We start from the raw sequence: 72089 nt of genomic DNA on the forward strand, positions 1-72089 counted from the left end.
TCTGCAGTTCTATTGCCAAATTTCTAGGTTTTCTTGTTTGCTTAAGGCTTTGTTGGCTATGTTTAAGCTTCCGTGTTGGCTGTTGTCGTGTTGGCGAGGGCCGCCAGCTCGGGTGGTAATACGCCTTCTCTCTAATATTATCAGTGATTTTTTTCTATAATTTGAAGTTGCATCTGTTGCATCATCTGCTGCATCATCTGCTGCATTTCAGCTTTCAATTTGTTTAAATCCTCATTGCCTGCTTGCGGATAGGGTGGCGGTTGGATTTGCTCGGGTTGCGGCTGCCGAGAGCTGTTTGGTCTCTGTTCCCTAACTGCCTTTGTGAGCTCGGCTTCCTGGCGTTCTAGCTCGCTCTGTCTGACACGGGCGAGCTCTAGTTCGCGTCTCAGGGTTGTGATAACTTTGTTCCCGTCCTCCTGCTGCGTGAGCGAGTTATTGTTGTTTGTATTTGTGTTTTGTTTAGCTTCCCCACCCGAGTGCGGAGCAAACCAAGGATTTCCTGCTCCCCAGCTCACCTTGACTCCGGTGTTCTTTGCGGGTTTCTTCTGCTTTTGCTGCTGGCCAACCAGGGGCACCAGGGGCGGGAAGAACCGTGAACGGCTCCTCGACCGGTTCCGTGACGCCCGGGATCTCGGACGGCTCCGCGTGGTCTCCCCCTCAGAGCTGAACCACCGCGGATTCTTTCCGCGGTCGTCCCGACTGCGTCGTCTGCAGTCGTGGCTGCCGCCGCCGCCTCCGCTGCCGCCGTGGTTGTTGCGCAGTTCTCTAGTCTTATTTAGTTTGTCCTTGCACTCCTTGGCTCCGGTGAAGTGGCTGCCACCGCAGATTAAGCATTTGGGTGTGCATTGGTGGCCCTCCGCCGGGTGTTGCGTGCCGCATTGCTTGCACGCCTTGGCTTCCGGATTCCGGCACACGTCTGACCGATGGCCTTGTTGACAGCAGATGTAGCATACCTGCCGCGTGGGGCGATAGGGGTAGCACCACATCTCGCCTCCGTAATAGATGTCTTGCTTCGAGACTATGGAACCGTTGAAGGTGATGACGGCCGACTTGGGTTGTCCTAGCACTCGAGCGCTGTGGATTTTAATTCCTTGAGTGCGCAGTCGTAGGTTCGCTTTCAATTCTTCCGGCGATGTCCCGGGATCCACTCCGTGTATCACACCGCGGCGAGTGTCTTCCGGGGCTGCCACGTAAGCACTTACTTAGTATGAGCTTTCCCCCAAAGTGAGACTGGAAATGCGTCTCACGTGTTGGGCGGCCATCTCGCTTGCCGTGCTCACTATTATGATGTTGGAACCGTTGCGAAGCCTGATGATCAGATCTCCTTTACATTGGTGGTTGCATGCTACCGCTACGGCGTGGGCTACTTGAAGAGTCTGGAGCGTCTTGACTGCAAGTCCCTTCGGTAGCAGAATCATCTTCAAATCGTCTTTGGGGAGTGGTGGCAGCCTCGGCATATGCCGCCGCGGCGCTCATTTGCCGTCGCTGTTCGAGTAGCGTCAGCGATCGGACCAGCTGCCGACGGAGCATCGGCCGGGGTTTTTCCGCCGAGGTCACCTTGAGCGGTCAGTGGAAAATTCCCTGGAGTGTTCCGTTCGTCCTTCCGTTGGAGTTTCTTTTAGCTTTTGGACAGGGCCAATTCCCAATTTGCTTCGTCTTGCCTTGGGGCGTCTTGTTGCTGTTCTCGCATGGCGGCATCCTCGATTTTCCCGTCTGCCGAGTTCTCGGAGTCGGTGGCGTCGAGGTAGTCCTCGTCTATTTCCTGGGCTTCCAATACATTCTGGGCTGGTCTGCTCGTTGTCGGTTAAAAACTATTGTAATTCGTGGGGCGGGGACCCGTACCGGGCTGCATCGTCGCGTTGGGGCGAGCCGGGGTGCCAGTGAGCGGCCGTAGTCGAGCTAAGCCTCGTTAGGACTAGCGCCTGCTCGGCCGCCTGGAATCTTCCAAGTCTTGTAAAAAACCAAAACTTAGTCCCACCGTATTGAATTCGGTGTCCCAGTGGTCCAGCTTGTGTTTCCTCTAAGCTCCTGCCAAAATCTGGGGGCCATGTGGGTTGAGAAGGTCCGGGGAACTAAAAATCTGCTGAGCCCATGCGACGCACGTCCGCACTGCACCGCAGCTCACGAAGAGCTCCTTAATATCATGAAAACATTTTGCGCCGCCTGCTGTGAAAAGGAGCCCTTCGTCATCTTCACACTGGATGTTCAAGAAAGGAAAGAAATGTGCGGTTGTGACGATATTTACGGATTCGTTTTAGAATTACTAAGTGTCGGATAATGTTACGTGTGATGCTCGGGAGGAAGCTGATATAATTGTATCTCCATCTTTCCATCGCGTAGTCAGGGTCGAATGCTCCAAAGCTACAATACCATTTCCTGGTGATGAATACGCACCGTTATGATCAGGTGTGCTTTGTAGCCATAGTAATTGGGCTGGACAGGGACACATCAGGAGACACCCTAAATTAGAGGATACTTAATCTCCGCCTTAAGGCAAATGTAAGAGAGAAAATCCTAGGCACGCTCGTATGACAATAAGCACACAAATATCCTCATGACCAACAGGAACATGTGTCATGATCCCCTTGCCTCCTCTTATTTCGCACTTAGCCACTCAATACACTAGACATATTTTAAGAGACCACAATACAAGGAGACTGGTTCAAACGCCTGTCATTCACTCGATAAGTAATTGTTTTTTTTCAGCATTGTATTCAATATTTGACAGATTTGAAACGCCTAATGCATGAAACCAGCAAAAACAGCTGCACCAAGCATAGAAACAAACAGCGTGCATTGATTATTATGCACCCTCTCGAGGAGTCAGTCAGGTTAATTTAAAACGCTGCATTTTAAATCGGGAAAGCAGACTCTTACCATTATGAGCTGCTTTGAATGAACAAAGTTTCGTTTGCGTGCGATACTGAAGGTACACCTTGACAAAAATGTACACGAAAGTAAAGGACTTGAGCTCAAACGGGAGACGATATGTTTCGCTGTATACATGGCGCTCTAGAGTTCCGCATTGATTGCCACATTGAGACCTGACACCACTGTCTGCGCGAGTTTCTTGTGCAGTGCTTCGTACACGTAGAGAATGCCGGAAGACGAGGCTTCTAATCTGCCTTCGCTAATGTTCAGCCGAAAACGGGTATTCTGCCTCGCATGCGGTATACATGTGGAGGATTTTTTGAAATGCTGACCGCTGCACGCAGAATAAATTACTTCAAACGTGCAATTTTCCACTTCGATCAATTTACCGCAAGTGCCATTCAGGTGCCAGACTCGTGTGGAACATTTGACAGCACTTAATCGACGTTTCGCCTGAAGAAAGTTCTTGTCGTTGCTGCTCAATCCACGGCGAACAATTGCCAAGCTAAATAAGAAAGCTCATGTTACCGGCATTTCTGCGCCTTTCCATGGTAGATGTTAGTTTTTTCTCTAATATTGAGAAACTCTGGGCATGTAGCATCTCTGGCACTTCCCTTGATTCTTAGGAAATAGTAGTAGCTTAGATAACAAACTTCACGTTGTTTAAATATTTGCAAACCTAAAGGTACGTAAAAGAACCGCAATTTTATTTCTGTCCCCTCAGCACTTTAATATCATTTTTCCATTCTGCCTGCTGTCATTTATTTCCGCTGCCCCAGCTCAGATGCATCCATAATGATAGCAGATGCCTGGGCTAGCAAACATCTTTTCTTTCCTTTTGATTTTAATTTTTGAATAAACACTACCACCACTACCTAAAGGTAGCGGCAACCGGGTTTGACCTTTTTTGTTCTAAAGCACCTTTTCCCACCGTAAAGAAATATTGGGCTGGCCGAGGCCGAGCGGAGTTGGAGCGAGGTAATTCTACCCTGGCTGGCGCAAAGTTTATTGCGCAGGAGGAAACATTGCGTATTTTGTTAAGAGAGTCCAGTGTCTGCAGCGCTCCGGACTCATCTGCACTGTTGCTTTGTTACAGGACTCTGCGTTACAGGCGAACAACTGCTGCCTGTTGTCGAACCGAAGGCCACACAGGTGAGGGCCACATTCCACTCTGTTATGGAAATCCATGCACGGCTCTTATAAACATCAATGAAGTTTAGAGGTTAATAGTTTCTTTTTCGGCAAAAACTCCATAGTAACCATTGATGCGCCACAGTGGGTAAAGAGTAACCAATTTCTCTTTCGCGCAGTACGAAACTTTGAGTATTGGCCCACTTTTCATTTTGCCCTAATTGAAATGCGAACGCGCCTTGTCCAGGTTTCGTTAGAGGGTGGCTGGAAGCCGTGCGATTGACCCTCAGTGCTCGAAATGTTTGTTATGTCTAAGGATTGGATCGTAAATTCAAGTTTTGGGAATATCTTGCTGGCTGCAGATTGTAGTGCTATGAATCTGGTCGATCGAAATGGGCACATTATGTGAGGAGCGGATGTTTCCAGGCCTATGGGATCGCTTTTGAAGCTATCAAGAAGAGCTCGATCTACTTCGCCCCGAAAACGCCCATAACTGGCAAGCAGGCCTACTACGTCACTACATGCTGGTGCAGCTATTTGGCGCAAAGTGAATGCTGGCCAACAAGTCTACACGAAGCATTTTCGAACGAAGATTTCTTGAAACCAGTCTTGTCATATAATGCAAGGTTTCGCTATTACAGTCAATATGCCCGCAGATCTCTCTATTAACGTTTTTGGCTGTCGCCAAAAACGTTACCCATCGGTTTTCTATGGCATTCATAAATTCTGCGATGCGAGCGATCGAGAAACTTTAAAAGAAATATATTGTTGTGCTTCAGAAGAATAGAACATTACCTAAAATATTTACTTAACAGCAGGCTAAATTACTTGAATATTCGAAACTTTTGTGCAAAATTGCCGGATATGTAAAACCTGATTACTTTTTGATCATTGACAAGCGTTGTACGAGGTTCTCATCCTACTCTCTTTTGTGGATGACCTTTCGTGCGCGCCGTCTAAAGGGCGGTTCACATGCAAGCAAATTGGCGAACAGAGCGAACAGAGGCGCGGCGATGCAAAGCGGTTCGTGAGCTTTCGTTTCACATGCATCGCCGCTGCACGTGTTCCACCGCTGCGAAAACCAATGTTGCTTGGAAAAGATATGCGCTTGCAACCGGTTTTTGTGGCCTTCAAACACAAAAAAGCGTAATATATAAGCATTTATTTTGTCATTTCTTTTACAGTTTTTTTGAATAACTATTATTCTTGTGTTTTAAGCCTTAAACAGCACTTATGCAATTTATTTTTAAACAAAATTTCGTACGTGCGGCGTACAAACTCGCGTGGCAACGCAGGGCCGTCATTGGTTGAGATGCGGTAATGCCGCGTCGCTGCCGCGAAGATTTCCAACTGGCCTCAACCTCGCCCCTCCAGCCGCTGGAGCTAACTCCGCCGGTTGAGTGAGGGTGTATGCGCCGCGGCGGCGGAAATCGCGAGCGGATCGACTGCATGTGAAACACGCTTAAGGTGATTTCGACTCATTGCGCTGCTTTTTTCAAACTGCTTGTCCACAGACCCGCTGTATGCCAGAATAAGCGGTCTTCGGGATGGCGGTCTCCTTGTAGTTACCGATACACTTTTAACAGCGCTGTTATAAAAAACAGCGTGCCTAGTAACGGCTGTGTAACTTCCGATTGACAAGAATTACACTTATACCGAATTCGAACACTATGTAGCAAGCGGGATCATTTATTGCTCTCTGCATTTTTTTAAATCTTGGCCATGGGCACCTACGAGAAATCGCCTGCTTGATTCTTTGAGGAAATATTGGCTTCCACGGAAAACCCCGATCAACGTTCAGAAAGTACTACCTAGAATAACAAATGTGCAAAATATCTTTGTTGCTCTGGGCCTGCAATACACTACCACCCTGTGCGCAATGAGCTTTCAGCAGTCGGTATCTATGTACATTGGAAGAAAACAGAATGCGATAATTTTCGGATGTTTTTCTGCAGGTGCCGTTAATTCAGGCATCGCAAGGTGCCCCCAACAGCTGGACCAGTACAGTATCGGGAATTTCCACCACTAGATTTTCTACAGTGCAGCGTGTGGCTCCCGGAGCAGGCAGCCCCAATGAGGGGCAAGAGGCGCCAAGCCCACGACAATCGCGCGAGCAGGAAGGTGAGGGCAGTCGCCTTAGCGACTCCGGATTGTAGGGATAAGCGTGTAGTGATTACAATGCAGTCTATCTATGAGACGCTCGATAGCTGCATTGGGAAATAGCCGAGCCATTTGCGATGCAGTTCCTTCGCCAATCAGTTGCAAAAGAAATGCAGTCTTTCCATCTTAATTCCGCCAATATTCTCTGAACGCATCTTTGCACCTCATCATCATCATCAGCCTGACCACGAACAATGCAGAGTAAAGGCCTCGCCCACGTCTCTCCAATTAACACTCTTGTGCCAGCTGCGACCACAGTATCCCGGCAAACTTCTTAATCTCATCCGCCCAGCTAAATTTCTGCCATCTCCACTGCACTTGCCTTCTTTTGGTATCCACTCCGATACCCTTAATGACCAGCGCTTATCTTGGCTTCGTATCGCATGCCCTGCCTAAGCCCAGTTCTTCCTATTGATTTCGACTAGAAAGTCATCAACCCGCCTTTGTTCCCTCATCCTTTCTGCCCCCTTCCAGTCTCTTACCGTTACACCTATCATTATTCTTTCCATGGCTTGCTGCATTGTCCTTAACTTAAGCTGAACCCTTTTTGTTTAGGAAATAATCTTGTGTGCGACATTTATCAATGTTCCACCTTTTCTCTTCATTCTGTTAGAAGATATGGAGACCGAAGAATACCATTGCTTGAAGCCTGTATACTTCTCGGAAGACACATGGCATAAACTACCGGATGACATCAAGAAGTGCTACGGCAACGTCAAAAAAGATGGATCATTAAAGGAAAAGAAAGGTAAGTTTGTACTCGTTTCAATAGTTAACACATGTTAATTAAAATTTCTCATCGCTGCTACAACCTTAGCTGCCTTAACGCACGACTGATTGGTCGAAAGCTGTATCATCATTGTAGCACTTGTAAAATCAGGCGTGCAGTGGAAGCATCGTTCGGCTTTTGGGGTAGTTGAATAGCATCGAATTTCTAGCACGCAGTGCGAGCACGATTGACAGGTGGTCAATGCATTGCGAGCACGATTGAAAACCTGTGATTTTTCATGCTCCGTGTTCACTGCCCCCAAGCACGCAGTCTTGACATTTTTTTGTTACACGAGACTTGACCAGGTTCGCCTGAAAAAACTGAAGGCGTTTTCATTATGTTGTAAATTTTTTCTAACATTTCAGGGACCATATCTCGAAGACTCGTCATAGCCTTTTTAATTTTAGCGCGGCCTAGAGCGGTGATTATTCTCACCTCCGTCGACCTCCGAGCACACCTGCTGCGCTTCACCGTAACAGAGTTGTATTTGCCAGCGCGAGTTCGCCCAGTAAACATTTCGAATTTATGGAGAGTATTTTGTCTAATGACATCCGCATATGCGTCCGCTCTGGCATGCCAACTCCATGACAGTAGTTATGAGGCGACAGCGTAATGAAGAACAAAGAGGTGAAGGGTTATCGCGTTTTGTTTTGGTTATCTCTGAGACGTAGTTCCGTGCAGACCTCTGTTGCATAAAGCGAAGCTGGTACGGACGGAAGGTGTTGGCGAACGACGTCCTTTGCCATCACACGCCCAAAAATTTTATACGCTGCTATTAAACCGAATCGTATCAGATCAAGTCAGTCTTTACTTCAACCGAAAAGGAGCGCCTCACGCCCTAAGAAAAAGTTCCGAGAATCTTGACGCGCTTAATTCTGGTGCTATATGATTTGGATCTTCACAGAAGATGGGAACAGCTGGACAATGTACAGTGGCACGCTGTAAGGTTTATAGTCACAAATGAACTGGATGCCCAGTTTTACGAATGGAAAAAACAAAATCAAGCCTATTAGTGTTTTACGCAAAGGTGGCCCGCTATCTGGTAATAAATGGCAAAATACCTAGGTCCCCCGCTCGCGTAATTCAGTTTTTACTAACGCACAGCGCTCGCAATAAGCTCAATTACAGCAAAGCTTCGTATTTTGCCCAATAAAGTAATTAATTTTGCTATTTTTTATGAAGGCATATGGAGTAGAATAATTTCGTTCTAAGGTTTGAGTGATGAGAACATTCTTCAGAATATCAACTCAAGGGAATATTTATATTTTATTTTTTGCCTGTTTTAACGTCGCCTTTTGCTTTATATTGCGTAAGCAGGTCTTTTCACCGTTATTTAGGCGCTTTCTGTGAAGACAGATGTAAACAAACTTTCTTTTCGGTGCTCTTCTTTCCTGGATGCGGTTAAGATGTCTGCAGCAATATATAGATAAATATATCACAGCGACCGCTAATCACATAGTGCTGGCAATGCGACAGCGTTGGAAGGATGATAATGATGCCTTCACCGGCAGCGGCGTAATTTCCAGTGTTGTGACGTCAGCCAGGGGAGGAGATAAGTGCAAGGTTGGTTGGTTGGAAGCACACGTGGGTCCCCGGGAGTCTTATTCCATTGGCTGGATTTACCACACATACTTCCGGAGTCTGAAAAACCGCGAAAAAAAACACTTGACGGTTAGTAGCTGGGCAGCGATTCGCAAGTCCGAACCGGACCCCTGAAAGTCCTGGAGGAGCCCGAGGCAGCTGCCCTGGGTTAGGATTTCCTGTCTCCGAGTCGGAGCTATTGCGTCGTTGGGTGGTCGGGCATCCCGTGAGTGGAGCCGCACCATTGGACAACATCGACGCCCTCCCTGTCCTGGCCAGACAGAAGTCCAGCGATGATAAAATGAGGGTCAATATCTCGCTGTCCCCATTCCCATTACATTACCCATAACACTTCCCTCAGTCCCATTCCCACAACCTATGTCCCACCCCCTCCGCTACGTCCCAGGGGAGATCAAGGGAGTCTCCCCGGGCCCGCTCCCCCGGCTGTGGGTCGCTTAGTAGCATTACCCCTTTTTTTTATTTTTCCACCTACGGGTGGCAAAAGTACAACATTGCATTCAGGCCTTTTCATTTATATTACGATTGGGGTAAGCCTGTTATACTTAGAGGCACAGGCAGGAGCTTATTGGTTTACGTTTTTTTATGGCAGCTCCACCATACTTTTTTGTTGTGACGTCACTCTTCTCCAGCCAATGCCAATACCTCGCCCGGTGACATCACTTTCCTCCAGCCAGACACGAACTTTAAGACCGACGACGCATTTTTGTTTCCGAATAGGCTTCTAATATTATGGCAAAAAAGATTGCCCCAGGAAGGCACAGTTAGGCAACTGGCAAATCCCGCCCTAACTTCCGCGATGTAGGAACGACAGATCAGGCTCCGTAAACTTCCAACGACCTGAACCCCATAAAAGATGGTACGCTTCAGGCGTCTGGAACACGATGCACCGAATTTTGTCGACAGAGCTGATAAATGCACGGGTGTGTTTTGTGCAAAGCAGCTTCGTGTGAGCATCTCGCATTCAGAATATGCGTCTCTGCTTTTCGCCTCACCTTATTCATGTCCTCATGCATTTTGTCCAAGGTGTCTCTACTGGAGACGAGGAACCTATGGTTGTCGAGCCCGTTGAGGTGAGTACAACTTTCGGTCTTCACACTCTCTTTTTCCTTGATCTGCATTGCATAGTCAAACCTGATGGCCTGAGCTGGTGTTTAGTGCTTAATATAGTTGGTTTTATTCTCTTCCTATTGGAGTTTAAGGTCCAGGAGAGACTAAGGCTATATGACGCCGTAGTGGAGAGCTCCGGAAATTAGGACCGCCTGGGGTTCTTTAACATGCACTTATATCACACAGTACACGGGCCTCTAAATTTCGCCTCCATCAAAATTCAACCGCCGCGGCCGTGATCAAACCCGCGTCTATCGGGTCAGCAGCCGAGCGCAATAACCACTGAGCCAACCGGGGCACGCTTAAGAAATCGTGTGGGTGATACAAATACCATCGGATCTGAAGATATCCAGTTTGAACTTCTGGAATAATGTTGAACAATCAGGCTTCAATATGCTGCACCAAAATTTTGGCGGATGGGCGTTGTGCACTTCACGAGCTTCCTTAAGGCGCTGATGACACGCTGCATGACACGATCCCGTTATCTCTGGTCAGCCTTCTGCCACCGTAACGAATGCGTCGCTGCGGCATATTCATCGCTAAGTGTTTGCTGCTGCACCTGCAGATTCTGTGCGCTAGCATTCAATGCCTTACCTTCTTTTCGACTGTCAATATGATCGGTGTGGCAGGTACTTTTTTCAGGCTATTCGGAGTTCCGGCCTGCGTATTTGTGCGGAACGGAAAACTCGTGCACGCATAAATGTGCCGATCGATACTGAGGACGCCTGAAGAGACTACGCTCACTACCGGATGTTGATGGGAAAAATAATGATAGAAAAAAACAGTTTCGTGAGATACAGTGACTGCTTATAAACGGTCATGCTGTCTACGTTGGCGCACGTCATAAAATGAGCGCGATAAAATAACAACTGGCGTTATTATCTAAAATTTCCCCATTATTTTTAAGTTTACCCTGTAGTTGTTTGCTGCAATTAGCATTGCTTAGTGCGGCCTCAGTGCATCGAACATTTCTGATCAGTAGAGGGGGCGAATATTCGAAATCTTTAGATAGCTGATCGGATGCACTTGTATTCGATTCGCTGAGCGAATCAAGTAGTACATGTCCAAAATGCTTCCAAACGAACTTACTGCGCTCTATGTTTTCGAGTAGTTTTCTAATATTTGGCACCGTGTTGAAACAGAAACGCCGTACTTAGCATTTTTTTTCGAAGACAGTTTTAATAAAACAATAGTAATAAACCGAGAAATTTAAAACCAAAGCATTTTTGAGTGAAAAACCGTTTATGATCGCATTTTGTTTCCATACAAAGTAAGACTCCACTATTACAATCAATCTATCCGCAGGTCATCCGACCGCAGGTTAGTCAGAGTGAATGCCCGCCGGCGCCCGAATATATGCTTCTGGACCACTGGGAGGCTCTTGGAAGCGACGGTCCGGATCAGCCTGAAGAGCCGGCCTCACGGGAAGAGCATCGTGACGAAACACGTAAGTTTACGACTGGCGATTGACATGAGAGTAATACAGAGGCCTGCATGGATGAGTGCTTTGAGTTATTGATACCGCAGTAAATAGACAAAACAATTTGCAAAGACCTCTATGTGCTGGCCTCGCCAATCCTTAATACGTAATTGGGAAGCAGTGTTCTTTCATTGCGCTCACGCTAGTTCTGTGGAAACGAATGCAGGGTGTCCTCTGTGACGTATTCACTGTGACGTATTCACGTCAGAAGGATTCCCTTCCCCATGTAGCGGCGACCGCACATCATGTGACCGACGTTCCTTGCCGGTGCCTCTATGACACAGACTTCAGTAGTGTGGGCGGAGTCGGGGTAGGGATGCTCGCTTTTCTCGGAGAAGCGACGGAAGGTGGCTTTTAGTGTGAAGAATAGCTCTGGTACGTCGTTAAAACACTGTGATATCGGCGACAGACATTTACAGGATGCATCTGTTCGAAAAAAAAATTATATTTGTAGCACGCCTTGCCGCTCATTCGGCTCGTATGAGCTGATGGAGCAAGTACTATCGGCCACAAAAGGCAAAAGGTTACGGGTTGCGGCTATGCGGGAAAAATTTTATTGGATCTAGCGACGTACGCTGATCGCGTTAAATGTCTGAAGGTGCGTGGAAACAATCATGAGTCATTGGCTAATACTGGGTGGCTGGGTAGTGAGGCGGCGCAAAAGGAAATTTTTTTTTTATTTTTTCCGAGAACATGCATGCCTAAAACTGCCGAGGCCGACAGTATATACGTTCCCTACAACTTCAGTCTTGTGTTTTGGTCACGCGCCTTCACCAAATTATTGTTCTCCTCAGTCCCGCATCCTGTAAAATTTCGCTGTCTGTAGTGAATTTCAGGATTTTCGAGCTGTATATTCATTTGCCGCCCCTTCAGTAATGCAATAGTGTGATTTCAACAGTATTTATTTTTTGGAGAGATCAGGCCTTTCTACTGCCACGATAAGTCATTTACCAACGAAACTGCTACGCTTGCAGTCTTTAACCATCTAAAAACATGCCTCAAATCCTCTCTTCCAGCTTTCGATGGAAGCGGAATGGTCGCGCGTGCTGACTCCACCAGCGGCACAATGTTGGCCGACGTGAAGAGCGAGGTAAGTAAAGGAAACAAGGATGTTAATAACAAGTTTCTTGGAGAGCTTTTACAGGCGCTCTCTATATCTGAAGTGCGCAATAGCGGCCCAGAATGAACTAACCAAGCAGTAACGCACTGGCATCGTACGGCAGATGGCGGCATTCGTTAATTGAATCGTATAAGCGGCCAAATATAAATATGAGAACATTATTGTTTACGTAAGTAGTACAATCTACCATCGATGTAATGAAATTCATTGATAGGCTGATAGAGGTCACGAGACTTTATGACGTTGTCGCAGCACACCCACCATGCGTTGAGCACTGCTGCTGCAGCTAGCAGTTCGAATATGGCGGTTGATGAGCTGAGAATTTCAAAGAAACTGACGCAAACACGTGAAGAGCTTCAAGTATAAGCTTTGGCTTTAAAGCTTTAAATGTGGCTTAAGCGTCCCCACAATTTCAATATTTTCCCTATTCTAACTGGCACGACTGTCAATGCAATAACTTAATATAGGTCTCCTCGCAGAATTCGATAATGTTTTACTGCGGGTTCCTCCTCACTGTGCTTGCTTGCACTGAATTCAGCACTGACAATCGCAGGGAAATGTTTCCTTTCGGCAACATTTATGCGGTGAGAATCGCGAGATGGCTGTCGCGACCGCCGCTGCCTCCTTTCCTCACTCTAGGAAGAGTTTTTCTTAAGACTCAGGTTTAGCTTCAATTCTATTTAACATCGAATTCATTCCTCTGTACACAGTCTTTCCACCCTTACTAATGTCAAGTTCTAGCATATGCAGACGACATCACTCTCTGGTCCACAAACCGCTCAGCTCAGGTGCAGCAAGACTTCCTGCAAAAATGCCCTCAATCTTCTACACAACTTTCTTTCCAATACTGGCCTCTCCCTCAACCTCTCCAAATCCTGTCACGTTCATGTGGGCGATAAAGCTGGCCGCCATATTTTTAAAGCTGCTTCGTTCGTTCGTGCTCACTATTGACAATGCACCACTTCCTGAAGTGGAACATACCAATGTTTTGGGCCTGCACGTTCATGCTTCAGCCAATGGAACGGCTTGGTTGTCAGCTATGCGCAAGAGTGCTATAAACACACTTGGCCTCATCCGGAGAATAGCCAATCGCTCTGGAGGTGCCTGCTCAGATACAGCTTGTCGACTTGTTCGCGCTGTCTTTCAACCTCGGCTCCTATACCAGGCTGAGTTTCAACTACTTACAAAACGACAGTGGCCTACAGTTGAAGCACTCAACCACGAAGCCATGCGAGTCGTTACTGACCTACCCCGAGCAGCTCCTATTTGTCTGATACAGGAGTATCCGCAGCTCAACACACTGGAAGATTTAATTACCGAGCGACAAACTGATAGAGCCCGGAAAGTTTCTCTTCGTCCAATTTTCGAGCCTCAACCACCTCTATGCGACTAATGTCACATTACACCAAACAAGCCAGCTCGTCATAATAAGCCGGAGTTCTATTCTCCGCCGTTACCAACAGCTTTTTCTATGCAACCTGTCCCCTGCATCCTTTACATTGATGCCCCCATAGCCCCAACGGGGTATCAACTGCTTTTATAAGCCCGACACACCCTCAACTCTACAGCCATCAGACCTACTGTACTGACAATTCATAATCTCTTTCCTTGGAGGTTGAAGCGATTTTAAATGCCATAGCAGCTTTACCTGACGACCCTCTTCTTAACCAGGTGCACCTATTTACTCATTTCCAAAAATCTCTGAAGCACCTAAAGAAAGTCCGTGGTACCATTCGGGTTTCCCAGGCCATACATGCTGCTTGCACGTCTTACCCGTTCCCTATACTCAAACGCTGTGTTAAAACACACACAGATGTCGATAGCATCGCACCTGATATGATATCTCGTTTAACGGACGCTGCGCAAGCTCCCTCTGCCTCTTTGCCACCAGATCTACTTCTGACAACTGAACAACTTCATTAACAACTTCAGCCTCCCTCAGGCGGCATACACGTGCTCTTATTCCCCCGTGCACCCAACCCTTTCCTCCCAACCTTGAACGGATAGAGGAGGTCTCTCTGAGGCGGGGGCGCGTCGGAGTGGCCCTTACGCTCGCAGTTCGGCACCAGTGGCAAAGTGAAAAGATTCATGCGCCGGAAAAATGCCCTCACTGCGACGCACCCGTTTCTGACACCACTGTCCACCACCTTTTGTGGACATGACCAGGAACTTCTCTGGTGCGCGCTCGCGTTCTTCAAGACGCAGGACTGTCCTCAATCAATGACTCCGATTTCCACCTGTGGATAGCGAAAAACTTTTACGCCTTAGATTATGTGAATTTTACATATAGCCGGACTTCATGCGTTTCTGCAACGTCTTAACGTATTAACGTTCGGTATTGACAACACGTTTTATGCCGTGCGGCACATTTAGCGGCCCAAAAAGAACCTAGTTATAACGAAGTTGAAGGTGTTCGGTGGTTTACTTGTTATAGCCCGTGTTGACCGAACTTCCAACGGGAATAGTTTTTACTTCGTTATGTTCGTTATTTCGTTATAAGCAGTTTCGCTGTAAGGAGGCTTGACTACATTTGATCTCTTTTTCGTGAAATCCATGTTGCAAATTGAATTAATCTTGAAAAAAAGATAAAGCCGAGTATATTTCAAAAATATGGCCATACCTGCTTGAAAGCAATACTCAGTCCAAAAATAATTCTCATGTGCATGCCAAATCATCCGCCAACGCATAGTGTCGGCCTAATTATGCGTTATATATTACTTATTTACCAAGGCGTATACACGGTTTCGAGCGCTTTGGTGGGCACAAGCTTCAGCCGCTTCTATCTGCTTTACACTTCACAAACGCCTACATTACTCTTCTGGCTTGCTGCACGAGTCAAGTCATTTTCTCGCGCATGTTTCTTTCAGGTGTAGGGGGACGGGCTGCCGGTTACTAAATCACAAACACGCGCCGGGATGACGACCGTTATTACGGCGCAAACACTGCAATCCTACCACTAACTGCCAGTGCACCAAATTTACTGCATATGCGAACGCCCAGTATGCAGTGCAGCACCTGGTGAACACGGCTGAATAATATACGCAGGTGAATTCGGAAGACGCCAGTTTCGTCGGTATGAGCATATTCGAGTTCCTGACCTCGGGCAAGTCCACAATCACGGGTGTCCCAGGGGGAGTGTTCACGTTGAAGGCGCTGCCCAAGGGACTGCACTTCGGTCCGTATCACAGAGTAAAGGTGGACGGCATCGAAAATGGCGGCTGCACCTGGCCGGTAAGCTTGTCTGGCTAGTGCGTAGAACATTGAGACTGGGGTTGTAAGGCCTGTTAAAAGACAAAGGTCGAAACAGCTGGGCTGTAATTGCACTACGCTGCTCGCGTTATTACTCTCTCCCATACTTTCAGTGCATTAGAGGTGAGTTTTTCGCAGGGAAGTTTTATGCTGGAATACGTGCCATTGTTGTGTGAGAGCGAATGATTGCAGCAGATGATTGCAGTTGCAAAGCGCATATCGAGGATTCAATGAACATGCGCACTTTCCAAAGACATTCTATAAAACTGCGGCTGCACTGAGAGGCCGCGTTATTATAATGTTAAAAGAAGAATAGAAAAAAAGTGTAACGAGACTCACCTTTGGTTGTAAGAGCCTCGCCATTTCGCCAAACTTCTTCGGCACGCAAAACATGAGACAAAACCATGCGTCATCTCGCTGAGTGACCAGATCCATTATTAGGGGCCTTATTATTTTCCTACAAGAGTCGCAGTCACAGGCCAAGCTGGAAGCTTTAGCGTAAGCTGAAGGCTAAGCTAAAAGGTTAAATAGAAAATATTTATTCGTTAGAGGAATACAAATTACTCTTGAAATGAATTGCATTATCTTGGACAAGCCTAATGCAGTATTCATGCAATCTTAAGGAAGCTGGTTGGTTTATATCGCTGTACTGGCACTATGCACGCCGCAGTATTTGGTAGCCCGGGCTGTCCTTTTTTGTACGCAAAATAACAGGTCAGCAGACCAACATACCTTGTTGTGTGGCGCTCATTAGCCTCAGAAGCCTAGGGGCCATAAAAGAACTTCCATCATCATCATCAAAATAGGTACTATATTCTTTAGTTCACTATTTCAAAAACGATACTGGCCTGGTTTTATTTTCCTACAGGTTACTGCGAGCGATCGCATCCGAGACTAACTACGGGCACCGATGGGAGGCCCTCCAAATCGCAGTTCTATGCTGCTCCGTTGACTCGTACTGAGCGCCGGCAAGCATCCAATACACATGCGAAATCACCCTAATGGCGCCAGATGGCGACAGGTACCCGGCAGGCTGTGTACGTGCCTGTAGCATCCGAGCCAATCAGCGCGTACTCGCAGGCTGTGGGCGGGCTTCTGGTACTTCAGTAACAGTAACAGGGTAGACGGTAGGCTTACCATGTATCGATGGCCACAGAAACCGTCCTTGTAACAGCGCTCAGTGGCCTTGGAGCGGAGGGACTGGTCGGTTAGAGGCCCTTCGAAATCCCCATGTGGTAGAAGAATCAGATTAGAACAACATATATTGGCTCGTTTCCGGACACTTCAAAAATTTACGCCACATTTTTTTGCATCTGTTGTTTCACGTGAGTACGGTAGTGAAAAAATTTGACTCTAGCGTTCAGACGGTCCAACCATTGTGTTGCGCAGGTTCGCCGATGTGCAGAGTTCTTCGTGGTAGACGGCCGCCAACAAGAGCACAACCACTGGATGAACAATGTGAACTACTCGCCCAGCAAGCGCAGACAAAACCTCGTGGCCTTGCTCTTCAACGGAGACATCTACTACCGCACTCTAAGGAACGTCGGCCCCGGCGAAGAACTGCTAGTTGGATATTCAACGTCGTTCACCGAAAGTTTGCTGGGGAACCCAAGAGGACGAGGGGCGTTGAAAGAACGTGAGCAGAAGCTTATCCTGCACTGCTTAATTAGCTGGTAGATTATAATCGGTTGATAGTGTATGCAAGCTACGAACATGCCTGATTCATCATCACCATCACCGTCCTTACTACGCCCACTGCAGGGCAAAGCCCTCTTCCATGTCTCTCCAATTATCCCTATCCTTTGCCAACTGTGCTTGCCCTATGCATGCAAAGTTCTTAATTGCACCAGCCCACAAAACCTTCGGCCATCCACTGCTACGCTTGCGTTCTCTTGGAATCCACTTCGTTACATTTAGGGACCGGCAGTTATCTCGCCTTCACATTACTTGCCTTGGGCAAGCCCAGTTCTTCCTCTTTATTCCGACTAGGATGTCATTAACGCGCGTTTGCTCTCTCACCCACTCTGGTCTCTCAACATCTTCCGGTCTGCTTCCGGTCTCTCAACGTTACACGTATCATTTTCCTTTCCATGGCTCGCTGGGTTGTCCTTTACTTAAGCTGAACCTGTTTCGTTAGCCTCCGTGTTTGTGCCACGTATGTGAGTACCAGTAACATACAGCTGTTATGCACGTTCTTCTTCAGGTATATTGGTAATCTGCCATTCACGATATGAGAGAACCTGCCATATGCGCTCCACCGCATTCATATCCTTCTAGTTATTTCCCTCTCATGATCCGGATCAGCTGTCACTACCTGCCCTATGTGGACATATACTTTTACCACATCGTGCCTCTCGCTGCCAATTGTGAACAGCTGTTCCCCTGCTAGGCTAGTATGCTTTTGGGCATTAATTTGGTTTTCTGCATGTTAACTTCTAGACCTACTATTCTGCTCAGCCTGTCTAACTCATTGACCATGATTTGCAGTTCACCTCTGGGGTGACTCAGCAAGGCAAGGTCATCAGCGAATGGCAGATTATGTATTTTCCATGAACTCTTATCGCCAACAGTTCCCAATACCTGCCTTGGAATACCTCCTGCAAACAGGTGGGGAATAGCTTTGGCGAGATCATGTCTCCTTGCCTGGCGCCCTTCCTAATTGGAATATTCTTGCTGGCTTTAGGAGGGCTATGGCAGCTATGGTGTTTCATGTTTCAATGTGTCTGTCTACGTTGTTGTGTCCCAAAGTTCGTGCTGACCCAAAGATGGATTCATACACACTGTCCCAGAGGAATGCCATTTTCCTATTTATATCCTCCAGTATTTTGGCGTAATGCTCTTTTTCACCGTGATTCTGCAATGCTAGTATGACTGCTGACATTTCTACTGAGTCAAATGCTTTCTCGTAATCAATGAAGGCTACGTATAGGGGCTTGTATTCTGCACATTTTTCTTTCACCTCATTGATAGTGTTAATATGTTCTATTGTAGAGTATTCTTTATTAAAGCCTGCCTTATCATTTGGTTGATCGAAATCTAATGTTGCCCTGGCTCTATTAGCGATTACTTTAGTAAATATAATGCAGACAACGGAGAGTAATCTGATCGGCCTGCAACTTTTTATGTCCTTGACATTTCCTTTCTTATGAATTAAGATTTTAGCCTTCTTCCAAGCTTCTATTACGGTCGAAGTCAGAAGGCATTGCGTATACAGGGTGGCTAGCTTTTCTAGTACCATCTCCTCTCCGTCCTTCAACAGATCTGCTGTTACCTGATCCTCCCCAGGTGCTTTTCCCCTTAACATTGCTCCTAAGGCTTTGTTTACTTCCTCTTTTGTTACTGGCGCGATGATGCATTGGTGCAGCCTACTGCCTCTCTCATTGACGTTCTGGTTACTATGGCTACTGCATAGATTTGTAGACAACTCTTCGGCTACTTCAACTTCAACTATCTTTTGAATATTCTTAATGTCATTGCCCTCCTTTTCTCTTAATGCTTACATCTGGTTTATACCCATGCCTAGTTTCCTCTTCACCGCTTTTAGGCTTCTTCTGTTCTTTGGAGCATGCGCGATTGTCTCCATAATAAAATAAGCTATGCCGGCTACCTTGCACTTGTTTCTTAACTTCAATGGCTCTGCTTCCTCTATTCTGTCTGTATGGTTAGGCCCCGTCGTGGTTTCGCGTTTCTTAATCAGATCTTTCGTCTCCTGAGATAGCTTGCCGGTATCCTGTCGAACCTTCCTACCGCCTACATCTACTGCGTACTCTGTAATGACAGCTGTCAGATTATCGTTTATTGAATGTACATTAAGATCGTCTTCATCAGTTAAAGCTTAATATCGGTTAGGCAGCGATATCCTTAATTTCTATATTTTCCCTCTTACTGCTAACTCGTTAATGAACTTCCTCTTCACTACCTTCGTCCGTTCTCTCTTCAAGTGCGAGCTAATTCGATTATGCCTAATTATGAACACTGAATGTCAGCAGGGACTGCAGACCTTCCTGTGCGAGGGCATCTGGGCGAAAGGTGAAGGAATAGTGACACATTGCCTGAGTGAATCGCAGGGAGATTACACTGTGGATAAAAGGGCACGGGTGCTTGATTTTTATGTACCTTTCTTTAGTGCATAAAGAGGACCCCGGGATTGTAAGAGAGCTCTTCATTTGATGCATGAGTACTGATGCAAAACTGGTCGATAGCGCTCCTATAAAAGGCACTCCTTTTTCATATTTAATGTTATTACTACCAAGTGACGGATCTGTGCGTGTCAGGACCATTGCGCTTGCTTTATATCACGAACAGCAAATTATTTAATAAACCAAATCACATCAAAATCATTTCTGCCTTGAAAAGGTACACACAGCTCGGGCGCAGAAAAGCCGGAGCCCCTTCTGCTTGGCAGCGACTTCATTGCAAAACTTATAAAACAAATGCAATTGGTCAAGGTATTAAGAAGTATACAATACAGAAACTAAAATAAATTAAAACAGCAGCATACAATATTGAGTCGACATTAACACTTTATATACGCAGATCAATACCAAAGAAACAGGATAAACATATTCTACATGTCGGCATACATAGCAGCCAAAGATTTTTTTGACGAACTAAAGAGGTCAAAATTTTTATATTCGTATGTATTTAACAGGGAAGGAAGAGTGAATTGCAAGCGTTCTGTACCTGAATTTATTCGAAGGGTCGGCACTACCCAAGGCTCCGCATAACGTGTCGTGTAGCTGACATCTCGGGCGTGTTATTCAGCAAGATTACGTATGTAGTTTACAGTCCTATGTATTTCAAGTTTAAACAAAATATCTAGACGATATATATACATGTTCTGAATTTTTACTACGCTGCATTGTACAAAGAGATCAGCGCTTGGCGAGTCCCAGGGGACATTGCAAATAAGGCGAAGGAACTTTTTCTGTAGAATATAGACATGTTGAAGACAGCTATTCGTAGATGTTCCCCACACGAAGCAGCAGTAGTTTAAATAGGAGTTGAAATTGGAATTATAGAGGAGTAGCTTTATTTTTCTTGGAATGACATATCTCAGCCGACTTATGACCCCGGTTAGTTGAGCCAGCTTCGTTGCTATATGGTCCACGTGGTGACTTTAAGTCATGTTGGAAAAAAAAAACTACTCCTAGACATTAGAATTTTTTTAACCAAATCTACGCACTTCGACCTTAGTTTAATCTCGATGGAGGAAGGAAGCACTATATTTTTGGGGCAAAAAATGACAGCTTGTGTTTTCTTATCGTTAATACGGATACATTTGGATTCAGAACATTTTTGTAATTCAATCATCGTGTAATTCCATTCCTGAATAAGGAGATCAAGAACATTTCCAGCAAAATAAGATGCTTGTGTCATCAGCGTAGATAAAAAATTTAGCAGCGGAGTTAATGTAGAGGTATGGTTTAGATGCTTATTAAAGAGAAATGGTCCTAATATATGGCCTTGTGGGACACCAGAATTAATACGTTTTGGTTAAGATTTCATGTTGCCTATACATCCAGCTTGTTCACTGTGCAATAGACAGGATTTCAGAAGCATCTGGGTCTGTCCTCGAAACGCATAACAAGCTAAGTCTTTGAGGTGTTTACAGTGGTTCACTAGATTAGATGCCTTCAAAAAGTCTACTAAGACAGCAATAACAAAGGCCTTCCTTTAAAACAGTGTTAGTATATTTTCATTTTGCTCGAGTACCTATAATTTTTTTTAATGATTTTTACAAAATCTAAGTTGATTGGTGACAAAAGGTTATGCTTGTAAATGAAATGAGACAACTTGTGTGTAGGACTTTTTCCAGAGCCTTCGAAAAGATAGGGAGTATAGATACGTGTCTATAATTTCCTAAATCTTTACGGTCACTTTTCTTATACAGAACTGCTGCTTTGGCTATTTGCATTCTGTCAGGAAATATATCGGTACTAAAACATAAATTAAATATATTCGCAAGAACAGCGACAATAACTGCTACAACATGCTTCGCAGGCCTGACTTGAATGCCATTAATGTCACAGGCACGGCTGTTATTAAGGTTCTGTATGACTGATATAAAGCCTTCTGCCGTAACCGGGCTCAAAAATTTTGTATTAATATTGTAGGAACTAATGTAGCTAGTGGAGTAATGTGATGGATTTGTATGAGAAAGGGTTCTAAAAAGTTGTTAAAGGCATCTCCTAGCTGTTTTCCAGATATGTCTTTATCATTAAGGCTTAATGTCTATGGTGCAGGATGCGGTTGCTCGCGCCTTACTAAGCAATTTATTATGGACCACAGCAAATGTTGGCAACCATTTTTAACTTCGAGAAATGTCGTGTAGTATTCTGTGCATGCCAGACGTGGCTTTTTTGTAAACCTATCCATGTATTTCTTAAACTTACTTAAGTCATCTGCTCACGGTGTGTTTAAAGAGATCCCGTAGCACTTTTCTTTCAATTTATTTTCATGGTGTAACTCAGACGTTATCCAGGGTTTGCGAGTTTTGCTGTTCTTTCCACGCACTTTTAAGTGGATGCATGATTGGTATAGTTGCGTAAATAGTTGGAGAAACTCATTGTAACCCTCATTTATGTCACTGGTGCGGTGGTGCTATTCTACTTAACTTGTGGCAGTGAACTATGAAATAAACTGCGCGTAGCATTAATTATATATTGATACATAGTTTCTTCTTTCGTTACTTTACCGGTACAGTCCAATACATTCATACAAACACTGGAAGATGGTCACTGAGTGCACATGATATTACGCCTGAGTCAGCTATTGGTTGGGAGGAGTTCGTAATGAGCAAGTCGAGAAGAGACTCGGTTTCTTGTGTAATCCTGATTGGAGTGGGTACAAGGTTAATGAAAGTCCATAACAGCACGACAGACGGGACAGAGAAGAGAGGACACAACACAGAGCGCTTTCCCGCCTGTCCCATCTGTCGCGCTGTTATGGATTATAGTTAGCACCAAATCGAACAAATGGTCAAGGTTAATGAAGCCGTTCGAAGTCAAGACAGTGTTAAAGTTTTTAACCAAAGAATTGCCCCTCAACATATCAATATTAAAATCCCCTCCAGCTATTAGAGTGTATTTGCCATCTGTTATAAAGGAAAAAAGCAGTCGTAAGTTCTGAAAACTTAACCACATTTCCCTTCGGAGGACGATAGCAAACTGAAATCACAAACCGGTCGGTACAGAAAGATAGGACCTTAGGATCAACAGTAAGTAGACATCATCTGTAGTAGTCCAGCTTGTCGCATTCAATGTCATTGGATACCACTAAGGCTACTCCATCCTCGGGCCACCGCGGTGGCTGAGTGGTTATGACGCTCGGCTGCTTGTCCGAAAGATGCGGGTTCGATCCCGGCCGCGGCGGTTGAATTTTGATGGAGGCGAAATTTTAGAGGCTCTTGTTACTGTGCGATATGGGTGCACGTTAAAGAACCCCAGGTGGTCGAAATTCCCCGACCCCTTCACTACAGCGTCTCTCATAGCCTGAGTCGCTTTGGGATGTTAAAGGCCCATAAACCATTAACCATGCTCCACCCCCATGGAGGCCAGAGTGCTTCAAGTAGCAAGTTGTATAGTTGGTCATCCTAAGAATGTCAGAATCATTTGTGCTCTATGTTTCACTCAGCCTGACCGGAGAAAAAGGAAACTAAAATTCACGAAATATTTTCTCTAAACATATTGTCTTGTTTTTTACAGCGCGTCCATTCAAGTGAACAGCTTTAAGCGATGTCGGCGGAACACACGAAGCAGTGCGGTTCAGGTCGCTGGGAAGATAATAACACATGGGCTGCATTTTGGTTATGTTTAAAGAAAAAACTTAAAGATAAGGTCAAAAATGATATAGCTGATCCAAGTCGCTCTCTCTCCTGACATGAATGCACTCATTCCCTCATTTTTCCCGTCGAAAATATTTCCGTAGACATACCAAATAAACTTATAGCCTTTATCTTTGGCGCAGTCTTTCGTTTCTTGGAATAGTTCTCTGTTGCAGCGTGTTAAGTTTTCTTGCAAGAAAATGGGTGGATTGCTTTCCTCGAGGTTTTTCTTGTTATTAATCCAGTTTTCTCTCATCGCTTGCCTCGTGATACGCACAATGATGCCTGGCACTTAATCGCGTTCGCCTCGGTGTCGGCAAAAGTGTGCAATTTCTTTTTCCATCAAGTGATGCACACGAATTTTATCAGCCACGTTATTTAAAATGGCTGTCAGGTCCTCATCCTGTGCTTCCTTTATTCCATCCACTTCAAACTTCAGCTGCCTGCTTCTGAATTCGAGGTCATGTATGTCCTTTTTCAACTGGGATTGGTCTACCTGTTTTAAGCCATGTTTTTCTTCAAACTAAGTCATCCTCTTATTAGGTCTTTTATGTCATCCTATTGATGACAAAACTTTTGTTAAAATTCATCGAACTTCGTTGTTATGAAGTTAGGCGCTCTTTCTTGGTGTAATTTTTTTATGTTAGGGGCATCAGCCATTCTAATTTTTGATTAAATGATATTAGTGCGAGTTTATTATCTTTACTATTCAGGTTAATGATGTACTGTTCTATTACTATCTTAAGGAGAATACCATGTACCTAATTGATACAAAGGAACTGATGCGAAAAAGTGTGCTACTGCCGGCCTTTTCCTCTTTGCCACGGTATACATTAAGAACACTGAATTCTCTGGGCAGTTCTTCACTATACATGTGCTCATTAGGTCCTCTCACTGCTTTGTTCTTTTTCAGAGGACGTCAATATCGTTCCTTTGCACAGCCTTTTCCTCGCCTGTGAGAAGTGCGGCGACCTCTTCACAACGCAGTACAACTTAGAAATGCATACCCGGCGGAAACACTGGCATAGCACGGAGGGAATCCACCACTGCACGCACTGCACCTACACGAGCACTCACAAGTAGGTCTTATAGTGCCGTTTCTTGCTTGACGCCATCGTGACTAGTTAACTGGAGAGATGTCCTTTCTGCTGACGAGCCACCTTTTGAAGCCGTAAATATTTTAAGAAACCACAAATCGTGAAGTCGCCTTAAAAATATGCAGTGAATGCTTGAATGCCACGATTTAAGAACAGTGCACAACGTAGTCATCAGCATCACTAGTAGCAGTAGCGCACACGAAAGTGTCCCTTTGCGCTTGTTCGCGTTTTGTGTTCATTTTCCATCAAGAAACACTCCCCGCTTTTTCCAGCAAGCTTACAATTACAGTTCAAACGAGCCTGACGATCGCACGGATTGCCTTCGTTGTATTCGATTTTCGTTGTAAGTGAACTTCTAATATTACACCGAAATTACAAAATCAGAAAATCAATACGTATATTTGAGAAAGTGAGTTTGCGAGTTATGTGCGTCTGATACTTGAAAGCAAGCCCTATCAAGGTGCCTTCCAAGTTGTCCACGGTGGCCATGTGCTCCCCACTGAGAACCTTGCCGCCTACAAACTGCTTTAGGGACGCGACATAACTAATTAAGGTAAGCGTTCAAGGCAGGTGGAAATAGGTACGCCTCCTCATCGTGGTGTTCATAATCTTATTGGCAGTCTAGGAGTGCTCGTACTTTGCCTACAATGCATCATTGTTCGTTGCTCAGTCATGTCGACGTTAACGAAGTCACCCGTGCCGGTCATCTGCCCAATAAGGACACGTTGCCGCAAACACCTCGTGCGTCACAGTCGTCTGCCATGCTTGGGTCCATGCGGCCGTGAAGCTTGCCCAAGTACGCGCAGAACGTATCAACTGCACTGTCTGTCTGGGCGTTGTTTACTCACGGTGGCAGCGCAGAATGTGTTGAGCCGATTAGGCTGGTGACACTTGCCACGTGATCGGCTGGGCAAGCCAGGCATGCCAGATGACAGCTATTCAATCAATCAATCAAGGAAGCTTTGATTCATAATTTTTGTAATGGCTACCTCTGGTTGATTGCCGACCCCGCCCTAATCTCACAAGCACTTTAGAGGTTTCGCCCAGCTGGCACACCGTTGCGCAGTTATGAGCGTTGTATGCCTTACTCTGTCTGCGCGTGATTCGCCGGCGAGTTTTCGTAGTTTTAATGCTGCCTTTTGTTGCTTTTTGGGTCTCTAATTTCTGTTCAGAGCGATGTCACCGGGGCTAGGTGGCGCTGTTCGCCATCCGCAGGTCACGGGAAGCGCGACGTTTTAGATAGCGAGGTCGAGTTCAAGATGCCTCCTTGTTCGTGCTAACCGAGTTGCACGGCCGCAGTCGTTGGTTATGTCCGAGACGCGGTGCCATTCCTTTTATACTGATTTTTACGGTCGTGTAACCTTCATTCGTAATACGCCAGTGTTCGTTATAACCGCGGCAGTTATTTGCTGTGTCCACTGTTTAGAAATTCGTAGTTTGAAGCCGCTCTTGCGGTGTCAGAATAGAGTGAATTCCCGGTGTGCGAAACGGCCCAGCTGGGCCGAAATCTGGTCGCCTCGTGGCCAGCCAGCCCATCATAAGCGCTGACCTTTATTGGGCGCTAAAGAATTGTGTGCGACAGTGCGCATGTGAGTTTCAGTACTTTCTCAGCTTAACTGAATAGGTGTGCCTCTGACACTCATCAATAAGCCCGATAAGCATTACTGCTGAGTCAATCACAATACAACTGAAGTACGGGTCTACCGAGGTTCTCTTAGGGAGGACATAGGAAGGAAACACCATCAGAAGACGTTCGCGCATGCGGAATAGCTGCACCAGAAACAGGCAAAGATGCGCCTGACACCAAAAGCAGTGATATACATGGAAGATGTGAACGTCGTTGGCGAAATCATAACCATGAAAGAGATGTGCACACATAACTAGACACCTTTCGTCTACTGCGTACCTTGTATCCATTACCGAATCAACGGGAGCCCGCCACTGCCAGTGAGCACGCGCTGCTCAGTCCCGATGCTGCATGCGCACGCGCAGCTGCCGGATACCTGGTGCCATCTGGCGCCGTCAGGGCGATATGCGAATGTGCATTGGTGCGCGGGCTCCTGGTACCACGGTATGGTACCGCAAACGGTACCTCGACCACCTGGGGATCTTATAACGTGCACTGACATCGCACAGCAAACGCTAAGGCATCCGTGTGCTGTACGATGTCAGTGCACGTTATAAGATCCCCAGGTAGTCAAAATTACTCCGCAGCCCTCCACGACGGCACCTCTTTTTTCCTTTCTTCTTTCACTTCCTCCTTTATTCCTTCTCTTATGGCGTGGTTCAGGTGTCCAATGATATATGACACAGATACTGTGCCATTTCCTTTCCGCAAAAACCAAATATTATTATTATTATTACATGGTACATGTTATGCTAAAGGAGACAACAGAGAAATCGGGAGCAGAAATTCGTGGTCGTGTGCTAATTCTCCTTTTCCTTACCCTACATGTACGCAGGGTTGATGTCTTCAGGCACGAGCGCACCCACGTTGCCAGGCGAGAGTCCCTGTGCCATCTGTGTCAGAAGAGGTTCTCCCAGCCGGACAATCTCAAGGTTCACCTGATGATCCACACTGGTGAGAAGCCCTACGAGTGCAGCCAGTGTGGCAAGAGGTTCAGGCAACGCGTCCATGCAAGGAGGCACGAGCACGTCATACACTCCCGCCAGTACCCGCTGCACTGCCCACGGTGCGGGGCTGGCGCCGAGGATGTCACTAGGCTCAGGCGCCACACATGCAAGCCGCTGGGCACAACGGACAGTAAAGAAGAATTGAAGCGGGACCGAGGACGGCCACGCTTAAGGGCAGACGGAACGGCGCCAAAGGTACGACCGCGAAACACAACAGAGGGTACGCCGCAGCAAGGAAGAGTGAAGCGGGGCCGAGGTCGACCACGTAAAGCAGTAAAGCAAGATGTGTCACCGCCGAGACCGTAGAAGCTTACGGGAGTGGCACTACCGCAGCAAAGAATGTAGTCAGGTCAAGGTCGACCACGTAATGAGGTAGCGGAAGATGCGTCAACGTTATAGCAAGATGTAGCGACCTATAGCGTTCTGTACTAAATAAATAACACTTTTGTCAAATACACTTCATGTCTCCTTTCCTCAAAAGAAAAGGAAAAGGAAGTCAGACATTAATGCAAAAGGCGAAGCTGCAGACAAGGCGCCGCATGGTGATTACATCTGATGAGAGCTTGTCTTGACAATTAAGGGAACGTTATAGGTGGAGCTTTCTTAGGACTCCGGAACTAGTGTTTTAGAAGGGGGAAATTCGAGAGTTTTTAGTTATTTGTTGCTCATTTACATAAATTTGGATATTTTTAATAAATTTCAGTTTGATGCAAACTGTCACGATGTGCTGACGACACTCCGGCAGTCAGGAAGACAAAGAAAAGCTTCGAAAAGGAACCGTTTTAGCGGTTGACTCGCGCCCACGAAGAACTTAATGACTCGACGGCGACAACACGCACAAGCGTGCTCGGCGGTCATCGGACTGAATGCTTGCAGCTCTTGGCCGCGCTCGAATCAAAGGAGGAAAGGAACCTTTGAGATAAAGAACCAAAAGAAACTACAACAATCTCGAAAAATGGAAGCATTCGGACCTGGCCAAGATCAATTGAAATACGTCTGGTCGCATCGGCCGTCAGAAAGCAAATTAATAAAGCCGCGTTTCAGTGGTTTTCAGTGCGAACGAAAAAACAGTGCAAATACCCACCGCAATATAAAATGAATTAAGTAGGGAAGGCTTATAGACTGGAAGCTTTACGCATGAGGACTTATCATTCGCCATAGAAAAGTTTGTGCATAGTTATAATTTTGCGAATTATAATAATGTACACGGGACAGACAGTCGACTTCCCTTGAGATATGACTGCTTTAGGTTATTGATATACGAAATATTCACAACTTACAACGAAACCAAAAACTCAGCTCCACAATGCTTTGCTTGAAAAGAGTCCTCTACAAATGAAGTGTTTCAATTTTCTGAAATCTGATCCAAATGCAAGAAATTGGAGGCAGGAAGCGGGCGTGCGCTGTCCCATATAAAGAAATGTTGGGGGGGGGGGGTGACTTCCCCTGTTGACACCCCTGTTCGCGGTCCCTGGAGGCTCCGTAAATTCGTCACGCCGTCAGATAATTTGGCCATAGGACGGTTCGCCTGGCCGCCTAGCCCGTTTCTTCGCTTGTATGCTCGTTTTTTCTTGTCTCTGGTTCCAGGATGGCGGTTGTTTTACAGATATGACTTCCAGAAAGGACCATATTCCACCGCGTAAGAAGAAAGGGTGGGTTTGAACTTCGTAACTTCCGCTCCGCTGGGAAAGAAAGCTGGGCGGATTCTCGCAATTCTTCCGTGGACCTAGCCGTGGAGGCGAAACTAGAGTCGAAAGCGGCCTACGCTTTCAGAGGATCTGAGCCATTGCCGAGAAATTAAGCCTATCCGCCGAAATTAGCGCCGCTGCCAACAGTTGACGTCTTTTCGTGTCTTGCATCTGCAATCCACTGTCGCCCTAGCATAAGCTTTCCGTCCCGCTAAGTCTATTGCCAGAGCGACTGCACCGGCGAATCGGTGGTCCCGGGTTCAAACCCCCGACCGGAACGAACTTAAATAAGAAGCTTCTGAAAAAGTTGTACAATAGACGTTTTTTATAGCAGTATAGTTGCGCTCGGCTGGATGCAAATGAGTAATTACTCTTATTACCAGCGTCAGATGCATGGGAATCTAGATTTTATGCCATACATTACCGTTCGCAATGCAAGTAAAGAACAAAGTTCTTGCCGAGGCGACGTCGTCACGCGCATTCTATATGGAGAGAATGGGGCTGGTAGGTTAGAGTTCATTGTAAAGGGAATTGTGCTGGACTGTTTGCAATACGATGAACACATGAACGTACAATTATTCTTAATTCATGCGATCTTCGTTTTTAACCATTTAGACGGATTTCATACAAAAAGGCCTTGCATTCTCTCTACGTGAAAGTAAACTGTGACACCAGAATGAATGCGGCACACTTTTCTATTCAGGAAGTATGTGGTGGTACGCATTAGGAATGGGCGAGGATGCCATTCGCTTAATTTAAGGGCGAAAAGAAATAGTAAAACTGTGCCCTCTTGCCCCACTCAGGGGTAGCAGTATTGTCATGTAGTGGTGACGGCAGTCGAAGGAGCGATGTTCTGCGGATGGTTTGCAGTTGTCCTCCGGTGACTGGTTTGGCTGTAACGCAGGATGGCTTGCGTTAGTTCCGCAGTGAGGGCTGTTCCTCTATTCGTTATGAGCACATCGGGGGCGGCGTGTCGTATAAGAATGCACTCAACGAAAAATTTGGCGACATGCTGCTGCTCCGTTCGGTAGGGCTTTTGCATCGGCGTAGCGGGTCAGGTAGTCGGTCGCTATGATGATCCATTCATATCCAGACGTTGAATTTGTGAAAGGACCAAGCAAGTCCATGCCGATCTGCTTAAAGGGCCTTGAGGGGGTTCAACGGGGTTCAGCAATCCTGCTGGTCGGGTTGGAGGGGTCTTCCGTCGCTGACAATCTCGGCAGGATTTCACATAGTGTGCGACGTCGGCAGAGAGTCGGGGCCAGTAATAGTTCACTCGAATTCGGCTGATGGTGCGAGTAAACCCTAGATGACCAGCTGTCGGCTCGTCATGTGAAACCTGTAGAACTTCTTCGCGGAGACAAGCAGGTACAACAAGGAGGTAGGCTGTTTTCTTCGTGCGAAGTTCTTTCTTATGAGTACATCATTCTGTGCACAGAAGGAACAAAGTCCTCGCTTGAATGATGCGGGGGGCGAAGAAACTTTGCCTTCCAAGTACTCGATGAGGCATTTTAGGTCGGGGTCCAAGCGTTGAGGACTGTAAACATCGTTGAAGTTCTTTGAAAGCTTCTGCTTGCCCCGTTTCATTTAATTGTTGCTTTTTGTTTACTTCCTCCATCCTTACCATTCATTTTAGTTTACTCCAGGGATTTTATACCTCAAAACTCTGTGTGCCCCACAATTTTAGGCCAATCCTCCTATGTGGGCATGTGCCATACTATGTGGACCACAAGATCAATTTCTGCTTGCGGGGTCCCACCTAAATAGCACATCTGCCTTTTTCAGTTTTGTCAGGGGCTTGGCGATGCGCGAAAAGTTTTTCAAAATTCGTCGGTAATATCCTTACAGTTCGAGAAATCTGCGCCCTGCTTTCTTATCGGCCGGTGGGTAAAAGTGTTCAATAGCTGCAGTTTTCTGCGGGCTTGTGCGTAATCCTTCTTTGCTAACGATGTGGCCTAGAAACAGCAGCTCTTCATACACAAAGTAGCACTTCTGTGCTTGCAAGGTTAGGCCAGACGAATTGATGGCGTCCAGTACTGTTCGAAGTCTTTACACGTGGTCTCATAATTTTGAGGCGAAGACAACGATGTCATCTAAATATGCCAGACAAATTTGCCCCTTCATCCCTGCCAGTAATGTATACACTAATCCCTGAAACGTCGCTGGTGCGGAATAGAGACCAAATGCATCGTCTTGAATTCGAAGAGTCCATCCGGAGTGATGAATGCCGGTTCGAGTCTGACGATTCCAAAGATATTTCTGGGCATGCAAAGTATATTGAAAAGCATAGGGACCACCCGACGAAGTAAAACCACAGCCAAACCAAGCTTTCGCTTTGCAGCTGTCGCTAGTGTAGCGGAGATAAAACACAACCATTTTTGTTTATTTGTGGCGTTGATCAATGGAGATTATTGGCAAATATTTGTTCGCGGAAAAGTACGTACTGATTAGAAAAGCAGAAAAAATACAGCCACATACGACCGGTAGGAACCGAGCCCATGACCTCCGAATTATTAGTAAAATATTAAATAATATTCTGCACTGGACAGCCCCGCAAAACTAAAATAAAAATACCCTATGCTTCATAATTGAATAGTTTTTAGGCGCAAAAAAGGAGTAGACACATAGGGTAGGTGACAGGACGAAGCGCCAACTTCCAACTGATTTTATTGCATGCGTGAGACGTACTTAAATAGCTTGTCGTCACATGTGCAGATGGGTCACCTAAAGCTCAAGTACGACTTGATAAGGCGCGCTCCAGGAATTTCTTTTCACAGTCGTACAATACTATCGATGAGTCACTTACGCACAGGTCGCCTTTCTTTTTGATAAAAAACGCTTCTATCCACTTTCTAGCATTAGTATTCCAGCTTTTGCCCAGAATGCGCACATCAGTGAAGCAAGGCTCACAATTGCGGAACGGGCACTTACCAATGTGCTTAGTTAGATGTGTGCCTTCCTTTTTCTGCTCTACGTTTCTCTCATGTTCCCTCGTTCGCTCATTCAGGCACCTGCCAGTCTGGCCTATGTAGGAGTGCCCGCAAGACAGGGGGATTTCGTAGACCACCCCTTCAGCACATTTCACGAACGGTCGCCTGTGCTTTGTTCCGCAGCCTCGTTCCTTGCTATTCTCTTTATCAGTACGGGAGCAAAGGCCACCTAGCTTTCTCGGTGCCGAAAAGGCGAGCCGTACAGCATGGTGGCTGGCAACTTTTTTCAAATTATGGGCCACACGATGCACGTATGGCACCACCACTGGTCTTACCTCTTCTCGAGGGACCTCCGGCCTAGCTCTACCAGTACCATTCTTTGTCTGTTTAGGAGACATTCAACCACCGCAGTCACGAGCGAACGGGGGAACCCGGCTGCAAAAAGCCTAGCCAATTGGTTATAAAAACTGTCCAGCATTTTGTGAGGGCATGAATTTTTGAGAGCGGATTCAAGCCAAAGCGAAGCAATCCCGCGTTTAACAAGTTTGGAATGGCAGGAGTCAAAAGGTAGCAGCTGCTTCTTTGCACGCGGAACGTAAGACCAACAGACCCGATCACCATAGAACTCAATTTTCAAGTCTAAAAACTGTAATGAATCATGAGCAGGTAGTTGGTGTGTGAACTCCAGACCTTTTTCATGCTCTCTAAAGGCAGATAAAACACTGTCCACCGTTTTCTTAAGGTTGTAAAGACCTTCTTTAGTTAAAACAATCATAAAATCATCAACATGCCTAAATACTTTAAAAACCTTGTCAATGGGTAAAACTTGCTGCAGAGCTTGGTCAGTATGAGATAAAAAGATGTGACATAGCACCGGTGCCACACAGGACCCAATGCATATGCCTGATTTCTGCAGAAAAAACTGCTGGTCAAAAGTGATAAAAGTATATTCCAGGTAAAACTGTTATAAGGTTCAAAAGTCATCTATGGAAATACCGGCTGAGTTCTGAAAAGAAATCGGGTCATTTTCCTCTATACATTCCCTAACAGCGGAGAAAAAGAGGCCATGAGGGACTGAATAGAACAAATCTACAACATCCACTGAAAAAGCACTCCCAACATCAGGGTTGGTTTCAAAAAATTCACAAACATCATTTGACCGTTTTGTCAAAAAAGGATCATTTACATGCAGCTTGGACAGGTGCTTAGTCAAATACATGCTAAGATTTTTCTGCCACGCGCCTTTTTCGGTTACGATAGTTCTAAACGGCATGCTTTGCTCGTGAGTTTTGACAGAAAAGAAAACTTTAAACGCGCTCTTTTTGCTATGTCTAATCTGGTTAGTAAGGGTGCTCAACCCCAGACCATCACACAAGGCCGTCGCGGCCGATTTCACTTTTGTATATTTTATATATATATATATATATATATATATGCAAAGTTGAAAACGCTTCATTTAGACAGATTTATTTTGAGTCGACGTTTCGGACAGAACCTGTCATTTCTAGACTCCGGTTACTGGGCTCTTCCTCTTCTTAAGGAGTTGGCACTAGCACACATGTACTACACATGAACAAAATAAGCAAACGGTGGTAAAGGATGCCAGAAAAGAGAGAGAGAGAGAGAGAAAGGGGAACCAATAAAAAAGAAAAACGCGCTGTCCCCCGCCGCCCACTCTGCAGTCGGTGGGGAGCGAACCCGAGACGAGAAAAAAGAAAGAAAAACAAGGAGCGGGAGGGGATATTGGCCACCCCTCAAGGCAGCAGAGCGGCGGCGAGTAAGGTACACAGGAACAGACGGTGGCGGGATCGCCCAACACACAAAACTTACAGACGCGTGCACGCGCGTGCCCCGGCCATAAAGAGTAAACAAATAAACAGAATAAAATGCAGACAGGGCCGGAGGTACCGTCATCTAGAAACACTTCGGCAGCCAGAGTCAAGGCCAAGTTAAGCTCAGGGTACTGCTAATTCGGTTCTTTTGGCAGGGCTCTCAGCTCCTATGTCGTAGCGTCTTGAATGGCCTCCATGCTCCTCACCCAGCAACCTTTTCTGTGAGTTTGTGCTGGGGGTTTCTGTGGTTCCCATTGATGCCGCCACCAAATGTGTTGCTTAGCAGTTAAGCGCATGCTGTGTTAAGGCGTGTTTACACTCCGGGGTAACGCGCAAGCGCTGCACGGCGACGTTACGTCGGCCAAAGCGAGACCCTCTATACTCCAACTGCGCTTCACCGCCGACGCGTTCGGCGGCTTTGGCGCACTGTGACCGCAATGGCTGAGACTTGGAGCAGGTCTCTATTTCGCGCCGAGTGCGCCAGCCGCCGCCTGCCCGGCCAGACCGGTTTGCCTCTGCGGCGAGGCGCGCGTTGTGACGTCAGGTGGCCCTCGGAGCAACACAACGGCAAAATCACAATTTTGCGGAGAGTAAAACTTTGGCTTTGAAAATTACATGCACTTGTGTTCGGCATTTCTGTTAAGATAAGGGTTTCTCGAAAAAGCATGTGGCAGGAAAAACATTGTTTATCATCGGAGACAATGACTCGGAGCAAATATTACTAACGCCGTTCCCTGAGCCTGTTTCGGCATGCTGATGGCGTGTTGCTCGGTTTTCTTGCGCCATAGCGAAGTGTTCAACCTGCCTACATGACACTAACACCTTGGTGCCCGGCAGCATGACACTGCCGTGTATGATTTCAGTCCAACGCTCAGACGTCAAACACACGTATAAGATTCATCATTTCAACCCTCAGTGAAAATCCGCAGCTGTGACTGAGTGGTTAGGGCGCTCGGCAACTGATCCGTAGTTCCCGGGTTCGAACCCAACCGCGGCGGCTGCGTTTTTGTGGGGCAAAACGGTAAGGCGCCAGCGTGCAGTGCGATGTTAGTGCACGTTAAGGATCCCCAGGTGGTCGAAATTATTCCGGAGCCCTCCACTACGGCACCTCTTCTTTACTTCTTTCACTCCCTCTTTTATATCCCTTCCCTTACGGCGCGGTTCAGGTGTCCAACGATTTATGAGACAGATACTGCGTCGTTTCCTTTCCCCCAAAACCAACTATTATTACTATTAGCCCTGAGGGAAAATCGAAAATTGGTTTTGGTGGAAAGGAAATGGCGCAGTATCTGTCAAATATCGGCGGACACCTGAACCGTGCTGTAGGGGAAGGAAAAAAGGATAGAGAGAAAGAGGTGCAATTGTGCAGGGTTCCGTAATAATTTCGGCCACCCGGGGATGTTTAACATGAAGCATCGGCGGGCACATGAACCGTGCCGTAGGGCAAGCAAAAAAGGAGTGAGTGAAAGAAGAAAGAGAGAAAGATGTGCCGTAGTGGAGGGCTCAGGAGTAATTTCGACCACCTGGGGATCTTTAACGCCAGTGCACGTTGAGCATTCCAAGGTGGTCGAAATTATTCCGGAACCCTCCTCTACGGCACCTCTTTCTAATTTTCTCCTTTCACTCCCTCCTTTATCCCTTCACCTAACATGGCACTGTTCAGGTGTGTGCCGATATGTGAGACAGATACTAAGCCATTTCCTTTCCGCAAAAACGAATTTTCAGTTTTCAACGATGGAGGAAGATGTCAGCTCGCGGAGGCTGTTTGACACCCTGCGGCGCATCACCGAACCACAGGCAAACCGTCAACCGCTGGCCGCCCTCGCAATCTCCAGCGGGCTCAGCTTTGTAGAATTGGCAGAGCGGTTTGCCGATCGGTTCGCGCCGCCCAGCCCCGCCAACGCCGCTAACATAGCTGCTCCTGAGAGCCCCAGAAGCGACGCCAGTCCCTCGCCCGTCGCCTCGGAAGGTCCATGTGATACGCCGTTCACCGCGGCGGAATTGAACAATGCGCTGCAGCGCTGCCGCCGCCGCTCGGCGCCCGGACCGGACGGGGTGACATACCAAATGCTGCGAAACCTGGATGCGCAGCAACGACAGATCCTCCTGCAGCAGATCAACCTGGTGTGGGAACGCGGGGAGCTTCCGGAGGATTGGCGAACCGCGGTCGTTTGTCCCATCCGAAAGGCAGGGCGCCCACCTACGGAGCTGAGCGGATACCGGCCAGTGGCATTAACATCGGCGGCAGGTAAGCTCATGGAGCATATGGCGTTGCAGCGTCTGAACGAGCGGGCTGCGGAGGCTGATTTGTTTGACGAGCGGCAGACGGGTTTCCGTGGGATGCGGTGCACGGCTGATTCTATATCGGACGTTGTTACAGCGCTGGAGCATGCCAGGGCAGCGGGCCAGGTTGCGCTGCTGCTGCTGCTGGACGTCTCGGGCGCTTTTGACAACGTTCACCGCGCACCAATTCTCGCGGTGCTTGAGGGGGCCGGTGTGAGCGGGCGCCTTTTGCGATACGTTCATGGCTTCCTGAGCGGGCGCACCATGCGCGTACGAGTAGGGGGTAAACTCTCCAAGCCTCGCCCGGTCGACATGGGCGTGCCGCAGGGCTCTGTCCTATCACCATTTCTGTTTAATGTGGCCATGTCGGTGGTGCCGGCCTCCCTCCCCACAAGCGGGCGACATCATGTGTACATGTCCATATATGCAGACGACATAGCTCTGTGGTGCCGGGGACCACCGGGCGAGGCGTTCCGCGTGCGGGGGTGCCTTCAGGGAGCCCTGACCGCAATTGATGCCAGATTGCGCGGCCTTGGTCTGTCACTGAGCGCGGACAAATCGGTGGCCATGGCCTGCGTTTCGCGCTCGCGCGCGCACCTTGCGCCACTGTCACTGGACGGGACTCCGATTCCTTGGCGTAAATCGGTGCGGTACCTTGGCCTGGACATCGACTGGCGCCTTTCCTTCCGTCACGCGGCGACCAAGGCCTGTCTGCAGATGAAGAGGATCACCGCCGCCGTGCACAAGCTCACCGCTCGAGGTCAGGGCATCTCCCAGCAATCCGCGCTGCGTCTATACAATGCCGCAGCTTTGGGGGCGGTGCTTTATGCGCTGCCGCTCGTCACGGTGCGCAAGCCGTGCTGGAAGAAGCTCGAGCTTCAGCACCGCAAGTCCCTGCGCGTGTGCCTAGGCCTGCCCAAAAACTCGCAGTGCGCCGCAACGTTGGCCGAGGGAGGAGCGTGGCCACTTGAGCTCCAAGCAGCGCGCAGGGCACTGAATCACATCGACCGGCTTCACCGCGCACCGGACGGCGGCTCGCTGCTGCAGCGTATGCGCTCGCACCCGCGCTCACGAATGGGCGCGGCGCTGCTCGAGTATGAGCAATTGACCCAAGGCCCACCCCCCTACGGCTCCTGCGCGCCCTGGCCTGCTGCCTCGGAGGTACAGCGAGAGATCGTCGGCATCGCGGGAAAGCGGAGCACACCCCTCTGCGCTGTGCAGCAGCTGGCCAGAGCCGTCATACACGAGGAGCTCCAGGACCATCTCCTCGTGTACACCGACGGCTCAGTGGCCCGCGACAGCTGCTCCCTTGCTGCGGCGGCCACCATCCCCGCCCTGCGACTGCACAGCCAGCAACACGCAACCTTCCTGGGCTCCTCCACCACGGCGGAGTTGATGGGGATCCGGCTCGGGCTGGACCTGCTGCTCACCCTCGGCCCTCCGCCGCCCAGGAGTGCTCTGCTGTGCGACTCCCGCGCCGCCCTCAGCCGCCTGCAATCTAACGGCCGCGGTACCCCACTAGTGCGGGAAATTCGCTCGCGCATCGAGCGCCTCGCGCAGAGAGGTTGTGCCGTGCGTGCACATGGGTGCCCGGTCACTGCGGCATCGCCGGCAACGAAGAAGCTGACGACCTCGCGACCGCTGCACACCAACTACCTGCCAGCGATCTGCCCCTTGCGCTGGAGGACGTGCGTGCGGCCATTCACGACCATCTCCGAAAGCAGCACCCCGACCCACGCATCGCGGGAGGTGAGCGCATCGACAGTGTCACCGGCTGTCGCGCACTTACACGGTCGCAATGTGCAATGATCCTCCGCGCGCGCATTGGCTGCGTGTGGCCCGGGGAACGACGGGTGCGGCACGGAATCGCGATGAGTGATGTGTGTGACGGATGCGGTGCAGTGGAAACACTAGAACATCTGCTCCTTCGCTGCTCCGCGTTCGCCGATGCTCGTCTCGATATGCTCGTGGCCTATAGGGCGCAGGGCATACTACCAGACTCCATCAAGACGCTGTTGTGGCCGCAGGGCAGTGCGCGCACTCGTGAGCGAACTTTGGTGAGCCTCTGTGCATTCCTCGAACACACGGGCTTGACGTCCCGTCTGTTCTCCGTCAGGTAGTTACACGCAGTGACCGAACGCTCCGCGAGTTCTACCTTGAACGATTAATAACTGGACGCCCCACTCCAGTTGTAACCTACACAGTGCTGTGCGCGTGTGTGATTTAATTACTCTAAACTGAACTAATGACGCGCACAACCTGTACACATTACTTATTGTGTAAATAGTTTGTACATATTACTTCTCCCCCTGTCCTCTATTCCTGTCCCCTCACCTCTTTCATTTCATTTCTTCATTCTGCCTGCTGTCCTTTATTTCCGCTGCCCCAGCTCAGGTGCTTCAGTATCGATGGCAGATGCCGGGGCTAGCAAAAATCTTTTCCTTCCTTTTTACTATTATTTTTAATAAAACCACTACCACCACCAGTTTTCAACGATGGTTTAATATCCCTCAGTGGCTCAGGCTACGAGCGTAGCCGTCGAGAAGAGCTCTGGAAATTTCGACCACCTGGAGCTCTTTAGCGTGTACTGACATCGCACAGTACAGTTACATTAATTTGATTTTGCTGCCACTTCAGCAAACGCAAATTTACTGGTTTCACCGCAGCAATATCTCTGGGAGCCACTCACTCTAACGCCAGGCACATAATTTCAGACTTCTAACAAGGCTGTCGAAATTATATAGGAGGAAGAATAGCGCCTCATGGCAGGAAAAGTTTTGCAAACGCGAAACATAGCTCAATGCAGAGAAGAAAACAATTGGTATGGGTGCCCGGACACCAGGGAAGAAGGGAACGAGGCTGTTCACACATTGGCCCAAGCGTCACTCCCCCTGATTTCCACTGACTTACCAGACTCTGTCGGGACTCCTGTACCGAATCCGCTTACTACATATGCCCGCCGCGGTGTCTCAATGGTTAAGGCGCTTGGCTACTGACCTGAAGTTCCCGGGTGGAAACCCGACCGGGATGGCTGCGTTTTTATGGAGGCAAAACGCTAAGGCGCCCGTGTGCTGTGCGATGTCAGTGCACGTTTAAGACCCACGGCTGGTCCAAATTATTCCGGAGCCCTCCACTACGGCAACTCTTTCTTCTTTCACTCCCACCTTTATCCCTTCCCCTACGGCTCGGTTCATGTGTTCAACGATATTGAGACAGATACTGTGCCATTTCCTTTCCCCCAAAAACGAATTATAAGCGGACATTACAGCATATCTGCGCCTCAGTAGGCAGACGTTCCCAGAGACCGCCATGAGACTGAATAGAAGTGGAACGACCTCCTCAGAAGCCTGCAAACTTCGTCGTTTGTAAGCTTCACGATTCTAAAACACATATACCCAACTTTTTCTGGGTACTCTAGATATTGTGGCATGCAGGCCGACACATATCATTTGGTATGGGCATGCCAGGAAAATTCGACAATGAAGGGTAAATGATCCAATGAGAGAGGGCAGGGAGGCGAACATGTCCAGCTGCTTGGACCTGGAGTCCCAGAATGCTCTGGTTCAAAGAGCGCCGCCAGCGGATACCTCAAATGGTATCCCGGATTGAGGACAACCACTGAGGCAAGGGAGCGCTGAAAGTCTTCACACTCCTCTAAATCCCGCCCCAGTGCATCAAATAAAGTTTAACCACCACCACCACCAGTACCAATGTGCTGCCGGCTGTGAGAATCCGGTGGCGTCTGGGAGTTTTACTGAGGAAACCAGCTGTGCGTCTCCGCCCATTAACTGTGTATACTGAGATACAGCTTTCTATAGATATGCAGTGAAAGCTAGAGGCGAGACGCGACCTTTCACAAGCGCGTTCTGTGCACGCGATTGCGAGCCACGTACGCCGGCCTGTTACAAGCGGCACTCGTTCCCAACTTCCATCACACAGCCATAAAAAGCTGTCCCCGAGTTTGAGTACCTGTCCCCACCCTCAGAGAATCGTCCTGGTAGCGTCCATGCCTCTCACAAGCCACCTCCCATCAGAGAATCATCTTGGTGGCATCCATGCCTCTCTCAAGCCACACCCTCAGAGAATCGTCTTGGTAACGTCCATTCCTCTCGCAAGCCACTCCCCTCTGAGAATCGTCTTGGTAACGACCATTGCTCTCGCAAGCCACCCCCCTCTGAGAATCATCTTGGTAGCATCCATTCCTCTCTCCTCAGAGAATCGTCTTGGTAGCGTCCAAGCCTCTCCCAGGCAAATGCCCACGTGTGGACGCGTCCTTTTCATCTCTTTCTCCCGGGAGACGCGTTTTGGAGTAGAGCTCTTCGACGAGCGTTCTCCTGGAAATCCGACATAAACCGCATGCGCTGCAACGCGTCGCAACCGGGGTGACAAAAGAGCCGGTGCTGTCAGTGGATAGTGTCTTCAGTGTACTTCAAGAAGCGCCTCTAGCACTTTAAGGAGCTTTGCATTTCAATGGCAACAAATGGTAAGTCTGCACCTGTTCTACTAGTTCTTTCTATGCGCTAGGTGTTAAATAGTACTGCTTACAGCTACAGGGAGGCTGATTGTAAAACTATTGTGGCAGGGCGCCAAGCATATAATTGCGCGCTGGCTGCACCAGGAACGTCATTTTTTCTTGGAACGTAGTTGAAGAGCTCCGCCTGAGTCGTCCTCCAAACAAAAGCTTATTGCGGGTTGTTGCAGATCAGCCGCACCAAAATGCGATACCTAAGCATTCTGCGGATAGCGAAAAAACCGCGTTTCTGTTAAGCAGAATTTGCAGACTTCTTCGCTAGATTGCATGGAGTGAAATTATTTTTTGGTGTAAAATACGACCAGTGCTCTACCCTGAAGGGAAAAATTTGAGCGCACGCCTTATTTGTAGACGGTTTTTGCCCATGTTAAAGGAGAGCTGAATGAATTTTATTGCATCGACTTTGCGCGATTGAACCTCGGGATATTGACGCACATCCAATCTATGCTTCATGCGCGAACGGGCCTATAGATTTTAGATATCATCGAAATGCGACATCAAATCGTAGAGGCCCGTAGAGTGCGATGTCAGTGCAAGTTAAAGAATCACAAGTGGTCGAAATTTCCGGCCACATTCTATACGGCGTTCCTCACAGCCTGACCCTGTTTGGGGTGTTAAACCCCGTAAACCAACCTGGAGGTCGTGGCGTCGCCTGTTTGCTATCGACGTCGAGCTGTTGTTTGCTCTCTTTGAACGCTGTAAGCCCAGAACGCGGTAAAGGACGTCCTGTCAACGAACCCTCTTTGCCGTTGTAGAGACGCCAACCTGCGCCTTTCGCTTATGCGCAGCATCCCTAGCTGAGGTTCTTGCACGGGGCCCTTGCGTCTTAAGTGCTTTCATTGCGAATGTCCCGGCAAGCCGAGGCACTCTGTCTCGACGCGCGTTAATACCCGCCAACGTAAGGTGCAAGCTTTTGATTCTCTACAGTCTAAAAAATGAAAATTGGTTTTTGGGGAAAGGAAATGATGCAGTAAATGTCTCCCATATCTCGGTGGACACCTGAACCGCTCCGTAAGAGAAATGATAAAGGAGGAAGTGAAAGAATAACGGAAAAAAGAGGTGCAGTAGTGGAGGGCTCAAGTGCGATGTCAGTGTATGTTAAAGACGCCATGTGATGAAAATTATTCCGCAGCACTTCACTATCTGTATCCCTCTGCGCGGCGCGTAAAAGTGGAAAAGCAGGAAACACGAGCGAATGCAAGCACAGGGGAGGAAAAGCATGAGGGAGGCTGAAGGGCAGAGAGCGGCTGCCTCCGAACGCGCATGACGCTCGCTTGAGCTTACCGATTATTGACAAGAGCGAACACGTTGGAGATACTGGCAATTTTAACGCGACAGCTTTAAGGAGCTCGTGTCAAAGAAAAGCCGCTGTGGTCGGCGTCGGCGGCTTCGGCCGTGAGCGAAAAATGACGCATCTTGGTGTACACCTGAACCGCGCCATAAGGGAAGAGATTTTAACGCGAAAGCCTTAAGGATTGATTGATAGCTAGATTTACTGATGGATTGATCGATCGATGTTTGCTTTCCTTACGGCGCGATCCGGGTGTCCAGCGAGAAATGTGACTCAGGCGTCATTTTCTTTGCTTAATAGCAATTGCTCATTTCATGTTCCTTCCCTTACGGCCCAGTTCGGGTTACCGCCGAGATGTGTCAGACAGGTGTACTTTCCGTAAATTGTCCTAAAGGCCACGCGTCGCGCCGAACGTGCGGTGGCGTTCCTTTCCGTGTACAACTACTCGGCAACGCTGCGACAGGCTGTCGCGTCTCACTTTTAAAGACGAAACTTAAGCGTCCTACAATTTTTGTTCTTTGGTTTGGTGTGGTTTGGTCTGGTTTATTCGGCTTAAAGTCCTAAAGCGATTCAAGCTATGAGAGACGCCTCGTGAAGGGCTGCTGACGTTTTGACCACCTGGGCTTCTTTAACGAGCAGTGACATCGCAAAGTACACGGGCCTCTACAATTTCGCCTCCATCAAAACTTCTTGCTTTAATCCGGAGATTGGGTGCGGAAGTACCTCATCTCGTTTCTATATCCCGGGGCTCTGTCACTATCCCTCCACCTAAGCTCGCTTGGCCCTTCCTACTTGATTTTCAGAACATTCAGGCGTTAACAGCCTAAGCAAGGCAGCAATGTGGGCTAGTTGGTGTGAAAAACGACAACTGTCCTGCGTCCTCCTTGACCTCCACTACGGCACCTCTCTCTTCCTTTCTCCTTTCACTCCCTCCTTTACACTTCCCTTACGGCGCGGTTCAGGTTTCCAACGATATATGAGACAGATACTGCGCCATTTCCTTTCCCCCAAAACCAATTATTTATTATTTATTTCTGCGTCCTCCGTTCCAGTTGTCGTTTTCTTAGTGTGTAGCGCGTTATTCAAACGAAAAGTTAAAAGCCTGTTTCATTTGGGGGATATATATTGGACATCAAGATAAAAACTTTTCAAGCTTGGCGTTGGACTTCATTTCTTTACGGTCAATGTGGCGTGAAATTCTATGCGCTGCAAAAACCACGCCGCGGCAGTAAATTCTTGTGCAAAACCTCATTTGTGTTCACGGCGGTTGCACGTGAACACAAACAATGTTGATTACAGACATGGTCGAGCAGATGAGTGCTTACTGGTGAACATTGCTTTTCAACTTGGTGTATTAGATTTTAATGGTGCTGTCTTACATGACTTGGTGACGGTTGCTTTGCCGCTCTGGCGGAGTTACGAGCGCTTTGTAGTGTGAGAAATGTAGTGGAACGGACTTTAGCATATTATCCTGCGGTGCCTTTACCTTGAGAGCCCTCTTCGAGAGAGGAACATACATTTAGAAGCTGTATTGAGGCTCTGGTGAGGTGTCCGCTTGCGTTGATGGAGACTACACGCATAAGCATGCATATATGCCATATTTAAGCATGCCCTACAGTGACTGCCCACCGAATAATCCACTGCTGCTCCTGCAGGTTAGTGTCGTAAGGTGCAGCTTTCTAAGAGCGCTTGGCTTTCGTTCGAACCGCCGCGCGTTTCACGTCCGAACCACAAGGCATCGTTTCTTCTGCGTCGCGTCAGCGTTTCGGCTACTGGCGTCGCCGGGGGCGTAATTCCGGTGCTTAGAGCAAGCCGACGCAGGGAGTCTCACATATCTGGCTAGGTCAGGTGTGAGCGTCGGCACCTTAAATACCTCATAGGTGAAGATTGGCAAAAACGAATGTCTCGCCACGCGTGGCCAGCGAATTGCAAATCAATCCACATAGCTGTGACGGCACCACCGCCCCTGCGATCCCTGCCCTATTTAGTTCCTCTTGCTTCCGCAGTAGGTTTCCATCGCCGCTGAACCGGATGATAGCTATAGACAGACGATATTTGAGCGAATTTATCCATGATCTCCGGACATGTTCCTCTCGAGACGTCCCAAAGCATTCACGTGTTTGGTTGCCCTCTCCAGGGGGCTTCGAGCGACAACGCCGGTAGACGAGACGCTGGCGCGACGCGGAAGAAACGATGCCTCCTGCGTCCGTTGTACGTGTAGCGTTCAGACTTCGACGCTTCGCCTCCGCACAATCTTGGCGCCCTCGCAGCGCAACTCATGTGCCACTTCGCTGCGGAAGGCTCTATTAACGCGTACGCTTTGTATGGCCATGTTTCGGTTTCATGTCACCACAAGCTTGTCATCACGATAGCGTTCGAACGAATTGAGCTGTAAGAAAAAGAATGGTTGCATTAAATAGAGCACCAAAAAATCGCGAAGCATAAATCATGAGGGCCATGAGGGTTAATATTTATTTGAGCTGAAAATTCTCGCAATGTGGGCAGGGTCGGGGCAGAAGCGGCGCTGAATTCGAAAACACCGGAAGTGGGCGGAGCTAAAGCGTGGTGCCAAATTTAAAAAACCGGCGGTGTGGACATAGCAAAGCGTGCCGCCATATTTGCAAACGAAGCGTGGCGCCAAGTTTCAAATCTCAGAATTGGCATTGATGGAACTTGAATAATTTAGGCAAACAGGGGAAAAGAGGGGCAAGGAGAGGCTAGGAGGCGTCAATGCTTGCGCATTCATCCAAGGCGGGTGCCGCAGTGATATCCTAATGGTTACAACTGTGGCAGCAGCTGCTGCCCATGCCGAGGCATGCAGTTGTTTCAGGATGTAATGTTGAAGGGCATTGCAAGGCACTTGACGCTGGCTTGTTGCGACCGCGCGCCCCTCCTGATAACGACTAAGTGGGAAGCAGGCGGCTAAGGCTATGAGGACGAGGTTAATCACATGATCAGGGCGTTTTAGGCGCCAAATGATGTAGTGTGTTTCCCAATGTCTTCTGCTAAACAGCTGCGTCAGTAAATTTAAATCGCATCTGGACCGCCTCTGACTGCCACCAATCGGTATATTATGGGCGGACAATATTATACTGATAATAATACATCAGTGCGCAAAGTATAAACACAATGCAGAGACATCCGACTTGCCACAGCTCCATAGGACTTGAGTGAAAGATCCCGACAGGCAGCGGAACCACGCGTACAGAGGATATGATAAGACATATTAAACATGCAATGCTTTCATAAATATACATGTCCGCAGTCGCCGAGGTGTATTCCTGAAAAAGCAAGGTGTTATTTCTAGCGTTGGGCATAAATGCGCACTTTTGTGCTAACAGCATTAGAGCGCCTTTGCGTGCGTCGTACTCGTGTCTTCCAGCATTTATAAAACCGCGCGAAGAAGACGCGTATGGAGGACAAACCAAAGACGCACACAGAAAACGCGTCTGCGCTTTCCGTAACAACTGATGGTGGCGTTCGCTACGGCTAACGTTGCATGGGCAGTAAAGTGCAAGCTACAACTGTGAGCTCTGGTTTACATACGCACTCGATCAATGCATGTCTACGCATAATGAGGCATTCAGTTTTCTAGGAAAAACTCAGAACACCAAAGGAGTACAAGGAGTTCACGAGAAGATAAGTGATTTTCAAAAGCAGGCATTTTCAGCTTAAGCGTAGTGCATCATCGGGACTATCACTGGCAACAAATATTCCTAGCGGCATTCGATGAACCTTTTTCGGCATGCTGAGTGCAGGCTTCGCAGTTTTCTTGAGCCATATCGTAGCGTTCAACTTCCCTAGATGGCACTATCACCTTTGGCACCAGGCGCATGACACTGCCCTGTTTGGTTTCAGTTGAACGCTCAGCCGTGAAAAACACGTATAAAAGTTATGATTTAAACCCTAATTGAAAATTGCGCCATTTCTTTTCCCCAAAAATCAATATTTAATGAAGATTTAACGTTTAAAAGCGGCTCAGGCTGTTGTCGAAATTATTCTTGAGCCCTCCGGTATGGCCCCTCTTTCTTCTTGCACTCCCTCCTACGGAATGGTTCAGGTGTCTGCCGATATGTGAGACAGATGCTGTGTCATTCACTTTCATAAAAACCAATTTTCAATGAGGGTGTGCTGTGCGACGTCAGTGCACGTTAAAGATCCCCAGGTGGTCGAAATTAATCCGGTGCTCTCCACTACGGTACCTCTTTGTTCCTTTCTTCTTTCACTCCCTCCTTTATCTCTTCTCTTACTGCGAGATTCAGGTGTCCAACGGTATATGAGACAGATATTGCGCTATTTCTTTTACCCAAAAATCTAATTATTATAATTATCAATGAGGGTTTAACGTCGCAAAGCTCCTCAGGCTATGATAGACGCCGTAGTTAAGGGCTCTAGAAATTTCGACCACCTGGATCATTTTATCGTGCACTGACGTCGGACAGTACAGTTAAATGAATTTGACTATGGTGCCACATCCCCGGCTACAGCCACTTTACTAATTTCACAGTGCCGATAGAGTTAGAAGCTATTCACTCCGACGCCACGCACATAATTTCTAATGCTCAGCACGCCTGTTGAAATTATTTAAGGCGGAGAATGGCGCCGCTTGCCTGCAAAATTTTATTGAACGCGCAACATAGCTCTATGCAGATCACAAAAGAAACAAATAAACGCTCCGCGGTAGCTCAGTGGTTAGGGCGCTCGACTACTGATCCGGAGTTCCCGGGCTCGAACCCAACCGCGGCGACTGCGTTTTTATGGAGGAAAAACTCTAAGGCGCCCGTGTGCTGTGCGATGTCTGTGCACGTTAAAGATCCCTAGGTGGTAAAAATTATTTCCGAGCCCTCCACTACGGCACCTCTTTATTCTTTTCTTCCTTCACACCCTCCTTTATCCCTTCCCTTACGGCGCGGTTCAGGTGTCCAACGACATATGAGACAGACACTGGGCCATTTCCTTTCCCCAAAATCTAATTAATATTATTAAAGAAATAAATAAATGCCCGCACACCAAGGAATATAAAGGAACGAGGCTGCTCACACAGCCGCCCGAACGTCTCTCCCCTGAAATTCCACTGACTTCCCAGACTCTGTCTAGACTCCTGTATACGGACATTACAGCAGATCTGCGCCTCAGTAGGCAGACGTTCCCAGAGCCCGCCGAGCGCCAAGATAGAACTGAGTAAACACACCACAAAAGGCTGCAAACGGGGTCGTTTCTAAGCCCTTCGATGCTGAAGTATACAGAGCCAACTTTATCTGGGCACTTTAAATTTTGTGACATGTAGGCAGACGCATATTATATCAGAAGAAGAAGAAGAAGACTTTATTTCCACCATGTGCAGTACACAGATGGAGGACGACGGAAAAAAAGCCGTCAATAGGCGGCTTGACGAGTCCGTCGCCCCACTTAATGAGCAGCGTTTGGTGAACAGCAATCAATTCATACAGTCAAACAAAAGAAAATGAAAAACACTTGATCAGTGCAGAACAGAAGCAAAACAGAGTGGTCCGAAAAATGAAATAGCCAGAAAAATGCGCATATAGAGTAAATAAGCCAACGAGAGTGGGTTGCGAGGCGACCTTCTCCGGTTTCTTGAACCTGGAGTCCCAGGGGGCTCTTGTTCAAAGAGCGTGGGCAGCGGCTACCGCTAATGGTGTCCGAAAAGGAGGACTACCACCCAGGCAAGGGAACTGTGAAACCATCTACTCTCCTTTAAAACACGCCCCAGTGCTTTCAATAAGGTTTTAGCAACACCACCGTTAAAACTAATGTGGATTACATCACCTATTCTAGGATATACCAAGCGAAAGATGTTGGTGTTCACTGTATTCATTATCATCGGCGTTGAATATGTTCTAGACAGCGATGGTTTTGCGCAAAGGAAGGGCGCATAACTGGCTCCCTGGATATGAGGACACCTCATTCGTGCTTTGATACATGTGGTGGTGGTGAGAGATGTGGTTTGAATGCATTAATGCTGGAAGCGTTGCGGCTGACATGCGGCACTGCAGCAATAGCTAGGCCGCAGCGTTTATTTGGTAATGAATCTCTCGCGATCAACTATTTACTGCATTCCATCTCCCATGGTGGCAGGGAAGCGCGCTGGCTATCCAGTGTGCGGAACGCAATCATAGTAGATTGAGCTCTCTACTGACCCACGTAACCGGTGTGTGCCTTTCCTTTCATGAAAATGAACGGCCTTTGCATAGTTGTTAACTCCAATCAACTCTATGAAGGACGTCGACTCACTTGATTTGTTTGGTATTTGAGCACAGGAAATGGCACAGTAACCATTTCACATAACTCTGTGGACACCCGAACCACGCCTTAAAGGAAGCGATAAAGGAGGGAGCGAAAGAAGAAACAGAGACCTGCAAATGTAAAGTTGGATTTTGAGGAAAGGCGCGGCGCTGCGCACCGGCGGATTGCCTGTGGCTTGGTGCTACTACTGCCGCCGGCGCAGTAGTGGCTAGGGACAGAGAGAAATATCGCGGCGAGGCACGCATTTTAACGCTAGGGCCTCCTCGGAGCACCGCAATGGCGAAATCTCAAGTTCGCTTTCAGTAAAGCTTTCGCTTTAATATTCTCCCCGCTGTGAGAATAGGGTATGGATATGTGGTGGAAGCTGCGATCGCGAGACGCCACCTCCCACAAGGCACCTCTTTGGACGCACACGCAAGCCACAGACGGCGGCCTGTTCCGGCACACGTTCCCACCTTCCATCGCACAGCAACAGATAGCTGTCTCCGAGTATTAGCACCTGTACCCCCTCAGAGAATCGTCTTTGTAGCTTCCAAAACCTCTCGAAAGCCAATTCCCAAGTGCGGACGCGTCTTTTTCAACTGTTTCCCGCGAGTGACGCGCTTCTGTTTTAGGCAGTTGGACGAGCGTTCGCCTGGAAACCCGATATTCACCGCACGCGCTGCAAAGCTTGGCAACTGGGGTGAGAAAGGAGCCGGTGCTATCAGTCAAGAGTGATGCCGAGCAGTCAGTCAGCTTGAGGGCCATTAGTGGCCTATAAGTATTATTTTGTGGAGGACGAGGAGGTGTTGTGTGTCGAGGAATTTCGCTTCGTCTGTGGATTTACTGCCATTTTTGCTGTTTGACATGAACACTGACGAAACCTCAGAGCGCCAGCCACCGGACTTACCAGAAGAAACATGGCGCCCACTCTCAGTGCAGTTGAAGAAGCGTCTCTTGAACCTCGATGGGCATATCCCTCCAACGGCAGCAAATGGCAAGTGTGCACCTGTTCTACTAGTCCTTTTAATGCGTTAGTTGTTCATCAGTACTGCTCACGGCTACAAGAAGGCGCGATTGTACAAATGCTTTGCAGGACGGCATGCATATAATTGCGCGCTGGCTGCACCGGTAACCTCCTTTTTACTTGGAACTTAGGTGAACAGCTCCGCCTGAGTCGTCCAGCAAACAAAAAATTATTGCGGGTTGCAGATCAGCCGCACCGAAATGCGTTCAGCGGATAGCGAAAAAACCGCGTTTCTGTTAGGTAGGCATAGCAGAATTCCTCGCTAGATTGCGCGGAAGGAAATTGTATTTTGGTTTAAAACAGGACAGTGCTGAACCCTTAAGAGACAAATGTGAGCGCTAGATATTATTTTACATCGTTTTTGCCCGTGTTTTTGAGATGCTGAATGAATTTACTGGTTCACCTTTTTGGGATATAACCTTGGGTTATTCACGCACATCCCATTTATGGTTTATGCGTGAAGCACGAACGTGCATAAAGAATTTCGCTTCATCGAAATGCGACATGAAATTGTAGAGGCCCGTAGTGCGCGATGTCAGTGCATGTTGAAAACCCGAGGTGATCGAAAATTCCTGAGCCATCCACTACGGCGTCGCTCATAGCCTAATTCACTTTGGGATAGCAAAATCCCATAAACCAAACCAATTTCGAGGCACTGGAGTTCCTGTTTCCTATCGACGCCGAGCTGTTTTGCTCGTTTTGAACGCTGCAAGCCAATAACACGGTAAAGGACGTCCTGTCAGCGAACCCTCTTCGCTGTCGCAGAGAGGCCAACCTGTACGGGTTGCTTGTGCGCAGCGTCCCTAGCTGAAGTTCCTGCACAGGGCCCTTGCGCGTCGTTGACCGCGGCAGTGCTTTCATCGCGAATGTCGAGGCACTCCGTCTCTGTATTAGGTTGCGCGTCTCTAATGTTGTCTTCGACTGATCGCTTTAGATCGCTCTAGAGCGCTCTGAGAGGCGACCGCACATTTGGCTGGTCGAAACCGGCCGCTCTGACTACATTCGGCTGGTTCTTTCCGAGCGCTCGACGCGCCCCGAGAAAAAGTCAGAGCGACTCCGAGATGCGTCAATGTGACAGAGCCACTTCCGCCATTTCGCCAAAGCGGTGCGAGGCCTCGGCGTCCCCTCCTAGCTGCGGGTAGGCAGGAGCAAGTGTAGGCTTTTGATGCAGTGGTGGCGTCCTTGGTGCGTTGTGTTTTGCGGGTGCCGCGCTGTGTGACGCAAAATGTCAGAGACGCCGGATTACTACGCTAGGAACGCGGTCCGTGTTGCTGTCGCATAACAACAGCGATTCCAGCAGCAGCTCACACGAGGACGACAGCGCTATCCACAAGGCGGCGATGTTCGGAAAATGAGCGTCCCATGGGACGGAAAACCAGGGTAGCGATCGCTACAGGCTAAGCGGCGACCGCGATGGAAACTGTGTGCGGCCACGTGCGGCTAATGGTAATCAAGGAACGTTACGTGCGGCTACTGCAGACATCAGCAGCGGTGCCGCGTAGCCGCTTCCGCTCTAAAAACTGGCTGACCATTCGGCTTGACTAGTCTCGCTATGCGCTCGGAGCGAGAGCGCCTCTCACTTTGCCGGATCTTAACCGGATGGCGGGAGCGACCAGTCGAAGACACCATAAGCGCCGCTGCACTGTTCACTGCGCCGGTACCTCGCGTCTGTAATTGGCTCTCCACACCTGCGAGGCGCATTAATTCCGGGTAACTTCAGTTGCAAGCGTTTGAATCTCCGCTGTCTAAAAATTGAAAATTGGATTTTGGGGAAAGGAAATGGCACAGTATCTGCCTCTCATCTTAGTGGACACCCGAACCGCGTCGTAAGAAAAGGGATAAAGGAGAGAGTGAAAGATGAAGGGAAGTATTTAGATGTCGTAGTGGAGGGTTCATGTGCGATGTCTGCATTTTAAACACGCCATGTGGTCAAAATTATTCCGCAGCCCTCCACTTCCTGTATCCCTCTGCGCGGCGCGTAAAAGTAGAAGAGGAGCGAGCACGAGCGAATGAAAGCACAGGGGAGGAAAAGAATGAGGGAAGGTGAAGGGCACATAGCATCTGCCACAGAACGCCCATGACGCTCGCTTGACCTCACCTAATGGCGAACGCGTCGACGCTACTGGCAATTTTGTTCTTTGGTGTGCTGTTATTTGATTTATTGGGTTTAACGTCCCAAAGCGACTAGAGCTAGGAGGGACACCGTAGTGAAGGGTTGCAGAAATTTTGACCACGTCGATTTTTTTAACAAGCAGTGACATCGCACAGTACATTGGCCTGCAGAATTTCGCCTCAATCAAGGTTCCTTGCTTTAATCCGGACACATTGCGCGGAAGGATCTCATCTCGTTTCCATGTCACTGGGCCCCGTCACTATCTCCCCAGCCCCTCGCTTGGCTCTTAATACTTTATTTCCGTATACATTCCGGTGGTTGCCTAGACTGTTTCATTTGCGGGATGAATATAGGGTCCCGCGTTAAAACTTTGCAAGCTCTGTGTTGGACTCTATTTCTTTACGGTCAGTGTGGTGTGAAATTCTGTGATCAGGAAAACCACGCCGAGGCAGTAAATTCTTGTGATAATAATAATTGGTTTCTGGTGAAAGGAAATGGCGCAGTATCTGTCTCATTTATCGCTGGACACTTGAACCGCGCCGTAAGGTAAGGGATAAAGGAGGAATTGAAAGGATAAACGAAGAGAGAGGTGCCATAGTGAAGGGCTCCGGAATAATTTCGGCCACCTGGGGATCTTTAACGTGCCCTGACATCGCACAGCACACGGGCTTCTTAGCTTTTTTTCTCCATAAAAACGCAGCCGCCGCGATCGGGTTTGAACCCGGGAACTTCGGATAAGTAGTCGAGCGCCCTAACCACTGAGCCACCGCGACGGGTAAGAATAAATTCTTGTGCAAAAACTCATTTGTGTTCACGGCGGGCGCAGGGGAACACAATGATGATTACAGCGATGGTCGGGCATACGAGTGCTAGCTTGTCAACATTGCTTTTGAACTTGCTGTATATGATTTTAATGGCACTGTCTCACATGATTAGGGGACGGTTGCTTTGTCGCTCGAGCGGAGTTATGAGCGCTTTGTAGTGTGAAAAATGCAGTAGAACGGACTTGAGCTTATCATCGTGCGGCGTCTTTACATCGAGAGCCCTCATCTAAAGAAGAACCGACATAGAAAAGCTGTATTGTGGCGCTGGTGAGGAGTGCGCTTGCATTGGTCGAGCCCCAAAGTAGCGGTGCCATAATCATGAGCTATATTCACAGCCCACCGAATCATCCATTGCAGCTCCGACGGGTTAGTGTCTGACAGTGCAGCTTTCTAAGAGTTCGTTCGAGCCGCCACACGTTTCAAGGTAGAACCACAAGGCAGCGCTTCTTCGGTGTCGTGCTAGCGTTTCTGCTACTGGCGGCGCCGAGGCGAAATATCGGAGCTTCGCGCGAGCCGACGGCAGGGAGTCGCAGATATCTGGCTAGGCCAAGTGTCAGTGTCGCCACCGGAAATACCTCGTATGCGAAGATTGGTGAAGGCTTATGTCTAGCCGCGTTTAGGAAGCTACTTGCAGATCAGTCCACGCCTCTGTGACGCAACCATGTCCCCTGCTGTCCGCGTGCTACTGTCCTCCTCACCACCGCAGTAGGTTCCTGTCACCGCTGAAGAGTACGTTAGCCACTGAAAGAGGATAATTGAGCGGCTTTATCCAGCATCTCCGGACATCCTCATCTGGAGACGTCCCAATGCCCTCACGTGTTCGCTCGCCCTCTCCTGCGGGCGTCAAGCGGCAGCACCGGTAGACGAGGCGATGAAGCGACGTGGAAGAAACGGCGCCTTGTGCGCTCCGGCGTTCTTGTAGCATTCAGACTTCGAAGCTACGCCTTGGTACATTCTTGGCGCTCTCCGAAAGTGACTCATGTGCCACTTCACTGCTTTTGACAAATGATGCGTGTTCATTGTAGACTGTGTTTGCGGTTTGGTGTCATCACGGGAATGTTCCAACCAATTAGTTTATAAGGAAAAGAATGGTTGCATTAGACAGAGAATCGCAAAATATCACAGGGAAAATCATGAGGTGCACGTGGGGTAATAAGTTAGAGCTAAAAATGTCAAAAAAGCAGGCGGGGCCGGAGAAACCTTGGCACGAATTTTGAAAACACCTGAAGATGGCAGAGCTGAAGCGTGGTTGTAAATTTGAAAAACTAGAAGCGGGCGGCGCCGGAGCAAAAGTCGCGCCAACTTTATAAACTGGAAGTGATTGCGGAGGTAAGCGTGGCGCGAAATTTGAAAATGACGTGTGGCGCCAAGCTTGACAAATTAAAATGGAGTTTCAAGAGAGGCGAAGAGGGGCGAGGAGGCGTCCATGCTTTCGCATTCCTCCAATACGGGTGCCACTGTGATCTTATAATTTTTATAACAGTGGCAGTTGCTGCTGACCATGCCGCGCCATGTAGTCGCTTCAGGATGTAATGTTCAAAGGCGTTTCATGATACTTGACGCCGGCTTGTTGCGATCGTCGTCTCATAACCACTAAACGCGAGGCACGCGGCTATGGCTATGACGACTCGGTAAGTCACATGATCAGAGGCGTTTTCGGTGCCTAGCATTGCAGTATGTTTACATTGTCTTCTATTGAACAGCTACTTCGATAAATTTATATCACATCTGGGCAGCCTGCGACTACCACTAATCGGCGTATTATGTGCGGATAATGATAATGATACATCACTGCGCCAAATATAAATAAGATGTACAGGCATCCGGCCTGGAGAAGCTCCATAGGGTTTGAGTGGCAGAGCCCGACAGGCACAGGAACTGCGCATACTGTAACGGGGGGTTTGTTACGAGGTACTGGGGCGACGGGAACGGCAACGGCAGCAGTCTGGGATCAGATCGGCAAAAGACACACAAGCGTAGCGCTGGCAAAAACTCTCGAGAACACTGTCACCTCGTCTTCGTCTTTTCAAATCATCCGACGCATCTTCTTCTTTAGCCTTACAATCACCCCGGGGACAAGAGGAGCCATCCTGGCGACTTAGGATGATGGCAAGACGGCGGGGTCGTAGTAGGGCTTGAGGCGCTGGACATGAACGGTCTCCCGTCCTCGGCGGCGGAGATCAGGAGACGGCGTGAGGGGTTCCACGATATAATTAACCGGAGAGGTGCGCTCCAGCACACGGTAGGGACCATGGTACTTCGCAAGAAATTTTGAGGAGAGACCGGGAGTTCCTGAAGGGATCCAGAGCCACACAAGTGCACCAGAAGTGTAGTTCGGTGGGGTTTGGTCTTGGTCGAGGCGGGAGCGCTGGCGAGGCTGGGTGTCAGTGGTGAGTGACCGGGCAATTTGGCGGCAGGCTTCGGCGTGTTGCGCGGCGTCGGAAACAGGCCGATATTCGGATTCATCAGGGCGGTAAGGGAGGATAGTGTCGATAGTAGCAGAGGGTTGGCGGCCGTAAAGTAGGAAGAAAGGGGAGAATCCGGTGGTAGACTGCGTAGCGGTATTGTACGCATAAGTAACGTACGGAAGGACGAGATCCCAATTCGTGTGGTCAGAAGCGACGTACTTGGAGAGCATGTCTCCGAGTGTGCGGTTAAATCGCTCAGTGAGGCCATTGGTCTGCGGATGATAGGCGGTGGTAGTTCGGTGAATCGTGTGGCACTCTTTGAGAAGCGCCTTCACCACCTCAGATAAGAACACGCGGCCTCGGTCACTGAGCAGTTCACGAGGTGCACCGTGGCGAAGGATGAATCGGTGCAAAATGAAGGAGGCGACGTCCGTCGCTGTGGCAGCCGGAAGGGCAGCAGTTTCGGCATATCGTGTAAGGTGATCCACCGCTACTATAGCCCAACGGTTGCCGTCTGCAGTGTATGGAAGCGGACCGTATAAATCAATGCCAACGCGGTCGAACGGGCGTGGAGGGCATGGTAACGGCTGCAGCTCAGCAGCAGAACGATGGGGAGGTGTCTTGCGACGTTGGCAGGGAATGCATGCGCGCACGTACTTCATGATAAAGGTGTACATTCCGCGCCAGTAGCAGCGCAGCCGTATGCGGGTGTAGGTCTTGAAAACGCCCGCGTGACCGCTGTGGGGGGCAGCATGGAAGTATGCGCATATCTCCGAGCGTAAGTGACGTGGAATAACGAGCAGCCACTTGCGACCTTCGGAGTTGTAGTTACGGCGATAAAGTAGGGTGTCACGGATCGCAAAATGGGCAGCTTGGCGGCGGAGCGCACGTGACGGTGAAGCAGCCGTCGGGTTGGCGAGAAAGTCGAGAAGGGAAGCGATCCAGGGATCCATGCGTTGCGCTGAAGGCATGTCGCTGAGGCGAAGCAAGGGCAAAGAAGCGTCGGAGGTGGAAAGGCTGGCGATCTCGGCTGGAAGGGGGCAGCGTGACAGTGCATCGGCGTCTTGATGCTTGCGGCCGGTGCGATACACGACGCGGATATCATATTCTTGCAAGCGAAGGGCCCACCTAGCGAGGCGGCCGGAGGGGTCTTTCAGGTTGCAAAGCCAACAGAGCGCATGGTGGTCGGTCACAACGTCAAAAGGGCGCCCATAAATGTACGGTCGAAACTGCGCGAGGGCCCATACAATCGCCAAACACTCTTTTTCAGTTACGGAGTAGTTGCGTTCTGCTGGTGTGAGTGTGCGGCTAGCATAAGCAACTACGTATTCGTCAAAGCCAGGTTTTCGTTGGGCGAGGACAGCGCCGAGGCCAACACCGCTGGCGTCCGTGTGCACTTCGGTAGGAGCGGCCGAGTCGAAATGGCGCAGAATGGGCGGCGCCGTGAGGAGACGGCGCAAGGTGGTGTATGCGTCGTCGCACGCTGGAGACCACAGTGATAAATCCGCACTTCCAGACAGCAGTTGAGTCAAAGGCGCAGCAATGGACGCAAAGTTGCGAATAAACCGGCGGAAATATGAGCACAAACCCAGGAAGCTGCGCAGGTCTTTGATGGAGGTAGGTTTGGGAAAGTCAACCACAGCACGAAGTTTCGCTGGGTCGGGACTGACGCCCTGCTTAGAGACAACATGACCTAAGATGGTTAACTGACGAGCGGCAAAACGGCATTTTTTTAAGTTCAGCTGCAGGCCGGCGTCAGAGAGGCAGGTCAAGACGTGCTTCAAACGGGAGAGGTGGGTGTCAAAGTCCGGGGAAAAGACCACAATGTCGTCGAGGTAGCAAAGGCATGTCTTCCACTTAAGTCCGCGCAAAATGGTGTCCATCATCCTCTCAAAAGTCGCGGGGGCGTTACAAAGCCCAAAGGGCATCACCGTAAATTCATACAAGCCATCCGGTGTCACAAAGGCGGTTTTGGGGCGATCGGCTTCTTTCATAGGAACTTGCCAGTACCCGAAACGCAAATCAAGAGATGAAAAGAGTTCGGCCCCTTGCAAAGAGTCCAGAGCGTCGTCTATGCGCGGGAGGGGATAGACATCTTTGCGCGTAATCTTATTAAGGCGGCGGTAATCTACACAGAAGCGTATGGAGCCATCCTTCTTTTTGACGAGCACCACAGGCGACGCCCATGGGCTGCTTGAGGGCTGAATGACGCCGCTCTGGAGCATCTTGTCGACTTGGTCTTCAATAACTTGGCGCTCGGCGACAGACACACGATAGGGACGTTGTCGCAGCGGTGCGTGGTCACCTGTGTCGATGGCATGGGTGACAGTGGAAGTTTGGCCCAAGGAGCTTTGATGTGAGTCAAATGATGAGCGAAACTGATTAAGTAAAGTAAGAAGCTGTGCCCTTTGCGGCGCTGGAAGGTTGTCGTCGATGGAGCGAAGGAATGCTTCGGTTGAGGAGGGATTGGGCGCAGCAGTAGGTGGGCTGAGTGCGGCTATGGAGAGGTGCGGCGCGTCGTCCGTCTCTTCGCGGATGAGCAGAGACGCGAATGGTTGTACCGTGCCGAGACATTCACCTAGGCGCAAGGCGTTGGGGAACGAGAATGGGTTAGACACGAACAGTACGGAGAGGCCAGCGGATATAGTCAGTACAGCGTATGGCAGAGGCAGACACTTGCGGTGCAGAAAGATAGGGGACGGAGTGAAGAGGACAGTGTCGTCGCGAAGAGGGCCGCAAGAGAGGGGTACGAGGACTGAAGAGCAGGGAGGCAGGTCAATGTCTTCGGCAACTAGAGCCTTAACACAGGCACCAGGAGGGGCAGTGTCCAAGACAGCTTCGGGCAGGTGAGAGAACTCGACTTCAGCTCGAGCACAATCGATGATAGCAGCATGGCGCGATAGGAAATCCCAGCCCAGGATAACAGCATGAGAACAGCAGGGCAGTACGACGAATTCGACGGCATAAATGGTCCCCTGGATTACAACGCGAGCGGTACACGCTGCTGACGGCTGGATGTTCTGAGCGCTGGCGGTGCGCAGTGAGAGTCCAGCAATTGGCGTCCTTACTTTTCTTAAAGAACTACACAGCTTTGCGTCCATGACGGAAACGGCAGCACCAGTGTCGACAAGCGCCATGACAGAAACGCCGTCGACGGAAATTTCAATGAGGTTAGCGGCTGACGGATGAGGCCTTTCGAAGTTCGTTGTGGACGCAGTTCTCGCCTCAGGAACTGCGGCGCCTAGTTTTCCTCCTGGTTAGCGGTGGGGCGACGTCGCATAGGCGAAATAGACCGGCGTCGTGGAGAAGAGGGCCGGCGGCTGGAGAGGGTAGAACGGTCCGGCGAGGAAGTATGACTTTGCGGCGGCGCAGCTGGTACAGAGTACTGACTCGGTGGGGGCCAGTACCCAGGAGCTTGGGGAGGAATTTCCGCGTCCGGGAGACGACGGCGGCAATGCCGAGCTACATGACCTGGGAGACCACAAAAGAAGCAAATCGGCCGATTGTCCGTTGTGCGCCAGGAATCGCTGACCCTTGGAGTAGGTCGTCGGTAAGCCACTGGCCCTCGCAAATGCGCCGGAGGCGCACTATAGATTGGCGGCTGCGGTCTTGCTACGACATCGGCATATGTCACTGGAGCCGCGACAGGAGGCGGTCTCGCGACGGCTTCGGCATATGTGAGCGGAGCCGCCACAGGTTGTGGTCTGGCGACAACGTCGGCGTATGTCAGCGGAACCGTGACAGGTGGTGACGGATGAGCCGGTGGAAGAGCCTCAGCAACTTGCTCTTGAATTGTATGTCGGAGCGCTGGAGTCAGATATTATGGTCGGTCGTGAGCGCTCGGCAGAAAGGAAAGTTGACGTGCCACTTCTTCCCGCACGAAGTCTTTAATCTGCTGTAGCAGCGAGGGGTCAGGAGCAGGCGTGAGCCCAGCGAGCGACTCAACCTGCTGTGGCCGCTGGCGTGTCAGAATCCGCTGCTTGCGCAACTGCTCAAAGCTTTGACACAGCGTGACGACTTCAGCAACGGTACGCAAGTCGCGCGCTAGAAGCATCTGAAAAGCGTCGTCATCGATGCCTTTCAAGATGTGTTGGATCTTGTCGGCTTCCGACATACGACCGTTGACCCGCTTGCACAAGTCGACGACATCTTCAATGTAGCTAGTGAAGCTTTCACTAGCCTGCTGAGATCGTTCACGCAATCGCTGTTCGGCTCGGAGTTGCCTGACAGCCGGTCGACCAAATACGTCTGCAAATTTAGTCTTAAAAATGGACCAGGTTTGAATATCTGCCTCATGGTTGCGATACCAGAGGTTAGCCACACCGGCGAGATAAAAGATGACGTTGTTTAGCTTCGTCACATCGTCCCATTTGTTGTATACGCTCACCCGCTCGTACGATGTGAGCCAATCTTCCACATCGTTCTCGTCAGTCCCGCTGAAAATGGTCGGGTCCCGTTGACGAAGAGAGCCGGCACAGATGACAGCCTGGCCCACTTGTACGGCCTGGTGTTGGACGTCCTCAGGCATCGTGCGCGCCGGGAGAGCACGACTACGGAGCTCCAGGGCCGATGTTTTTCCCCGGCACCTCCACCAAATGTAACGGGGGGTTTGTTACGAGGTACTGGGGCGACGGGAACGGCAACGGCAGCAGTCTGGGATCAGATCGGCAAAAGACACACAAGCGTAGCGCTGGCAAAAACTCTCGAGAACACTGTCACCTCGTCTTCGTCTTTTCAAATCATCCGACGCATCTTCTTCTTTAGCCTTACAATACATATAAACAGGGCATGATAAGACATTAAACATGCAATTCTTTCATTAGTATACATGTCCGCAGTCACCGAGGTGTAATCCTGAAAACCAGGGTGTTATTTTAGCGTTAGACATAGATGCGCACTTTAATGCCATCAGCATTAGAGTTCCTTCGTGTACGTCGTACTGGTTACTTTCAGCAATTACAGAACTGCACGAAGACAGGGAATGAGGAGAGGCCAACAGAGAGCGAGAGAGAGAAAACTTTATTTGCCACTTGAGCGCTGGGAGTTAGGCCACGTGGGCCGAGTGTGGCCCCCACGTGGGGGCGAAGTCTTGAGCACAAGAGATGCGAATACGCACACACACAACGCATCTGCGCTTTCTCTAACAAGTGGTGGTGCTGGCGTCTGCTATGGGTAACGTTGCATTGGAAGCAAAGAGGAAGCTACCAATTGGCTAGGCCTAATGAGGCCTTCTGTTTCCTTGCCACCGCTCAGAGCAGCAATGAAGTGCAGGGTGTTCACAGGGAAGATAAGGGGAGATCATCTTGAAGTGTTAAAAATGCACAAATTTTTATTTTGCACGGTATCATATTCGGGATCTATGCACACTTTAAAATACTGGGCAAAAAGATTTGAGGGCCTATTTTCACCTAAATTTACAAAAAACATGCATTTCGCGTCTACGAAGGGCAGAAATGTGACTTCGGAGCGAAATGCGGCAGAACATCGTGCTCCTCGCGTCCCACAACTGTCTTCAATGGCCGCCATCATAGTTTTGTTTGAAAACTAAGCCCCTTTCCCACATCCTGGTATTACTGTTGTGAGATATTTATTGAAAGGCCCGCATTGCGCTGTATTTTAGGCCTCCGCAACTACCTTAAAAGCGCTGGCACACAAGCATCAAATGCGTTTTTCTCAGCTTCGTGTGTTTCGGAACCGTGACTAGCCTTACGGGAGTTTATAATACGTTTTTATGGTGCAATTTCAGTTATTATTCTACCGTAGAATTCTGAAATTACTGAATTGTGGAGAAATGCTATATTTTGTTCGCTGAGTCGAACACTACTGAATTTGTGAACAATAATGTCACCTAGCTACAATTCATAATTATGGTGGTTGGACATACTTGAACAATTTTTACATTGATATACCTAAATAAAGCATAAATAGCCAAGCTCCAGAGAGCAGACTTTTGGCTACGGCTTCATTTCAATCGAAAGCAGAAAATGGTGAAAGAAAGTGTCTTAATAACCCAGAAGAGTTTAGCTAAATAGGCTTCAGTTATTTTCGCATTTATGGAATCTAATTGAGGCATGCAGAAACCTATTGTGTTTCTAAACCAGGAAAAAACACATATGCACACACAATTTCACTACGATATCTTTAATAACAAATTTTCATTTCAAGCCGGCCATCTCCCCATGAGTAATTTTCAAAAACGGGCATATTTAGTTATAGTCATGATTGTTTCGCGAGCATAGTGACCGCCTTGATGGACGCCGAAACGGTTATGATAGAAGTTGACGGCGCATTAACTTTAAGAACGGCTTATTAACTTCTAAGTGTTAACATTTAGGAGCTTGGTAGCAATTAGATAATTGTAGCGGGCCGTCAGGGCAGCTAGCGCGAGTTAGTTAATGTGTAAAAATGTATTTGTGCGTAATCATTGTATGGCTATGTTTGCGGTTTCGTGTCATCACGACCTTGTCATGGCGAGAATGTTTTAATGTTATAAGGAGAATGGTTGCACTAGATAAGAGCATCGAAAAATATCGCTGGGGAAATCATAGGTTGCATGTTGGGTAATTAGCTGCTAATTAATATGAGGACGAAATATGACACAACGAGTGGGGCGGAAGCAAAAATGGCGCTAATTTGAAAACATCGGAACTGGGCACAGCTATAGCTGGCGCCAAATTTGACAAACCGGAAGTGTGGACGAAGCAAACCGTGGCGCCAAATTTCAAAACAAAGCGTTGAGCCAAGTTTTAAAACACGAAAAGCGCAATGATGGAACTTGACTAATTCAGGCAAAGAGGGGCAAATAGAGGCGTGGAGGCGTCAATGCTTACGCATTCTTCCAGCGCGGGTGCCGCAGAGACCTTATAACGTTTTCTCTCGGCTCTACGACGCATAGAACTTCGTCCGTCCAGACGCATCGAAGAGGCGCGGGGCTGCTGCGGAGCCTGCACAGTCACTACCAGGAAGTGACGTAGGTCAGAACAGACCCATGGCACTAATTTCGCGCTTTCCCTCTGGTGCGAGCGGCGGTATGCCAGGCACTGCTCCAGCAGGGGCGGAGAGAGGTAGCCGTGGCTACGCTCTGCTTACGAGTCCCTTAGGTACGCCTAAACAGCTGAAATTTCTCACGCCAGTGCACTGAGTAATAATAATATTTATTGGTTTTTTGGAAAGCAATTGGCGCATTATCTGTCTCATGCTTCGGAGGACAGCTGAACCGCGCCGTAAGAGAAGGGATAAAGGAGGGAGTGAAAGAAGAAATAAAGAAAGAGGTGCCGTAGGGGAGGGCTCCGGAGAAATTTACACCACCTGGGGATCTTTACCGTGCACTGACATCGCTCAGGACACGGACGCCTAAGCGTATTACTTCGATGAAAACGCAGCCGCCACGGTGTGGTTCAACGCGGGAACTCCGGATGAGTTGCCGAGCGCTCTAACCACTGAGCCACCGCTGAGGGCAGTTTTACATTTATTCACACCTGATAATTGAAATTGGATACGCTAAAGGATCGCTACTATTCAATAAATGCAAAAAGAGTTTAAGAATTGATACACAAGACTTCATTCGCAGATTTAACTCGATTACTAACAAATATGATATGACGTCCGCCATCTCATTCGATATATGATCGCGACAGAATCATTTTAGCTCAAACAGCCTATGAGCACAAACTATATTGCTTCTCACGACAGAATTTCAGGCCAGACCCTAATGAATGCCATCCCTTTTGCCTAAGTTAGACATATGGAAGGCTTTTGCTTGATACGTGACAAGTACTCAGTTCTGGTCCTCTTTATTTCCGCCTACCCTGTTGCCATAAATATCTATGGCGAATAGTGGACTTTGTACAAAGCTCTGTTTGGTTGGCTGGGAATTGCTTGACTCGTTAACTCTACAAATTCCACGTTTTGGAAAAAGTGCCACCTGCTTTTATAACTGTGCACATTTTGTTTCAGCGCCACTCGCTTCAACCGGCCAGGCCTTTGAACAACTCGAGCCCTTTCAGGTAAGCAGCGTTTATCGCCCACGAGCTCTCATATCGCGTCGTGTATTTTGTCTGTCCATTAGTGTGCCTTACGTGCCGTCGTGTTCGCGCAGTTTGTACTCGATCACTTCAAAGTTAACAGTCAATGACAATTGTTGGTGCCTACTTTTACCTCCCAAAACAGCAGTTTCGCTTATTAGACGCTTTTTAAGGGGGGATCCGTATTTCCAGAAGTCACTCGGTGTTAATGTCGCGCATAGAAATTTCAAGATTCTTGAAGTTGCATGCATCGAAATACTGCAGCCGTGACCCAGGGCAGGACATCATGGCCGGAAATTCCACTCAGCATGTCGGTGCCGCCGCGACTGTGCCACAATGGCATCAGCGCGCGTTTAGTTATTGATTCATTATGCTGTTAATGGCCATCTTTCGAGGTTACTGCTTAAGAGAGGGAGGGGGTGGCAGTAAATGTTGGTAGATTTTTGGAGAAAGTAGATGGCGCAGTATCTGTCCCACATATCTGCAGAATTCTGAACCGCGTCATAAGGGAAGGGATGAAGAAGATAGTGACAGAAGAAAGGTAGAAAGAGGTGCCGTAGAGGAGCGTTCTGGAATAATTTCGACCACCTGGGGATCTTTAACGTGCACTGACATCGCACAGCACACATGCGCCTAAGCTTTTCGCCTCCATCGAAACGCAGCCGCCGCGGTCGGGTTCGGATCCGGGACCTCCGGATTATTAGCCGATTGCGCTAACCACTGAGCCACCGCGGCGGATGTGTGGTACAAAAAAGAAAATGTCAGTGACAACATAATACAGAAAAGGCAGACAAAAATAAACAATAATGAAAAGAAAGTGTACGCGCAGTATTGTACTTATTTTGAGAAAAAGTTTTACAACGCTAGTGTCATCACTAGAATATGCAATGATTAATACAGCTAAATCGCTAAAGCCAAGCTAAATCATTGCAACAAAATATTAGGGTGCATGAGGAATCTTCCCATAAGGCGGATCTTTAGATAAAACAAAGATTGTAAGGAAGAAAGGGTGACACCTTTAGGACTGTGGGTTAAGGTACATGTAACTCCAGCCACGGATTAGGTCTTGAAGTTTTATTGTGCCCGATTCCGTAGCGATGTTTGATGGTAAATGGTTCCATGCGATGATCGTGCCTAAAATGAATGACTTCGCGAAAAAGAATTCCTGAAAATGTGCGGCATCTGAGCGTCTGAATTTAAACGCCGGCATTTTTTATGGTGACAGAGTGACAGCGATGGACAGCTCGCTCTCCGGACAAAGCTGTGGGGACCCAAACACCTTATATTGGACACGAATACTCTAAGAGGGAGGGTGGTGTTAGGAAGAGACATTACGAAGAAAGAGTGCTATGACACAAGTGAGCGGCGGCTATGTGCTATGTTGCGCTATGTATTTTTTGTGTACTAGGAGGAAGAGAAAGCTTCGAAGAAAGCACTAAGCATCGAGTATATGCTGCGCCAGAGTCACCAAGGCCAAGTTGTGCGTCAGTTGGTCAGATATCAACCACACGCGCTTGACTGGGGGCTGGAGTGTGGATTAAAGGGGATTAATGTGCTTCAGGGCAAGTGCAAAGGATATGTTTCAGATTAATGTATGGTTGCGGAGAAGTTGAGACATTCAGGAGGGCGATGGAAAAATCAGGATGCTCTAATTGACGCCGAACGTTATTGATCAGCAAACACTCCGTTTTTAAATTCTATGTTGATACAGCCTGACGTCGCGATTCCCTTAAGACATGAAAAAATTCTATTAAGGAAGGGCGTTGAACTGAATGAATCGAGATTAATCTAACTCATGTTTTTTCACCTCTGGGAAGGTTTCCTATTTATATGGTATGAGTAGACATGTTCAGGCGAGCAAGCTATTTGGAAATTTTCTGTGCGCACCACCTCCCTCTCTTTCTTAAAAATATAGTTTTCATAGGGTGTGTGGGAGTATTCGTATTTTAGTTATTCTAGTTCCTAGTGCTAACTTGTATTAGACGGTGGAAACATTAGGCTTATCCATTATTTCAAAGCCTCCAGAGCCCACACAACATTCTTCCTTGCTCCCTGGATTCAGAAGGACCCAAAGGTCTAGTGCGACACCCTGACTCCGAAGTCGATGGTAGTTACGTGTCTTTGTGCTACGGAAAGCTTAGGAACACGCAGGCACTCAGAAAACTTTCTGGAGCACTGCTTGTGATGCTAAACTCTCTCCTCTTATGGCATCGCAACGCCTTGTGCGCGATCAGCTTTCAGCTCGGGCACTAACAAGCCCCCATTCTATGCACACCCGTGAATTTCAGGTGCCGGGAGTTGCAGCGAGTAACGAGAGCACTACAGTGCCTGACATTCCATCTTTGGAACCAGCCTCGCGAGAACCGTGGCGCCCCGAGGAACGTGAGTATCTGCGTGTGTGTTTTTTTGAAGCGAAAAGCTTCGCTACGCCAGCTTTTCGAGCCCTCAGCGGGGCTGCAAAATTGACCTTAAAAATACCTTCAAGTTAGCGGGGCCGCAAGTTTGACCTTGAATGCAGTTAGATGCCAAACCATGAGAAAACTGGTGCACTCAAGTTCAACCTGACGGCAGCTACAGCAGTAACACCAGCGTCTGTTACACCATCTATCTCGACTTTGACCTTTACCCATCATTCAAGCGGGATATCATCTACCGGAATCGCATGTGGTCATGAAAGTGGGTTCTGCATAAAACGCGGGTGCACGTTGATCTGTTCGGCGGAACACTAGGTGTGACCGAGGTGACGCCTGCCGTGGAGAGCGGCAGAAGTGCGCTTCGTCACCGCAGTGCAGAGAGAGGAAAAGAGGCATCTCAGTTGGGTGCCTACTCTCTTCTTGACGAAACACACCTTGACCGAGCAAAGCGGGAAAGCGCCTGCTGGATTCGCATGCGCAGGCCATCAAAGTGGGTTCTGCTAGGTGTGTTCGATGTGGCGGCTGCCGCGGAGACCGCCAGTCGCTCGACCACAAATGTAGCCAGGGAGATGGAGCGTTTTGCTTTCGATCAGGGTTAACCAGAGCTAAACCACCAGCAGTTCTTTTTGGTTTGGAGGTGATGATCGCCTTGTGACGTGAATACTGTCATCGACATTCATTGTAAGAAGCAGTGAGTGTGGGGCTGAGGCTGTCCTCTCCAACCTTTCTTTCTATTGTTGTTGGGAACTTCCGGTTTTTCTCTCACATTTATCGTGAGGAAGCCGCTCTAACATGGCCGGGACGCTCTAATGCATGTCGCGGCGCAAAACTGGCAGATTAAAAGCGACGAGCATACAGCGATCCGACAGCATGACCTGAGTGGAGGGATGTCAGTATGCGCGTGTGTGTGGAATGTGGCTGCATCAATCGCAGCAATACCCGCGGTAGCATACTTCCCTTGAACTTAAACTTCTATTACCGAAAGTTCCCAGAGGTATAGCGCGGGAGAGCGAGGGCGCGCTGAACACAAATCAACGGAGCTTCCTTGTAGCGTGCATTAAATCTGCCTGGATCTGCCGTGGGAACCGCAATCTACAAGCATCTCGCGCACTTCATAAGAGGCGAATCCATAATTTAGATTCTCGAACTTGCCCTCAACCTGGAGGGAGCTTTTGACAACTTGTCCCATGCAAGTATGTTGCATAGTCTGAACAAGACTAGATGTGGCCGAAAGATATTCGGCTACATAAATATTTTCTATCAAACCGCACGATGACCATCAGGGTAGGGGAGGAGAAGTCGGACACTGTCGAGCTCGGCGATAGGGGAACCCTTCAGGGATCGGTCTTGTCGCCCCTGCTCTTTAATCTGGCCCTCCTGCCCCTGCCCGATCTACTCAATCAAATCGAAAGCGTGGACCACTCGTTCTACACCGGCGATATTACGGTGTGGACGATCCAAGCCGGGTCCGATGCCTGGACGGAGAAGGCCTTACAGAGGGCGGCAACGACTGAGCTGGGGACTGAGGTGGGACTGAGCTGCTCTCCCCAGCAATCAGAGCTGGTCATGATTCAACCGGGAAAATTGAAGGAGCTGCCGCCGAACATGATCATCACCATCGACGGAACGGTCATCAAGCCAACACAGCAGATTAGGGTTCTCGGCCTACTACATCAGATCGACAGGAAGGCACATGCCGCCATCACAAGGATCAAGACTAGAACCGAACGGATACTTAGTATGCTTCGGAGGGTATTACCTAAATACCTTGACCAGGCGTATCTCGAAAAGGCCTCATCGTTTATCCTTGGGAACAGCGTCGAGCATAATACAGGTTCCTTATGCCACCAGCGCGCAGTGAATAACGGAAGAACCAAAAGCATTGCAGGTAGTGTGTTCGCAGTTTTTATTTTTTTGTTCAGCTTTTGGTGACTAGGTTGCGCAAGTCGATGCTGACTGCGACTCCACAGGAGGGCAGTTGACAGAAAAATCGCTTGAATGAATCTAAGGGCGGGTACACGCTTGTCCTCTCAACTACCTTAGTCTCTGTCCTCACCTGTGTTTTCAAAATTCGGTATGCTATAACAACCAGGACAAGCAACAAATTTAAAAGCGCCGAGGTGAGGCCGAGATACGGAATGCCTAGGATGATGCAGCTGAGACAGCCGCGCTGTCTGATGCAGCTGATGCAGCCGAGGATGATGCCGCCGAGACACAGCCGCGCGCTGATTTTTTGTGGCCACCGCGGCTCACTGAAGTATTCAGCATTTTGCTGAAGTGTGGTTTAGCATCAAGAATTTTAAAAATTCATCAACACTTTCGGGAGTGCTGCAGTAAAAACTCGAGATGAGTTCCCCCAACTCAAGCAGCCTTAATGTCATGAAAACTTTTGATGATGATGATGATGCTGTAATGACGATGAGTTCCACAGGCGTAATGGCTGAAAACTGCGCCGCCCGCTATAAAAGGAGCACTTCGTCGTCTTCGGACTGGGCGGCTAACAAAGAAGCGAAATGGGCAGTTGTGACAATTTTTAGGCATTTATTCGAGAATTAGAGTTCCCGATAAAGTTACGTGTAATGTTCACGATCAGGCTAACGTAAATGTATATCTTTTTGTCCGTCGCATCGTGAAGGTTGAATGCTCAAAAACTATAAAACCTTTTCCTCGTGCGAGCACGGTCCTTTACATTCAGGTGCGCTTTGTAGCCCTCGCGATTTTGATATTGATAGACAGGGCTCTTCGGGAGGCACCTTGATTTGGAGTACACTTAATCTTCACTTTAAGGCAATGACGCGTTAGCATTATAGGGTCCCTACATCGGCCTGGGGTCCTCTTTGCATATCACATTGCAGACACGGACAGTGTCAAACAAATACAAAGCCGCCCTTTAACCAAGTCAAGTGAAGCCGCCTGATCGTCTAATTTTCCTCTGCAATGTAGATCACAAATTTTTTGCAAAGCTTATTTGCAATCGGCTGCATCTAGCTGTCGCTATGACATAATAGGTATGCATCAGGTCTGCGGTATCAGTGGCCGCAGCATTCAAACCCTTATTCTTATTGCACGTTCAGTTTTGAAGACAGTATCGGATGAGACCTGACAAGTAACTTTAATTATAATCTTGAACTCGTTTGCTTCAGTAATACTAACAGCGCAACTACCCCTGTTTTCTCCCTTGCGCAATGTTAAATTATTATTTTATCTGATGCAGATGATGTCGCCTTCAAGCCATTGCATTTGACTGAACCGTTTGGTGAGGTATCAAGTGCGGCTCTTAATTTAAATAAATCCAAAGAGTTTTGGTTCAGTCATTGGGGGTGCAACGCCAGGCCTTTTTGGGGACATAACCTGGGACTGTGGGACCCTTCACTACCTATGGGTTTGTTTTCAACAAATGCGCAAAAGTGAAGCCTACTGCAGATAGTCTGGATAATCATGAAGATATTCTCCATGAGGCGACAATGTCAGGCTTGGATGGGTAGGGACATGACAGTGTGTGCTCGCGCTCGAGTCGGGAGCAATTTGTTTTGCACAGAACTTGCCTATGTGCTACAGGTTCTCCACTGTTTTAGGAAGAAAGTGGAGGTGATGCACAGAATAACTGCTACATTCGTCGGCGTTCCCTATGAGAACCCATGCATCGAACTAACATATTTCTTTCTATAAACCCTGGTACAATAGTCCTTGTTCACTTATTCCTGCATCAGCTTGTTTCGCGTTTTTTTTTAATTTTCAAATCGGCAAACCTGCCTTTTTTAGTAGCTGTGCTTATCAGGCGTCCCTATGTTGATTTGCCTTTTCTATTGGCACCGATTGGACGAACTCGTGAGGGGCCTTTATAAAGATACCTTAAGGAAGTTAGACAACTCAATTTCCTCACTGTGCGCATTTCTTTAGTCTACTTGTATATCCTTTCATGAAGGCAGATTATTCAGGCATTTACAGAGTATTTGTGTCCTGTACCGTTGTATCAGCAACCTTTTCTGGAGTTTCTTGACGCCCGTGTTTTAGAACGTGTTTGCGAATGTGCATTAATTCTGGTGTAAAAATATTCTTTAAACAGAACACATGCTGCCTAGGAAGGCATGACTTCATGCAAAGGAGATGCTTGCGCCATGGACGGTGAATTGCTGCCTGTGCAATGCACCAGAGGCATTTGGCCATTGTTTTATCCTGTGCATTGATGCTATGTTTTTCTGGGACATATTACAAATAACAATTAAGAAGGACGTCGACATCACAGCATACAGTGTCCGTTTTTGCCTATGTAGAAAAACTGTGTTGTGCCATGTGATCTCATTATTTTGCTAGGACCGTTTAGTCGTAGGAAAGGCAGCTTGATGGACCGCCGCACCGAATCACCATGGTCTCCGAAATCTTTGTTTCGTGAGCAGTGCACTTTGGTGCGGGGAGTATTGCTACCCTGGAGGAGCCGCCTAGCTGGCTCCCCTTTCTGGATGCATGTATATTCCTCCCAGATTTTTTTATGTTTTGGAAGGTGGGGTCGTGCAGGTGTATTGTGGCCTGATGTTTTGGGGCGCAAGCATGATTAGACTTTTGTTTTCGGATCTATTTCCATGCAATAAAGAAAAAAAAGTGCCTCATTGGCTTAGCAACATGTCTGATTTGCGAACCAAGGGTCGCAGGTTTGATTACCATATAATTACCCAATTGTTTTTTTAAATGTGCAGTCCTACTCGTCCTAATGATGCTTGAGTAATGTTGCGACCTTATGATCACCTTTATCAAATTTTTTATTCGTCGGACATGCGGAAAAGTGAGAATCTTCCTTTGTTCTCTCCCTTTCTACCTCTTCCTCCTTTCTCCTTCCCACGTGTAGGGTGGCATACCGTGCGCTGCCTAGTTTACTTCCCTGCCTTTCTCTTTCTTTATTCGTTTTAAATCCAGCGGCCCCTTCTTCGCGGACTTCTCGACCAATCCGGATTTTCTGAACCCGTCACCGCCAACTACAAGGCAGGGTTCTCCACTAATCAAGCGTCTTAACGTTACAGATTTAAAAGAAGATAGGAGTCGGTCGCAGCCCACGCATGTTTATTGGAATGTCGAAACTCGCGGGGCAGCCCAGCGGTTGATAAATATAGCCGCCGTAGCAGCAAGCCCTCTGACGTAATGTCATGTGAAGGCTTCGTATTGAAATGAGGGATTAAACCAATGCCATTGAGAACCACAAACCCGCATGACGCATTGAACTTCCGTTGGGCGAGGAGTTGCATCCTCCAAGAACTCTCCTCCTCGTCGCTACTAGCAAATCGGTGTCAGAACCCAATAGTGCGGCTGACGAAACGCTCTCCTCCTGGTACTCCAGGCCGCAGCCCTTGTGTGGTTGCATCGCATGCGCGTAAGGAGGCCTGCAGCCCATCGTTTCTGAGTTATTTTCCCATGAGGAACACGCGTTATGTTTTTAATGAACGCATTTAGTGCTCGTCGCCAGATTTATTGAGCCGGCTATTGTCAAAGGAGGAAATTTAGTCAGCTTGTTTTTGAAACATATAACCCGATAATCGCTGATTGCTTTGCGTTGTCTATGAAGGGGCTAAAAAAGCAAGAGGTAATAGCAAAACGCTTGTTTTCAAACCCCATAATCGTTGACTTAGTCTACATAGTAATCTTACACATATTGTTAACGATCATATAGATCATCACCGTCAGCGTAATCATTGTCAGTACTATTGCGGAAGGTCACTATAATCCTCTGACTGCTAGCCAAAAACACTGGTCCCGCAGCTTGTATCATCCGCCACACGTGCTGCAACGCAGCGCCTCCTTCTCCTATCTTCTATATATCTTCTCCTCTTTTGTACATTTTTTGACCTTCCTTCTCTCTATTCTACGTGGCGTGACGGTCAGATCAGCGTTTAGATTCATGCATTTTGTATTATTGGGTCGAAAAAAAACAGGATAGAACAGGCTCACTTGCTTGGCTGGCTGCAAAACAAAAATTGTCAATATTATGTGACGTGACATCCTTAATTCCTGTGTACTTCATATACTTGAGCTGATCAATAGGAAGATGTGCTTGTAACAACAGCGGTCACGATATTCCATGTTTTCAGGCAAGGTGGATGTAATAGAGGACTAACCATAAACTCGGTTATAATGCGCAACAGAGCCTAATATCTATTCATAAACCTATATTTTCTAGCACATCGACTCCAAGGAGATGCCAGCAATGAAAGCATCAAAAGAAAGGCACTCTTCATCGCCGGCGATGCGTATAGGGCACTCTCGCAAGGCATAAAAAATCTGCGCTTGAGCACCAATGAGCATGGTGCCCTCCCGGAATACTGTGGTAATTGTTAGCAGCTATATAGTATTATCGGTAATGGACACTGAAAGCTCGAGTTGTGTGCGCGCAGTTACTTCTTTGGGCATCTTTACTAGAATTGCTGTGTTTTGAGGCGAAGACTGGGCCTCCAGCACAAGCAGCATATAACCACTCGCACAGAGAAACAAAAGCTGGTAGCCATGAGTTTACGCCCACTGCTTTTCAAGCGCAATGCTTTTAACTGCCTCAGTACAGCAGTTTTAGAAAAGTATGTCTAGACACCGTTTGTTTCGTGAAGGATTGTCCGTGGTTCGTGGCGGCTAGTGGGCTTGTGCAGTATTGAGCTAATCTTCAGGCGTATCTGTGTTAAGCCGACGGATCCCCAACTGGATCCCCAAATTTATCACTGGCAAAAACTCAAAATAAACCTATTAGTCTTTGTTGTAAAGATCTCCTATCAGCTAATAAATGACAAAACGCATAGGTCCCCCATTCGCTTCATTCAGTTTTTATACAGCGCTTGCCATCAGCTCAAGTAAAGCGTAACCTCAAACTTTGCACAATAAAATCATTCGTTTTGCTTTTTCTATGAACGCTTAGGAAGTAGAATATTTTCATTTTAAAAGTTAGGTAATGAAAAGATCCTTCAGAATATTATCAAGGAAATTTTTATATTTTATTTTTTGTGCCTATTTTAACGTGGCCTTCCCCTTTACATTGTGTAAGCAGGTCTTTTACCGTTATTCAAAGGCTTGCTGTGATGGCAGATGTGAACAATTTCTTTCTGTTCTGTACCCTTCCTTCCTGGACGCGGTTAAAATGTCTGCAGCATTGTGTAAAAAATAATTCACAGCGACCCCTAATCACATAGTGTTGATAATGTGATGGCGTTAGGTGATGCCTCTATCGGCAGTGGCGTAATTTCTAGTGTAGTGACGTCACTTCTGTCCAGCCAATGCCAACATCCGGCCCGGTGACACCACTTTTACACAGCTAGTCAGCGAACTTTAAGACCGAGGGCGCATTTTTTTAGGCTTCTAAATTTATCGCATAAAAATGGCCTCAGGAAGGCATGCTTTAGCAGCTAAGAAATCCTGCCCTAACGTCCGCGATATAGGAATGACAGATATAGCTCCGTAATGTTGCA

The 72089-nt window shown here is 48.3% G+C and overlaps 1 protein-coding gene across 1 annotated transcript; it reads left to right on the forward strand.

Annotated features, from left to right (window-relative positions):
- The first annotated feature begins 6787 nt into the window (after positions 1-6787).
- On the forward strand, positions 6788-27351 carry LOC144128036 (PR domain zinc finger protein 5-like). The gene is made up of 8 exons (XM_077661088.1): positions 6788-6910; positions 9557-9603; positions 10946-11087; positions 12137-12210; positions 15286-15471; positions 16879-17125; positions 24228-24393; positions 26874-27351. Exons 2-8 carry the CDS (start codon positions 9583-9585, stop codon positions 27349-27351), a joined length of 1314 nt encoding a protein of 437 aa, XP_077517214.1. The 5' UTR covers positions 6788-6910; positions 9557-9582.
- Positions 27352-72089: the final 44738 nt, after the last annotated feature.

Source organism: Amblyomma americanum, chromosome 1, assembly GCF_052857255.1.
Source record: "Amblyomma americanum isolate KBUSLIRL-KWMA chromosome 1, ASM5285725v1, whole genome shotgun sequence".
Classification (NCBI taxonomy): domain Eukaryota; kingdom Metazoa; phylum Arthropoda; class Arachnida; order Ixodida; family Ixodidae; genus Amblyomma; species Amblyomma americanum.

What these genes read in the sequence shown, in the direction of transcription:
- LOC144128036 (XM_077661088.1), top strand. Translation starts at nt 9,583, where the DNA reads ATGGTTGTCGAGCCCGTTGAG. An exon ending in ACGAGGGGCGTTGAAAGAAC is followed by an intron (nt 17,126 to 24,227) that starts GTGAGCAGAAGC and finishes GTTCTTTTTCAG; the next exon opens with AGGACGTCAATATCGTTCCT. An exon ending in ACCTACACGAGCACTCACAA is followed by an intron (nt 24,394 to 26,873) that starts GTAGGTCTTATA and finishes ACATGTACGCAG; the next exon opens with GGTTGATGTCTTCAGGCACG.